The 60948-nt window shown below is 42.1% G+C and overlaps 2 protein-coding genes and 1 pseudogene across 2 annotated transcripts; 2 read left to right on the forward strand and 1 right to left on the reverse strand.

The window, feature by feature from the left end:
• Window positions 1–20359: 20359 nt before the first annotated feature.
• Cpox (coproporphyrinogen oxidase) lies at window positions 20360–32176 on the reverse strand. The gene is made up of 7 exons (XM_057765943.1): window positions 31511–32176; window positions 29741–29884; window positions 29392–29502; window positions 28269–28410; window positions 27308–27526; window positions 22371–22475; window positions 20360–21763 (listed from the first exon to the last, which is right to left on the reverse strand). Exons 1-7 carry the CDS (start codon window positions 32031–32033, stop codon window positions 21676–21678), a joined length of 1332 nt encoding a protein of 443 aa, XP_057621926.1. The 5' UTR covers window positions 32034–32176; the 3' UTR covers window positions 20360–21675.
• Window positions 22497–23290, forward strand: LOC130872128 (10 kDa heat shock protein, mitochondrial-like; annotated as a pseudogene).
• Window positions 32177–53310: 21134 nt separating the features above from the next.
• On the forward strand, window positions 53311–56329 carry LOC130872218 (ferritin, mitochondrial-like). Its single transcript, XM_057766087.1, has 4 exons — window positions 53311–53422; window positions 53842–53985; window positions 54886–55011; window positions 56055–56329. The coding sequence occupies exons 1-4, from the start codon at window positions 53327–53329 to the stop codon at window positions 56205–56207; spliced, it is 519 nt and encodes a 172-aa protein (XP_057622070.1). The 5' UTR covers window positions 53311–53326; the 3' UTR covers window positions 56208–56329.
• Window positions 56330–60948: the final 4619 nt, after the last annotated feature.

A 60948-nucleotide genomic window follows, 5' to 3' on the forward strand; every position in this document is an offset into this window, starting at 1 on the left:
AAAGAAGGAAGTCAGAAGCACGCCCGTGTTCCTGGAGGAGCGTCTCAGAAGAAGCACGCCCGTGTTTCTGGGGCATCGGGGAGCATCTCAGATGGCTTTTTCTGAAACCTCTTCAGCTGCAGAGAAGGTGGGGCCAGCCTGAGCATAGCGTGCCATTCTTGAGGGGTCCTGGGTGGTGACTCATTCCTTTTATCATTTCTCATGAAATCGAGAGGTGGTGGCCATCACTGGAGAGCAAAGTGTGACTTGGTGACTGATCTCATTACTGAACAGAGAAAAGCAATCACACGCAAGGATCAGAAACTCCCCACTCCTCTGAAAGCCTAACAGCTTTGTAGAAAAGTCATTTCCACCCAAGAAGACAGGTGTCAAGTGAAAACATAGCCAAGAAGAAAAGAATAAACATCTTATTATAAAAATGTCACACTAGTAATGAACAATCAGGATTTTTCCCCTCACTGCAGAATTGATCGTCCTTTGTATTTTTAAAGTTCTCTCCTTTTCTAAATGTATCACTCCACTTTTAACTGTCCAGAGATCCCCTTGTGGTTTTCTTCATCTCAACTAGGTGCACTTTTAGCAGAGTGATAAGACAAGAATGTTACAAGTTGTCCAACCCAGAGATTGCTGGGCTTCAGGAAACAATAATTCAAGTATGTCACTATGCCATGCCAAAGACTTTGAGATAAGAGAAATGGGAAGACATCAGAACCAAGGTCTGTAACCTCCTGTCTCAACCTTCTCCCCCACCCAGCGTCCCCCCAGGACATGGAGAACAGTTTTTTCTGACACGTTCTCATCTGCTAAAAAAAAATCCACAAGTCACTGCCATTGTCTTGAGTCCCCTGCAGGAATTTCCTTAGTGTGAAAGAAGAAAAATTGCATCACAGAAAAGATGGAAGATACATCATACCCAGGCAGGCTCTGTCAGAGTGTCATCTACTCTTCAGAGGGATGCTCAGACACGACTTGTTTGTGTAACAGAACGAGCCGTCTCCACTGGCGTTTCCTGGCACAGTGCATGCTGCATCCCAGCCTTCTCAAGAAGCTCCATGCTCCTATCCCTCTGTGTAGTCCAGATGCTTAACTGCAGCCGTGAGCTAGTCTTCATAGATCACGTTCTGTGGAACTTAGGTGTAGGTGTGGAATTCAAACCATTTTTTTTCCAGGTCAGCCTGTGTATTGTCAGTTTATTTAAACTTCACTATTAAAACATTGGTGGGGTGGAGAGGAGGTTTCTCTCTTCATCAGACAACAGTAAGCTAAAAAAAGAAAAAAGAAAAAGAAGTTAAAAGTGATTGCACACTAAGGAAAGAAACAATGGAGAAGTCAGGTCTTTCTCTCCTGGGGCAGTGGGGGAAGAAGGTTGACCTTCCTAGACAGGCACTAAGGTTGTGCCTTGTGCACTCAAGAAAGAAAGAGCACAGCTGTTGTGGGTCATTTGCTCAGTAGAATGGATGAAGGTACTGCTCTAAATACGTTCCAAGCGTACATAGTTTGTCCTTAAAACAATAAATTGATTCTTACTCCGGCTTTAGAGATAAGAAGGTAAATGTTTTAAGTTCAGAGGCAAGCAGGGACAATTGGTGGAATCCAAGCAGACAGCCCCCAATGCACATTGGCTGCTTGCAGGCTTCTGAGGCACTGTTCTCCTTATGAGTAGTAGTGAAAACTTGGCGTCACTTTGCATAAAGCAGGACATACTGTCTCGGGTTACCCTCATTCACTGTGCTAGGAAGCTGCTTAATCTTTGGCTGATTACTCAGGTAAGGAAAATGAGTCTCAGGGAGTTCTTAAAATTACTCAAGCAGGAAGTAATCCAGCCATGCTCAGAACGCAAAACCAATGCCTTCAAGCCCCTCTGTATGTTCAGTTTTTCCTCTTGACTCTGGGTGCTGCTCCCCTCCCCTCCTCATGATCTGTGAGAGACTGTTTGGATTTCTTTTAAGACAAGTTCTCACGTAGCCATTGCTAGAGCCTAAAACTTGCTATGTCCTGGGAATTACCTAGAATGTCTCACTCTCCTGCCTTACCCTCCCTCGTGCAGGGATGACAGGCATGCTCCACTGTGTCTGATTTCCAGATCGTTTTTTTTTTTAAAGATGTATTATACCATTATTATACTAAGAGAGTTTTAATTCCTCTTTTTAGAGAGGGTCTTATTATGTAGCCCTGAATGACCTAGAACTCACTATGTAGACCAGGATGGCCTCAAACTCACAGAGATTCACCTGTCTCTGCCTCTCAAGACGATGGATTAAAGGCATGTGCCACCATACGCAGCTTTTTTTGTGTCTGTTTTTGAAATCGAGTGTGATTATATTGTACTAGCTGGGCTTAAGGTTAAGGTTACTGCATAGACCATGCTAGACCGGCTGGCCTCAAACTCACAGAGATCCACCTGCCTCTGCCTCCCAAGTAAAGAGAAAAAACAAAGAGATGAAGAAAACTTTATATTCTGAAAATAATTATTGAACAATATTCAATTAAAAATTTACAGCAGGGAAAATATGTACCCATGCAAAAGCATGAGACTCGCATAAGCTCAAGCCAAAACCAGATCCGAGCATGGACAGTGGAGGTGGGCACAGTGTCTGCCTCACTGTAGCTAAGGAGCTGTTGGCGCTTTGTAGGTACCCGGGGAAGAAGAGTCAGTTTTAGGGTATGCACAGCACGGCCCCTTCTATTCTCCTGTGCTCCAGGGGAAGGCCATACATCAGAAAGCAATAGGGCTTCGTAGCCATTCCTCCCCCCCAAAAAAAGAAAAATAGAAAAAAAGACACAAAACTGAGAAGCAAGCCAGGGAGAGTAGGATGTTGTGTTTGAGAGGAACAGGGGAAGGTGAATATACAATCAAAACAAACTGCATGAAATGCTTAAAGAACTAACAAAAATAAGGAAAACACAGAAAAAGATGAAAAATCTGATATATGTATAAAAGATATCAATTGTCAAGTAAAATAAATATAAATGTAAATATCCACAATATACTTTTTAAAAAATCATCCCATCAATTGTCAAGTAAAATAAATATAAATGTAAATATCCACAATATACTTTTTAAAAAATCATCCCATATATAAGTATAAAATGCAAACTTTACAAAAAAATGTAAAGCTACAAAAGAATGAAATTCCTTTTTATTATATTTTTTGAGATTATAATTTTGACATGTTCTCCCTTCCATTTCCTCCCTCCAGTCACTCCCAGGTACCTCACATTTCTCACTCTCAATACCATGGCCCATTTTTCTTTCATTGTTGTCATGTGTGAGTGTGAGTGTGAGTGTGCACATTCCTAAATATATACATATATACATATGTACGGGCTGATTTTGTGTACCAACTTTATGCAAACTTGAGTCATCAGTGGAAGGAGCCTCAGCTGAGGAAATGCCTTGATGAGATCCAGCTGTAATTATTTATTTTCTCATTTAGTGATCAATGGTGGAAGGCCCAGCCCATGGTGGGTGGTCCTGCTTTCTGTAAATAAGGTGGGTTGAGTGGGCTGGAGAGATGGCTCAGTGGTTCAGAGCACATAATTGCTCTTCCTGAGGACCTGAGCTCAGTTCCCAGCACCCGCATCAGGTAGCTTACAACTCCTGTGACCCCAGCACCAGGGAAACCTCACACCTCTGACCTCTGTGGGCACCTGCATCCATGTGCACATACCCTCACATACATGTAACTAAAATAAACAAATAAAATAATTTTTGCATTATAAATAATACCATTCAAAATTTCCACTGCTCTCCCATTCATCCTCTCCCCTCCCCCTCCAGTCCTAAGAGAGGACAGGGTACCCTGTCCTGTGGAAAGTCCACGGCCCTTCCCCCTCTATCCAGGCCTAGGAAGGTGAGCATCCAAACTGACTAGGATCCCAAAAAGCCAGTACGTGCAGTAGGATCCCTGGAGTCTTGGAAGCTTGACTACCCTACATTCTCCTACAAATGGACCTTGAGAGCTTGTTTGGAGGTTCTAGCAGGGGAGCGCAGCTTCATGTATACCCTTGACCAAAGACCAGTCCTCCTCTATTAGGGGAAGGTCATCCTCTTCAAATTCGCACAGCTTCAGGAGGAACACACATGGAGCAGTGAGGGAAGAAGGGGACACTGGCCTAGCTAGCCAGATCAGCCGAATCAACCATGGCGATCAATGGGGTGACAGATGTCATAGCCAGATCGCCCTCACATCCTAAAAATAATTTTTAAAAAGGACATGGGAAGCCGACCAGTAAGCAACTCCCTTCTGCGGCCTCTTTATCAGCTCCTGACTCCAGGATCCTCGCCTGTTTGAGTTCCTGTCCTGACTTCCTTCAGTGATAAACAGCAATGTGGAAGTGTAAGCTGAGTAAACCCTTTCCTCCCCAACTTTCTTTTTATCGCAGCAATAGAAACCCTAATGAAGACAACATACAACTTGCTTAGTATAATGTAACTTATATTATGTATTTTCTGGGCTAACCATTTGGCATTGGATGTATTTGGCGTGGTGTACTCTCCCCTACAGAAGACTACTCAGGATCTCAGCATTCCTTATTGCCTGTATTTGTTTTCTAGGGTTGGGGTATCTTGAGCTCACCTCCCCATTTAGCATCTCTACTGGAGTCGTTCTAGCCCAGTACATCGTTAGGCAGCCGTGTTGGTGAGATTTCACGGGAATGGCTTCTCTGACATTTCTAGGAGACACAATCTCACAGCAAATTCCCCAGTTTTCTGGCTCTTAAAATCTTTCCATTGCCTCTTCCACAATGATCCCTTAGCCTTCAGCATAGGAGTTGTGTTGTATATGTATCAGTTGGGATTGGGAGCCGCAATTCTGCATTTTGATGGCTCATGGTTTTCTGTAGTGGTCTCCATCTGTTGCAAAAAGAAATTTCATTGTTGAGGGGTGAGAACTATCCTTATCTATCAGGGTAAGGATAAATATGTAGAATGTAATTGCTTGAAGATTCTCCTCTAAGACGCACAACTTCACTAGCTCTAAGCTGTTGGCAAAGCTTGCAGCACCAGGCATGATGTCCTTCTTGCTAAGAACATTGGTTGCTGTCGAGGTATGTGTACCATTATTGCACCCTTAGCGTCACTATGCTGTGCTGGTCAATCTTCTGTATTTAACTCCCTCTTCCTCTCTAGTTAAAACCCTCTTCTATTCTTCCAATTTCCCCATTCAGGTCATGTGTACCTCGCTATTCCCCTCTCTATCAAAATGGCAAAATTTTAATGTGAGCTACAGAGTTTGAGATTGTCATGAAATTTCTCATCCACTATGACTCAGTGTTCAATTAAACAGAAGAATACTTAAAATCTTAAATCAGTGTTTTTAATTCTTTTCAGTTCTACTTCTAGGAATTTGTCTGAGAGCCTTGCATGGTTTCACAAAAATAAGCAGATGGGTATGACCATTGGGGTACGCTTATCTACTAGCTATTCACGAAGCAAAGCAGAAAATCATAATGGCACTACTGTCTCAGAGAATTCCCCTGCCTCAGCCATGAAGAGCAAGCTATAGCTGGCATGTGGCAGAGGCTGGTGCAAGCTCCAGTTCCAGTCTGACTCACTCACAGGCTGCCAGGTTGCAGATGTTAAGTCTCACCCCTCAGACCTTTCAGTATGACTGTTGGAGAATCCCCATAACCCCCTAATTGTCTACCAAAGTAAAGGATCCCAGACAGAGGCCACCAGGCTTCCACTGCCCAGTTCTCGAGCCAGATGGTAACATTTCCACAGCACCTTCCCATGTAGGTGAGTCAAACACCACCAGGGAAAGGGATAGAAAAGAGAGCAGGTCCACGAAAATACGGCTCCTGAGAGGTCATCTTTTGTAGCTGCCCATCACAGTTTGGAAAGAGGAGAAGGAAAAGGGGGCAGGGGGTGAAAGAAAGCATGCCCCAAGGCCCATTGTTAAGGTGCCAGTTAAATAAATGGTCACTTTTGGTGAGATGTTGTAGAGCCTCTAAAAGAAAGCAGCCTGTTACAGTTTAGATAAAACAGTGAGGCGCAGTTCCCTGGTGGGCAGCAGGGAGCCACAAGGAGCAGCTGGGTCCCCCCACACACACACCTGAGGCCTCTGTAGGTCCCAGGCAGGTGGGGGAGGTGGCAGGTGAGAGACTTCGGAGGATCCACAGTGGCTGAGAGACAGAAACGGATAGGCATGCCATGCAAAGAGAGGGTTTGGGTGTAGTTTGTTCAGTGGGTTATGAAACGAAAGGGAAGGGGGAGAAGGAGAGAGGGCAGAGAGAGAGCACAGGCTGCCAGCAGAAGGAAGATCAGTTTGCCTGAGTGGAAAGGGGCGAGTGGGCGGGGCTTGTCTCTTAAAGGGACAGGACAGACCATTACACAGTCTATATATGTTATTACAGAAAATGCCCAAAACATATAAAGTACTCAAAATATATATTTGTAAGATTCCTTCAGAGTTTTTATTAAAACAGGTATTTGGGATAGTTATATACAAAAGAGTAAGAAATTTCTGGAACATATTTATGGATATTTATCAATGTGATTTGGAGTCAGAGGAGGTAGTTATTGGAATATGTAAACATTTTATTTTATTCTATTTATTTATACCAGTAACTTTTTTAATGTTTCAATTCAAATCCATCTAGTAATGTGTGACCTAAATGTCATGTTACTAACTCAATTCCTAAAATAATGTCATTCAACAGATTAATTTGGGGAGCTTCCTTGTAAAGAGGATCCTCCTCTTCTGGATGAATGAATGGGTTACTGGGGGAACATCATCTTTTTAAAGTGGGCTAAGCAGCATGCTTGCACTGTCTTGAACCAGGATGCTGCACTATCTCAGGACTGCAAAGCATCAGCACAGCAACAAGGTTCCTTTGCTTGGTTTTGCTTGACTTGTACTCTGTAAGAAATATATTTCTTTTTTAATTAAAAAAAAGTATTCAGTGCTAGCCATCAAACTAGATCAAGACAATTAATCCTTTCAAACCTCAAATTTGATCACTCTAATCCAGAGATTCTCATCCTAATGCTGCTGCCCTTTAATACAATTCTTCATGTTGTAGTGACCCACAATCATATTTTTTCATTGCTAGTTCATAACTGTAATTTTGCTACTGTTATGAACTGTAATGTAAATATCTGATATGCAGTGACCCCTATAAAAGGGTCTTTCGAACCCTACCGGGGTCACAACCCGCAGGTTGAAAACCACTATTGTAATCGAATGGGATAATTATAAGTTCAGCCTTCAGGTCTAACTGAGTCGAAGTTTCTGACTACAGAAGACCAAGCCAAGACTATTGAAACTGTGGGATTTGAATGATGACAGTGAACACTTACTTATTATAGGCCTGGCCTGCGTTGAGGCTTTGCATATGTAAAAATAACAATGCTTTCTTCCACTCTATCAAGATACCTGCCATTTACATGGTATTCTAAGCTCAAAATCTAGCCTCTCTGTCCACACTTTCCTGCTCTCTGTGATTTCTATGATCCATGTAGTGTCTTAGTTACAAACCCAGGCTGCTATCAGTGGTGAAGGGTTTGGCTCAAATACTGCAGGTTAATAAGTAAACAGGTGCAGGAAGTGGTTTACTTTGCTTAAGCTGCATTTCTATCCATAGTTCTATAGCTGTACCAACTCACATGCCAAAACTTTTCAGAAGTTCAGTGCCAGCAAGACCTTGGTGTTATGAACATTTCATAATCTGAAACTCCATAAATCACATTAACCATTCTTTTATTTAATATTGAAAAGACAAAGAAGACAATGGTGGAAGATTCATAGAACACAACGACTCTAGCCCTTCTCACTAGTCTCCGTAACTATAGGATTAATTTCCCAGAACACCAACTACAAGACTTTTACTGGTCCTTCACAGAATGCAAGCCATGGTTGGGACTTGGGAACCACAGAGATGGGATGGGAGGTCTTGATTCCCACTGAGCTGTGCTTCCATGGTAACTCAGCATGCACCTCACATAAAGCCTCTTTGGGCCAAAATTTGGCTGAGAGATGTTGAGCGCATACTCCACTCATCCCACTTCTGGTTTCAGTGGGAATAACGTCCCCTAGGATTACTTCAGATAGTGAAGATGGCAACATGTGGTTTTATAGTAACACCAGGTACAGTCACCCCTTAGTGTTTTTAGCTTCCGGATTAGCTAATAAGAGGCAAAGTCAAAGCTGCACATAGTGACATATACCTTTAATCCCAGCACTTGGAGGAAAGTGGATCTCTGAGTTTGAGCTCAGCCTGGTCTAGAGAGAGAGAGAGAGAGAGAGAGAGAGAGATCTAGTATAGCTAAGACTGTACACAAAGAAACCCTGTCTTGAAACACCTCCCTCAAAAAGAGGCAAAGTAGACCATTTAAATATACATTTAAATTTACAAAGAGATAAATCATTTTACCAAATGTCAGAAAGTCAGATGAGAGACAGAGATAACAAATACACCTGGGTTTAAAGTGGGGGTGAGTCGTTCTAGGGGGGAAAGACTGGGGCCACAAGGGTAGAGTTTGGGGGTAAAAAGCCTAAGTAGAGACAGAAAACTGCCTGTCTTGTGCCCCTTTGATGTGGGCTACGTTCATTTGCTGCCCCTGGTATAAAGCTCTCAGGTCCGGACTTCAGTTTGTCCTTGACCACAAAGACAGAACAAAGAGAAAGAAAAGTCAAGCAACAGATGGGAGGCCAACACGGAGTAAAATAACTGGTGCTCTGTGTAGAAGATAACATGCTATTTTCTTCCCAAGTTAAACGTATATGCATATATGTCTATAAACATGTATCTAATATTTCCATTATGTATAAATACCATCACTAAGTGGTTCTGTACTTTTTCAGACAAGTTCTTCAGGATACTCAAATTCATAACTTAAAAATCATTGTGACTTGATGCTTGATGGTCAGAGAAAGGAAAAGGCACCTCCCCACCTCCCCCGGTGCTTCTGCGACCACAAGGCATCTCCACATCTGGATTTCACCTGGGTGGTGGGGAAGGCTGGGATGGAAATATCTGAGCTCTCATCTCTGCTTACTGTCCCTTTTGTACCAGCTTCGTATCTTTAAAGTGCCAAGTAATCACATGGTCTCCTCCATGTGAAAAATCCGGTTATTATTGGATTGAGGGGAAGTTGGTTTTTTTTCTTGTTTTCTTTTTTGTTTGTTTGTTTTGTTTTGTTTTTTGCTTTTTTTGTTTTTTTCGAGAACAGGGTTTCTCCGTAGTCTTTGGAGCCTATCCTGGAACTAACTCTTGTAGACTATGCTGGCCTTGAGCTCACAGAGATCCATCTGCCTCTGCCTCCTGAGTGCTGGGATTAAAGGTGTGCGCCACCACCACCTGGATCCCGTTATTGGTTTTAATTTCTTCAGTGTGCCTCTAACTGACTTACTCAACACTGAGTATCCACATAATCCTCTCCCACAGTGTGTAGTCACACAGTTCTTTTTTAAAATTTTATCATGGGTTCGGGGATTCAAACTTATTGGTTTACAGAACTTTTCCCCACATTCCATTCTATTAACTTCTCACAGGAATTTTTGGAAGTCCATACTTTTCACACAGCTTAACTGGAGAGTAGCGTCTCCTTGAGATCATAACTGTGTGTGGCCTGAGATCCAGTCTCTGACAGTATGGGAATACAGTTAAAGTGTCCAGAAATTATCATTCTGTGTTTAAGGTGCTGGTTTAAGCAGGAAAAGGAGACAACATAAAGTTATATTGGAATTCTTGCCTATGAAGTTTCTCATTTTGTCATTTTCTCATTTTATTTCATCCTTGGTTGTGCCTTTTCCTTTTGAAAAGTAACCTAAGAAGTTTTCCTCTGCAAGAAAGCAAGACATGAAATGGTAGATCATTTGTGCTCTTCCTCTTGTAGACATACTGGACGGCACAGTCTTGAAAAGCTTCAGGAAGGCTCCTTGTTCTACTGCTGCGTAGAGCTCTTTAGAGCCACATCCCTTGTACAGGCTTCATTGGAGGTAGCAAAACTAATCCCCACTGCAAAACCATTCGGCAGAAATGATTCATTAGCATCTATAATCACGTAAGGAATTTTATCAAGAGCTCAGGTTGGGAAGGACAGGGAGACAGGGCCACTGGAGGAGCGCCACTTCAACTAGCAGCAAGGCTCAAGGTCTGTTCAGAGACAACCATTGCCCACCAGGAGGCCAAAGCTTCACTTAGCCTGAGAAGTATGAGCTCATGGCTTGGTGTTCTAGAGCCCTGGGTCTTTGTAGTGTTACATTTGAGGACAAAAGGAGGAAGGTGGATAATGTAACACTTCTGAAGTGGAGAAAAGAGAAAAGAGAAAGGGCTCACAGCAAGGAAAGGAAAGACAAGATGGAAGACAAGTGGCAAGTGGCAAACTCTAGCTATGCAACTGATTTTTATAAGTGGGGCACAGTGCCTAGGTTTGTCATCAAACACTGCTTGTCGTAGGTGCAGAAGGCAAGAACATGTTGTTTTGCTTTTTGTTCGTTTGTGCTTTTTTTATTTTGTTTTGTTTTATTTGAGACTGGGTCTCGTGTAGCCTAGGCTGGCCTTCAATTTACTTTGTACCTAAGGCCGACCATTGAATATCTGATTCTCCTGCCTTTATCTTCTGAGTGTTGATATTGAAGGCATGTACCACCACATCTGATTTTCTTCTATGCTGGAGATCAACCCAGGGCTTCATGATTGGTGTGTGAGGATTTTGCCAAGCGCTACATCCCCAGCAACTGCAACACTCTGATGGATATTTTTTTAAAGGGTGTGTGTTGTGTGAGTAGGCACGTGTGCAGCGGCTAGAGGAGGAGGATGGGTAGACTGTTCTGTTAGTTCCTGCCTTATTTCTTTGAGACAGGACCTTTCACAGAACCTGGAGAGAGGTCCAGTCACTCTTCTGTCTCTTCCCCATATCCTTGTTTAATGTGGCTACTAGAGATTCAAGCCCAAGTCCTAATGCTTAGACCACAAACATTTTCCCCTGCTGAGCCATCTTCCCAGGCTTGCCAGGGTGGTTGTGAAGGATATTTACATCCTTATCTGTGAACCTTGAGGAAAGTAATTTGTCTTCAGAAATCATCTCATTAGTGAAAGCCCCAAATTAAGCAAGACTGTCCTTCCTACACACAAGAGGAAATCTGCCAGCAAACACAACTGCAGAGCTTGAACTTGCCACCCTCCCTACTCAAATGAGCCAGTTCCTTCATAGTGGTCTTGTTCTTGGCACGCACACTGCATGTCTTGTGGGTTCTGCTTCTCTAGAGAATCCTAACAGGAGTGGTTGTGACCATCGGTGTATAAAGTGATGAACTGAAACTGCTCAACAGAACAGAAAGGACTTGGCACCAGTCACCCTCGTGGCCCTGGGTTCTGGGTATTAACCTCACTCTTCATTTCATCAAGGCCCACTCCTGGCTCCCTTTGCTGGCTCTTGTGTCTAACTGAATTCATTCCGCTGTATTTTATGCTACGTTATACGTCATCATTCATTTAAAGAAACAAATTTATGTAAGCTATATTTTGACTTTTAACATTCAAGGAAGGGTATGGGGATTACACAATCCAAAAAAAAAAAAAAAGCAATGAGATATAGAAGTCCCAGTGTGTATGCAAAGGAAAGAATTTTTGTAAGAAAACAGAGAGTCTTGAGATTAATGTAGAGGATTAAACATCAAACCACAAAGAGGTAATTTATAACAAAAAATATCATTAAAGAAAAGTTGAGACGTTGACCATGTGTATTATCCCAGCACTTGGGAAGATGAGGCAGGAAGACTGTAATAAGGGCAAGGCAAACCTGTGAGTTATAGGCTAGTGTGAACCATGCAGTGAGATTCTATCTTAAAACAATAATAATAATAATAATAATTAATATTTGAAATTAAAAGTTGAATTGCAGGAAAGAGAAAATGAGTTTTGTTTGAGCACTCCTACCTGAAGTTTGTAAGTACCGTGTAATTAAAATATTTTGTGATGGCAGAAAATTAAAATTTTCTTCAAGGGTGAAGATGTGATGGGTAATGCAATCATGATGCAATGGTTACTCTGCATATGCTTCTCACTCTCCATTACTTTTCTGAGCCAACAAAAACTCCAGGACTGCTTTATGCTTGTTGATATGAGAAGCAAAGGACATTTCTAGCTGTATAAAGAACTTCAAAAGGCACAAAAGAATTGAGGAACAAATACTGCTGAATTCAGAATGTCACCACAAGGCTAGCATAAGAATGGGAGGGCTCCACCCTACCTGCCCACATAAGACCCCAGGCAAAGCAAAACCAAACCATGAGCGACATGCAGAGCAGGCTCAAAGATTTTGGGAGGAAACAGTTACCTTGTGACCCCTCTGACCTAACAGAATGTGTCCTCCAATCTCCCACAGTCGTCCGCGCTGCATCTCACACAAATAAGGCCATGAAGTGATGGAGTAGCGAGACAGCACACATACTGTGACTTTTCTGGAAATGGAACGCATGTTTCCTCTGCAGTAGGCTGGCTCATTCCTTCTGTGGGACTTCCCTAATCTGGAAGGGACAGAAGAGGAGCAGGGAAGGGTGTTTCCTTTCATTTCCCTATTCTGCTGATGGCCGAGAAAATGATGTTGAGGTTTTTTTTTTTTTTATCATTTTTTTTATTCTTTTTTAATTAAAATTTCCAACTGCTCCCCGTTTCCCATTTCCCACCCCTCCTCCCACACATTGCCCCCTCCCCCCACTCCCCTCCCCCATCCCCACTCCTCTTCTCCTCCCCCCAGTCCATTCCCCCTCCCTCTCGATACTGAAGAACAGTCCAAATTCCCTGCCCTACAGGAAGACCAAGGTCCTCCCACTTCCATCCAGGCCCAGGAAGGTGAGCAACAAAACAGGCTAAGCTCCCACAAAGCCAGTTTTGAAACCATTTAGATAGCATTTCTTTGAATTTATCATGAAAACATACTTTAAAAAGAAAGCATGAAGTGCTTGTAAAAGCCAGAATACACTTTTATTTACCAACATCCTTCTACCGAAACCCAACTAAGCCGAGCCCCGCAGAATGCATGAGGTGTACCCATGGTTGAGCCAGAGGGCTTCAGTGCTGAGCAAACATGACCCCAGGAGGAGTGGTCAGGTGGTTCCACAGTTGGTGCTCTCGCTGTAATCCTAACCTCGGCGCTGAAGCATTTCAAGAGGTCACACATCTCTTCCCATCAGTACCCACCCATGGAGGTAAGCTTCCCACGCCCTGTGCGGCACACAGAAACTGTGATTTAACAGGCCAAATTTTATGAACAAAAGTTTTATTCAATAGCAAAGGTAGAAAATGTGGAACCTCAATGGGTCCTTAAGAACTGTTAGAACTTGTGAAGTAATTCTTTCCTCTGAATACACATGATGTCCTAAAACTACTTGGAAGATAATTTGTGTTAATTAATCTTAGCCGTAATGAACAACAGGAAGAGGGCTTTTAGGGCACTGATAAACTGGTGGCAGCTATGATAAAAATATTACTGTAACAGGAAGGAAGCCATTTCCAATAAGAAACATGAGCTGATAGAGATCTACATGTGATGAAAATGGTGTTTTGAGGACTTTAACATTACCATTAATCTAATAAAACTTACCAGTTTCAAAGTGTTAAATAGTAGTAAAGGCTTGTAAGAAAAACACCAGGCAGGATTTCACTATTTACTCTTTTGTTCTAAAACAACCACTCTTAAGTCTTTTCAGCCTTTTCTTTACCTTCACCTTTAAAAAGAGATTTATTTTTATGTGTATGGTTGTGTTATTTTATGTGTATGGTTGTACTGCTTGCATGCATGTAAGTGCACCGTGTACATGCATCCTTTTGCCAGTGGAGGTCAGACGAAGGTATGCCATCTCCTGTAACTGGAGCTACAGACAGTTGTGTGGGTGCTAGAGACAGATCCTGAATGTTCTAGAAGAGCAGTAAGCAAGCACTGTTACCATCCAGACATCTCTCATATCCTTAGACCCACCTTTTATATTAAGTTTAAACCCATATTTGTCTGAAGATATAATTAAAATTTTTTTTTTGGTTTCTTTGTTTATTTTTCTTTCTCTAGTATTTGAAGACTCTCCACAATGCCTACTGACCCCTGGCTGTCTATTTGAATACAAAGGGACTAAATACTGACAGATAGAAAACTCTGGAGGAGGCTAGGGGACAAAAAAGACCTAGCCACTTTTTCGTGGGGACACTAAAAAAGCTTCCAGAGTATAGCAGTTGTCTTTGGAACTGTACTTCTGCAGGAAAGAATTCATGGGTCTCCTGCCCAATGGGAGCCTAGGTTCCCCCGAGAAAGAGGACATGAAGCTGGGTTAGAGTTCACAGTTTCTGCCAACTTTTCCTGATCTCTGTCCGCCTCTGTTTTTTTTTTTTTTTCTTTTTTTAGTAAATCTTATTGACCTGCATTCATTATATGTAGTGATAGGCTTCAGAAGATGTTGGCAAGCCACTCCTGTGACCACATTCACTCCCCACCCTCAACTCTTGCTCAGTCTTCCCTTTCCTTCCTCCTCTTCTCTCCTTTCACATCCTGTATATATGATTTTATGTAATGATATAAAACCCAAGACCCACCAGTGAGAGAAAACATGAACCACCGTTTCTGAGGCTGATTTATTTCACAAACATGATGCTCTCCAGTCCCAGCCATTTTCCTCCTGCATACAGCCTGTGTCCTCCTTGTGGCTGCAAACACCATTCTGTATACACATCTTCTTAATCTGCTCATGTGATCACAGACGCCTAGGCTGGCTGGATAACTTGGCGATTTTCAGTCTTGCAACACAGAAGTACAAGCCACTTTCTGATGTTTATTTTGCCACATTAGTAAAATACATTACTTGCTACACGTGTGTTTCAGTTTAGCTTCTTCCTGTATCTATTTCATTGTTTGTGCATTTTTTCCCATGAGAGTGAAGTTACGTCATGTAGTTCTTTGGCTTTCATACTTCTATATGTCGCATTTAAGTGCTACTCATGTTTTTCCTTTATGTTCTTCGGATGTGGCTATTTTACTTAGTTCATTTTTTTAAACTTTTGTACCTGCTTGGGATAGTTACCATGTATTACTTCCCAAAGCACTGTGACCTAAGTGTGTCTCTGCTATGCATTACCTTTTGCTTTTTCTGAACAGTTCAATTGAATTATTTTAGCAGATGATGTGATATTTCTACTGAAATGCTGTAACACGTGTTACCTAGAGCTCTGTCTTATATTATATGTTCTAAATTTATAGTTTTAAAGTTCCCTAGTTTAGTTTGGCTTACATGTCCATATTATATTATGTTGTACTATGTTATATTATATTTTTATTTTCTACCTTATTTCTCTGAACTTTTAGATAGTAGCTATGAGTGCCCTCTAAACTGTCAATAATTAGTGTGAAATATTAGGAGAAATAATTGCACACAAAAGTAGAAAGTTCGAAGTGTTATCAGCAATTTTTTTTTATTCTTACTGAAGTTTCAAATACACCGTGTGGATGTACAGAAACTATACCCTGGAAATCCCTATTTGAGTGAATGACTTTCAGCATTTCTGCCAGATCGTTTATTATTCAGAAGTCAAACTATCCTTGTTCATTCTCAGAAGCACGCACACATTTTCTCATGAAGTCAGCTCCAGGAAAAGACCTATGGGAATTCTGACAAGAATCCCGTTTTGGCCATGAAACATTCTTCCAGCTGTAGTCCATGGCAGGTGCAGCGGTTCCTGACAATTGTGAGAGACAGGGAACGTGGTGGAGCCGCGTGAGAAGACAGGGACAGCAGGAAGACAGTGTGGAGCTGCTAACAGCTCCTTCAGAACGTCTTTCTAAAGAAGCACAGTTTAAGAAGCACAGGTTTCAAAGGCTCTCACATCTTGATTTATTCTGCTTCCTTCTCCTGAACATTCTTCATCTCTCTGTCCCCCTCCTCCTCTCCCTCTTCCTCCTTCTTTCTCAATTTTCAATTTTTCCTCCTCTCTATCTCCCGCTCCAAAAGCAAGAATTAGATTTCTTGAGCAAAGCTGCTCCACCTATTGGTTCTTTCAAGAATGTCATGTTTATGCACAATAAGAACCTGCAGACACCGCACATGTCAATGAAAACCACTGTGACCTAGATTTTAGTACCGAGAAAACCTTGTTATTGGACAGACTACAGCTGTTAATAACAGATGAATTTAATTCCAAGCTGAGCAAACATGTCGACAGTGAACATATGCTCCAATCTGCCTTCTCTTCCTTCACACACAGCAGCCATAAGGTCTCACCCTGCTGCAGTCACACTGCACGCGGCCTTTCAATTGCTCTCTTCCCTATTCCATTCAGACAAGCTGTTTCTTGACGTCCTCCCCTGAGAACTCCTCCCTTGATCATTTCTCTGCCCTGCTTCTCTGCCCTTCCTTTCTTATTATACTGCTCTTGGGCAGTTCATTCGCTTCCACTTCTTCAATTACCATTGTTATATAAGCTATATTTCCACTTCTAGATTGAATTTCCCTCGTGAGCTGGACATTCCCGTCTCTAAATCCTAGCAAGGGTAGCTTGCATGCATTTTAAGCTCATCGATTTTGTAAATGGCACCTAACACGTTCCAGCTATCCATTGCTGTTTAACAAACCTCACATTTAATGACATACCACAGCAACCTCTGTATTGTGCACCAAGATTCTGTGAATCACAGGGTCAGCTGCGAAAACTGCCTTTGGCTGTTAACGAGGGAGGTGGCATATGTCCCATTCCTTACTAAAGTAAGGGAAAGCAGGTCCTTGTTCAGTGTTTCTTGTGTTTATTTATTTTATGTGCACGGTTGTTTTCCCTGCATATATGCCTGGGTGAGAGTGTCAGATCACCTGGAATTGGAGGTACAGACAGTTGTGAGCTGCCATGTGGGTGCTGGGGATTGAATTCGGGTCCTCTGGAAGAGCAGCTAGTGTTCTTAATGGCTGAGTCATCTCTCCAACACTGAACTGTGTTATTTTTAAATACTCCTTCACGTTGATAGGGTAAAAGAGGGACTGCACTATACAGAATAAAAACTGTCTGGAGCACAAGCTGCTAAGTTGTATTGTGGAAGATACTATAATTAAAATAGTTCAAAGGACATTTGTTGAACCTATTGCTTTTCAAAGTTAAGCTACAACTAAACTTCAAGACTTCGGTAAGTTGGGTTGCATTCACACACATTGTACTTGTGGTTAGGAGGTTGTCCCAGATGGAACAGATCATGGAACGGGCTACCTGCCTTACCCAATTGAACAATGGAAGTGGTCTTAGTCAACAGCAATTTTTCCAGAACATGGAAAAATAGTCATGAAGACTAATTTATAAATGTGTTAACTTACTACTAAAGTGAACTTTAGTTGGAGACCTCATCAACCATTTTATAAGCAAGTTACCCAAGACAGGACAATGTGTCAACTGTCATCCTACCGCCAGCTTTGTGGGAACCTTGTTGAGAATATGGCAGGTTAAATCATGCCAAGCTTCAAGTTAAAACATGTTTCTGAAGTGTGAAAAAGACAAGAGACTGAAGGTGAAAGACACTTTGAAATACCAGTTGAATGAGTTTGATTTCCAGGCTTGAACCAGGAACTCCGCTTGGAAGATAGAATGCAGTTTGATTACCTTGTTCTGCATACCTCAGTGTGGGCATGGCTTAACACCACTGGTAGAAACTGGTCTGTGAGGTTCTCTATTGTGACTGGGATTCAGGGAACACGGGAAATTAGTCAAGCATTTGTTAACACCTAAGCCTCACTAATTCGAAGGTTCTAATTACGGTTTATTAAATTAGCACCTAACAGGTATATTTCTTTGGGAGGAACTAAATTTTAGAGTATGGACTTTCAAATACATAGCCAATATTTGTTGCAGGAACACAATTTCTAAATGGGCTTTTCTAGATGGACCCTTGGAAATCTGCTTTCACAGATTAGGATTCATCATACAATGTTAAGTTTGATGTCATAATGTTCCATGAAAACACAGGAAACAAAGAATTAACAGGGCACTCATAACTCATAATGCAAATAGGCCCCCATCTTACACACTTCATTTTTAATGAAATTTATATTGGATGACAACAGTGACGACAGTAATAACAAAAATAAGAAATGTGTTGAATGAGCAGATGAGACTGTTTTCCAGGGGAGGATTCTTAAAGATCTGAACAAGACATAGGGATGATGGACAAGTGCATGAGAGAGTCCAAGCAACAACAGCAATTTCCAGAAGGTCTTGAGGTCGTATAAGTGAAGATGCTCAGAAAACATTCTGAAGGTCAAGTGTATAAAACAAACAGAAGAGGCAAACGTGAAGCAGCAGCCAAACAATGAACTGATTTCACCATCAGGTTAATTTGATTTTCTATAGGACTTGCTTTAAATATTCAGTATGGAGGTGTCAGTGGGATCTAGGTAAAGAACTCCGAAGGACCCAGAATGATGGGAGGCAAGCAGGCTATTGGGAACTAATTCACTTCCCCCTGAATGTGGACTCATTGTAATCAGGAGAATGTGGAACAAGGGACAATTCATAATTTCAGAGGTTAAATCAGAAAACCAGTCTGCTGCTTTCATCTTGTCCCATGGCATACGTGTTCTGAGCCCCCCCCCCCCCCCCGCAGGCATCAGGACCCACTGTCTAATCGGAAGGGAACTTTGAGCCATCCTAGCCAAGCTCATAGATTGCATTTCAAACTTTCAGGTGAGTTGTGTCTTGTTCATCTAACAACAGACACATGAAAAGATGCATCCTACAGAACATTCTCTGGCTGATCTGGGCACGACAACAGCTGACCACTGTTGCTTGGCTCCCGAAGATTCACACAATGTACTTGGTCCTCTCTGCAGGGATTTCAAGGTGGTGGAAATTTGAAGCGATCTCACCTAGTGGGAGGTACTTAGGAGTTAGGTCACTGGGCACACTGCCCTGGGAAGGGATAAATGCTGATTCCTCAGAAGTTAGTTCTCATGAGAGTTTGCTATCGTAAAGGATTTCCACTGCACATGCTTGGCCTCTACTGTAGATGACCACTTCCCTTCCCTCTTCCCTGCCATGTTGTGACCCTCATGAGAGGTCAAACTAATGGGGCTGCCTGATCCTCAATTCTTCAGTATCCAAAACAATAATCTAAAGCTTTCTTTGTGAAATACCCAGCCTTTGGTATTTCAGCACAGTAACAGAAATCAGACTACTCTAAGCAAACACTGTACAGTGGTGGAAGGGTAGTTAGACACGTGTCCCTGTGTATTTACATCTCTCCTGATACACCCTTATGACCAACAACATGCCTGTGTGAGACAACAGTAGCTAAGTGTTTCTACCACATGGGTGTGTACCTTCATCTGGTAAGCACAGAATAATATCAATATGATTTTGAAGGAGCAATTCTTTGAAGAAAAATAGAATGATCTTCAAGTTTGCAATTGTTACTGGTTTTCCAGACATGGCTCCATGGTGGCTACTGAAGAATTCAAAACAGATGCACAGGATTTTAAAATTTCATCTTTGTCTTGTGTCTACCACCTACCTACAAGCCTTAAATACAACTACATTAGCCACAGATCTGTGTGATTCCTTCTTCCCTCAGTTCTGGAAATAAAACCTAGAGCTTTATGATGCTAGACAGGCTCTACTATTGAGCCATATGCTCAGCTTGACATTTTTAGCTCTTAAAAGGTAACCAGACAGGTATATTTAAATATCTGTTCTTATGTTTTTCTTTTAAATAATCTACACTAGAATATTACCCACAGACACAAGAAGATTCTATGTTGCAGTAATGCTGTGTTTAATGGATTTTGATAAATGTATAGTCTAATAATCATCGTCACCTCAGCCATAGCACAGCCAGCACCATCAGCTCCCACCTGTAGCCTGTGGCAGCCACCAACCTCTTCTCTGCATAAAGTCTTCCTGGTCCAGCACTCACAGGTGATATCTGACAGCACGTTCTTTTTGTGTCTGGCATCTTTCTGTTGGTGTGGTGCTCCTGACCCTCATCCTCTCTTGCACTTTCTGTTGGTGTGGTGCTCCTGACCCTCATCCTCTCTTGCACTTTCTGTTGGTGTGGTACTCCTGACCCTCATCCTCTCCTGCACTTTCTGTTGGTGTGGTGCTCCTGACCCTCATCCTCTCTTGCACTTTCAGATGGCATCCCTTTTCTGCTGCACAATGTATTTTAAGGTTTGCATAAGTCACAAATTATTTATTCATTTACCTGCTAATTTGCTATTTCAGTTGGTTTTAATTTTGTCTGTTCTTACCAAATTGCTTATAAAATGAAATACAAAACTTAAATTTCTCTTGCATAAGACACCTAGTAATAAGGAACCATAGCTTTAGCACTGAGAAATATTTGTATTCCTAAGTCATTCCAATGAAATAAAAAAATATAAAACCTTACTTGTCTTATTTCAAAATAAAATTTATTATTTGAATCTCTTTAAGACATATGGAAGAATTTGTAGATTTTCTCACCCTAAAAGCATCAAGTGCAATCACATACATCCAACACATTCCAGGGTAATACTGAAACACGCATGCGACACCGCACCTTACAAATTCAATACGTTACAGATCGGATGGTTCAGTTATACTATTATTAGACAGATAAATCATGCATTAAGAAATCTGCTATGACTTTTAAGAAAAAAGATAAAAGTTGAGAAATCTCTCATTTGAAAAGTAGGACAACTTCAATTGGTTCATTTTTAAGAAATATAAAATGCCCATATGTTAGACTAGCTCCATTCATTTTAATTAAAGAAGGAAAATGTTTCTTATTCATTCTTAGTCTAAACTCCTATATCTAAATGTCTAAAATATAAAACTCTAAGTATCAGAATCCAGGGATATAAGCTTTTGCCCAAAAATACATAGAATTCCAATGTCAACAAATTATGATCCCACAAAATAACCTCATCATTTAGATGTTCCTTACTTAAATAACAATGGTATTTACAGTTGTAAACTATAGGTCATCATTGAATTATAAAGCAGGAACTGATTAAGAAAATTTCAAGTGCTCCTAAATAACTATCTTTATAAAAAATGAGTATTTCTAAAGCATTCTGGTCTATAGAGAAAGACACGTGAAAATTACATCAAAGAAAATTCTAAAATGACAAAGGAAAACACGTCCCTTCAAGTTACTTTTTGGATTTTCAAGGAAGGGTTTATCTGTGTGTAGCCCTAGCTGTCCTGGAACTTACTCTGTAGACCATACTGGCCTTGAACTCACAGAGATCTACCAGCCTTTGCTCCTGAGTACCAGGCTTCAAATTGCATTCAAAAATTACCAAGAAGGCCAATCTGACTGAACTAACGAAGATAAAATGTATCCCCTGACAAATTCCGGTGGCAAAAACTAAAACTTCAAGCAACAAACAAAACGAAGAGTTTCCTGGTCCATATGATAGTACTTACATTCCCTTATCTTAGGACCTGGAGACCCAACATAAATTAACTGGTCATAGAACATGATTCTGAAAGTACAAACGGGTTTTACATCCAGTGAATCTGGCGTTTTTACGTCACCATTCATCATTGCCACCTCACCCCACAGCCCTGGGAGAGATCCAAAGCCATGCCACAGAGGTAGTGCCCAGAGTGGAGAAGGCTGGAACATGGGACAGCAAGGCACAGAGGATTGCCTGCCACACAGCGGCAACAGTGCAAGAAGACCACACGCGTGTCCACCAGGCCCCAGAACAACAGTCTGCTGCATCAATGTACCCAGTCCTTCGGATGGCGCAGTACTTCCAGAATTTCAGCTTCCTTGGAATTCTCTGGGGGCAAATGCATGTACTCCCACCTACACACATCCAAAACAAATCAACAAAATGTAATCAAAATAATAAATGACATATATAACTAATGAAGAATAAAGAGTAAAAAGAATGCATTGTACCTCCACTTCCCTCTTCCTACCCTGCCTTGAACCCACTTGTTAAAAAAATAGAGAGAAAAGGAAAAAAAAATTCTACTTAAGAAACTAAATTCCTTAATAATTCTTAGGTATATCTGGGTTAATATTAAGATCCTAAAGTCAAAACACACTGTGATTATAAGCTAGAATTTCATAAATATACATCCTTGGATAATACATAGGTAGATATTAGCTTAATGTTTACACGTGTATCTTTCTAGAAACAATACTATGAGCAACACCAACCCCAAACCCTCAAGCACCACTTCCCGCCGCCTGTGCTCTCTCCAGGTCCTCACACACAGAGCTGACATCTGTCCTGTCACTTCTTACAAAATCCAATATGATGTGCCTTATCCACCCGTGATCTCCTTATAATATCAGCAAAACAAGAACAAATGAAGCTGTAGGAAGACACTGTTGGGGTTAATGTGCAGATTCTGTAGGATACAGGGACGGGAGGAGTGATTACTATGATGAATTGTCTCCTTACCGGGCCGTTAGAGGTAAAGACATCAAGATGCTTTCGATTCTGGATCCCGGAGTAAAGAGGCCAAACTTGGTGCCCCGATCATACACCAGATTAAACTCTACGTACCTGTCATAAAAACATCAAATAACAATAAGCGTGTTTTGGTTTTTTCCATGTGTCCACAGCCGGCCCACAGGACTGTCCTTGCAGCCAGAGTGTAGGGTTGGAGCTGCGGCAGCACAACTCATGGCTGAACAAGCTTTCACAAAGTTTCTTCCTCTCGTTGAAACGAGTACCACCAAAACTGTAAACTGCTCCCACAAAAGTCTCAAGGACAAGTGCTGCAAGCAACAGTAGCGGCTGTGGGATCAGGCACGAAAGGAAAGGCTGAGAGGCTCAACCAGTCAGTGTGGAAGTTGGAGACAAAGCCCTTCTCCCTGGATACGGAGGAGTGGTCCACCCACCTTAACTGAAGGTCAGAGAGCTCAGGCCTCGTCTTGCTCCTTCAAGGTTACTGACATTTAATTCAAGGCAGGGCTACTAGCAGGATACCTTGACCTAGGGTCTGGTTACTTGGTGTTTGGGGTATTAAGGTGGTAATTGCTTTGTTCCTTGTATGATAAAAAGATCTTTTGCTTTCTTTGCCTTTTGTGGATTGGAGTATTAAAGATCATAAGAAATAAACATGGGTGCATTCAGTATTCACTGGATTACTCTCCTAGTACTATCCTATGTCTATTTCTTTTGTATTTCTGTTCCTCTTGTCTAATATTTCTAATCCACACACCCCAGCCTGGAACATCTAATCCAAGCACCCCTACCCTACCCAGACTGGACCCTGACAGATGTTGCCCCACGTGTGGCTATGACACTAAGGTAGTTCCAGACAACAAGGATTATTTCTTAGAGATTGTGACATTCTTGGAAAGTATATAGACTGAAATCACTATTGAAATGGTGTCACATGAACCTCTACTGATGCTCTATTCATCATGCAAATAATTTCATGCCTCCCTTTTATAATAAACTGATGATGCCTAAGCTAATGACATCCATCGTCTCTGAAGTTCAGTTTTACTGTACTGTTATAAACACTTCCAAATAAAATAATGTAAATGAAAACAAAACAATAAGCCTTCCAGAAGTCCCAAGGGAACACTGAGAGGGAGCTTTTCTCCTGGACCCTATCAACTAGGAGTCAGCAGACAGAAGCAGCTCACAGCCCAGAGGCAATCTCCCCTAGGAAGCATAAATAAAAGGGTATTCTACCCGCTGAACAATAGATACAGATTGTGCCCAACACAAAGCAATTACAGATCAAGAAGAATATGCTCTCACTGTGAATAAACAGTTCAGACACAATTGGGAAGAGGCATGCACAACAATTAGGAAAGAAACAGGGTCCTCACTGCAGCCCAAGGCATTTCAGAGAGGCTGTTTCACCTCACTGTGCTGAACATTCACTACTAAGGACCACAGACTGCTGAGCAAGGAGCCATCTGTTAACAGCAACTACCAGCCCAGATCCTGCTCTGTCTCAGCATCCCCAGAGATGGGACCACTCCTTCCTCCTCTGTTTTCGGCCATGGCCATCACTATAAAAGCTACTGCTTTGTGGTTCAGTGCTTAGTTTTACCCTCTTTTTTGTTTCTCTTTATGAAAATATCTTTGGTACCTACTAAAGTTAGGTTCAATATATTGTCTAAATATTTTACTCACTGTTACGAAAACAGATTTGAAATCCACCTAACCTAAATATCTGTTTCTGTCTTAAACATCACAGTATTCAAAAGCCTCTTCAAATTTAAAAGTGTAATTTCTACTGTCCTAAAGAATTCAGAATGAGAGCTGGAGAAATAGCTGGCTCAGAGGTTAAGAGGCCTGACTGCTTTTCCAGTGGATTCGGGTTCAATTCCCAGCACCCACATGGCAGCTCACAGCTGCATCTAACTCCAAGAGCTGACACCCTCATGCAGACATACATGCAGGCAAAATACCAATGCAGAAAATAAAAGTAAATAAATTATTTTTAAAAGAAGAATTCAGAATGACCCATAAGCATGAATTTCTCCATTTCCCTTCCAGTCACTTCCTGATTCACTAGGAACCACAGCGATGGAAACTTCCCTCATTCTTATTTGGTGCACAGGTTGCTATCTATAAGTCCATCAACAGCAAAAACAAAGCAAGGCAACAAAACAACCACACAAAGAACATCTCCAGGATCCTTTTGGAAAGACAGACAAGCTTGGTGTGGAAGTTTGTTAGAAGACCCGTAACAATGTAAGCAGTTGTGTCGATGGATCCCTTTCTGTCTCCATCTTCTTTGTCACTCTCTGGATTTCATGCACGGATGGCTATTTTTATTCATTCTCTGCCTGTCTCAAACGATTAAGCAATTAAAATAAACTCATTCCTGAATCTGTTGGAAAGGATTTCTCCTCTCAGCAACCTTCTTCCCTTGACATCACCTTTCTATAACACGTTTGACGACCTATCTCAAGGGCTGTTATACAGAAATACTCAACATACATGGTGTAACTCTGAAGACATATCTCCTGTCCAAGGACTGTTATACAGGAATTCTCAAGGTGCACAGGGTAGCACTGAAGACGTATCTCATCTCATATCTCAAGGACTCTTATACAGGAATTCTCAACATGCACAGTGTAGCATGCCTCTGTTCCTTTTTTGAGTCAATGCCTCCTTGCTCAACCTCTGCCTTGACTCTCGCAGCTTTCACTTGAACCTGACCTTTCCAGTGCTTTCTGTGCATCTAATCGCCGCCGTTCTGATAACTCACAGACTGTAGAGAAATGCCACAATTCTATCCTGATGCCCTCCCTTTCCCAAAAATAAGAAAGGAAAAAATTAGTTCAAATTTTAGTTCCTATTTTCTTATGGAAAGATGATTAGGAGACTAACATTCAAGGTCTAAGAAGAGAACAGCAGTAACGGAGACAACCAACTAGATGAGATACACAATAAAAGAGTGTAAATAAAGTCAAAGGAGAATCTGAATGGCCCCTGAAAGGGACAACCTTTTTAGGGGTCGTAGGGGAAAGAGCTGTAAAGGATACAGGGTAAGAACTGAAGCCACTAGGTGTCGCTGACCTAGGGGTGTCCTTACAATGATGCTGGGGTTATCTTAAGCCCCAGAGTCCACGTCTATCTTCCAACCCAGAGATAAGAGTGACAGAGAGCTTTTATTTGACAATTAGTGACTTACTGAGCCATGAGGAATTAATCTAGTACTTCATACATTTGTTAACTCAAAAGACAGCGGATAGGCAATGATACACAGAGCAGAACGCACAGAATAACCTGCCATCAGGGGATGGAGAAAAATAATGGTCATTTTGTCTAAGAAGTGGGAAAAACTTCACCTAAGGAGGATTCATAAAACTTTCATACTTTGCATACTGAATATGCCCAATACTGAAGCAGAGTTTTAATTGGTAACCCCTTCTCTTCTGAACGAAGAGCCACTTGTCAGTATGTCTATGCCATGCCTGCCTACTCTGTAGTCAGGCCCATGTCTACCCAGGCTCCGGAGAGGGGGGGCAAGACAGACAGAATGGGAAGGGGATGGTCGATAAATTGTGTCTGTGTGTTGGGGAGAGGGGATGTCAAACACGCATTGCTCTAACATTTCTAAAAGAAAACTGAATCAATTCTCACTGCAAGTTGTTACATGGGGACCAAACAGGGCACACAATTATTTAAGTAAAACAAACTCAGAAAGCAAAATACAAACATGTATCGTTAAACTTGGGATATTTAAGTTGACTTCTTCAAGGCCTCTTCAAGGTACAGCTTTACCTCCTTAGGGCTCGAAGTTTCAAATGCCTGAGAGAATTAACACGAATTAAAAGATTTCATCCTACGACTGTGACTCGTGGTGCGTGCACAATTAAGACGGTCAAAAGAAACAGGGAGCCACAGAGCAGGGATGAGAACTGGTTCGTGAGAACGCTTGACTGAACAGCCTATCTCACTGGCTATGAGCTCACCATGTTCAACCCAGAGTCAGAGGCTGGGGATAAGCACGGGTGAAAGCACATCCAGGACAACCCAGTTTCACATCTGGGATGTTATCAGACCTGCTGTATAATCTTGGGCAAAGGAATTAATATAGTAAGGACGCCTTATAATCAGTAAAACGATTACGCTATGTATACCACAGGTTTCCTGGAAAACCAGACACAAAGTACCTCATACAGGGGCTATGCTTAGTAAGAGGGCCAAAATAGTAAAGGTTATCTTTGTTTGTTTGTTTTCAAAACAAGGTTTCTCTGTGTAACAGTCCTAGCTGTTCTGGAACTAACTCTTGTAGACCAGGATAGCTGCGAACTCATAGAGATCCACCTGCCTCTGTCTCCCAAGTGCTGGAATTAAAGGCATACGCCACCACCTCCTGGCTAAGGTTATCATTATATATAAATTATTTGTACTAAAATCACTTTCATAAATATTTAAGATGAATTTTTAATTAATTAATTAATTTTTTTGCATACCAACTCCAGTTATGCCTCCCCTCCCCTCCTGCCCCCCCCTTCATCCCTCTCACTGAGGCAGGACTAAGGGCCTCCTCCCCCTTAAGATACCTACAAATTTATAAGCAGAAAAAAACCTTAAATGATGTCTTCATCTTAGTGAAGGAATAGAAACCGCCGTTAGGAAACGAAGAGAATTAAATGCCACAAGTACTTACCTCATGGAATATGTGAAGTACCTACCACAAACATATATGTATATATATGAATTAAGTAAGCTTTGTGATATTGATTATACAATGCTATTAAATTCATTTTTAATATTTATCGACTTAATAACAATTAACAGTGTAGATTAGAAAGTATTTGACCAAAGCAATACAATAGTCCCTATTATTAGAGCCGCCCCCACTTCTGTAAGTTGCGCAAAGAGATGCTCATGTTCATTCTTCGGTCACTCACCGTCCTCTCCTCAGCTGCTGCCACAGCTTATCCTGGGGGGTGAATGAGTCGTCACAGTGCTTTTTCACAATGGGGACATAGGAAGGAACCACAGCCTCAGCACACGACTTAACTAGGCGGAATGCTTCCTCCTTGGATGGAACGTTGAGATCATCGAAAAAGATGCCTCCGATGCCCCTCCGCTCTCCACGATGCACTATATAGAAGTAGTCATCACACCTAGACCGTGGCAGATTAAATCATGGACCAAGAGGTAAGATGAGAGACACACGGAAACAGATGCGAGCCTTCAGGTTCAACGCACTCTCCTTGACTCACACCAGCAATGTCTTTACTTTCTACACAACTACGAAACCAGAAGTTTGGCCAGATTTTCTGCAGCTACTACCCATATAGAACATACTCTTAACTGTGGAGCAACCAGGCAATTCAAAATAAGTCAATCTAAAGGATAAGGAGCACTAAGAACTGCAGCGAATAAAACAAGAGTACAGCATGGCTACCATACTTCCTAAAACAAGTGGTACCACCCCTGGAGCACTGCTGCTTTTATAGGCGGCAGGGGATGAGGGTCTCCTAACACTGACAGCGGTTGGGGTGCAAGCCTGAGCTCTTATGATTCGACTCTCCATTCACCAAAAGCACAGTGCCATCAACAACTTGAGGTCAGTATTTAAAGGGGTGACTCTAAGGCCTGCACCACTGTGGCAAAGCTGGCGGGAGGAAATGGTCACAGAGCGTCTTCATGCATGTTAAAGCTTACCCTTCTGAGCCAGCACAAGTGCCAGCAGCCTACTCTGGATGCTTTTCTCCTGTCTAATAGAACAAGTCTCCTGAGACACCACTTACTAACGCTGAACATGTAGAATAGTCCTTAACCTGGAAAGAGTTCTTTGGAAGATCTTTATATAAATAAGGCCCCACAGGCACATCTATTCAAACAAAGGTCTCAACAGCTTACCATTTTTTAAATTTGGGGTAGATATCTGGCCCGTGCTTATCACAAGCTTCCTTTAGAGTGCGGTGAAAATGGACAGCATCCTCTTGGTTCAAGTATGTTGGCGTGAGGTCACATCCACCCCCAAACCACCAGTGGGTACCACCTACCAAAGCAAGGGAGCTGAATCAGTGTTGCCCGGAGACTCAAGCACACCAGGGCTTGTACTAGCAGGCTTAATTTAGCGACTTAATTCCTTAATATGAAATAGGTCGCAGTCAAGGAACATTTAACTGAATTTGGTTCTGCAGCCGGTAAAGCTGAGGCTGGCCAGATGTAAAAAACAGAAAAAAAAGGAAACAGGAGATGAGGGAGGGAGGAGAAGCTGGCAGGGAAATGGAGGGAACAGTGAGTGATAACAGCCCATACATCTGGTCTGGGCTGTGCATCTTGATGTTGCCTTAGCATTAGGATCACACAGCTCAAATAGCTCAGCTAGATCACTAAAAGGAAAAGCAGTTTCTACCTAAAACATGGAAGGTTAATACAAACAATGCAGGAGATTCTGATGATCCCACCATTAGGAGTCACCCCAAGGACATGTTCCACTTACCCCAAAAAGGGAGAAAGCACACACTAAGGGAACAATCTGCCAAATAAGCACAACTGTTACACATACTCACTCGGTAAGCTGTCAACACCAGTTACCAACTTTTTGTGTGTGTGCGTGCGAGTGTATGTTTGCATGTGTGCGGTTTGCACATGGGTGCACATGCAGGCATGTGCATTTGTATAGAGCCCAGAAGTTGACAACAGATGGCTCCCTTAATCACTTTACCATCTTATTTGTTTTGAGGCATGGTCTCTCACTGAACCAGGAACTTACCAATCAGCTATACTCACTGGCTCCAAATACCCTCCTGTCTATACTCCCCAGCTCCTGGCTTTTTACATGAGTGGCGGGGGGAGGGATGCCAACATAGGTCCTCATGCACTGTATATAGTGCACATATACTTGTGTGTGTGCCCCACTGGCAAGTTCTCAAGTACTTTTGTCCTTTCTCCCTTTTTGATAGGGTACCTTTCACTTTCTTTAAAATACAGACTTTTACCGAATGACATTCCGCACAACCCTTGAGAGGCTTACCATCAGATTCTTCTACTTCAAAGTATCTGTAGTTGAAATGCATAGTGGGTGCATAGGGATTCTTGGGGTGAATCACAGAGCTTACACCCATAGCAGTAAATGGCAGTTTGCCTAGAGAGTAAAATAACAGTGAGATGCATTAAATTGAGTGGTTTGACACATATTACCCCCTATGATCTCTGAATACATTCTTATAAGTCGCTTTGAATGTGTTCCTTAAGATAAGATTTTCACGGTTAAAGCCTGTGAACACCCCGGGCATAAGCATCTAACGACTGTTCCAGAAAAAGTGCTACTTTTAGGTAAACCTGCTGGGAAACGTGCTGGCAGGAAGAGTCACCCAACTTACCATCCTTCCTCGTCAGAGACATTCCTCTGCTTCGCATCTGGTTTGCTGCTTCCTCCGAGAGATTCCCATGAACGACAGAAATGCTGACCCCAGCCTTTTCAAACACACGGCCATCCTGAAGCACACATGTGATGCCACCACCCCCTGTCCACAGAAACAGAAAACCAGAGAACAGGGGACCATCAAATGGCATACAACTCTCCCAAGAATGTGGCAGCATGAGGGTTGGTTCCCCCTGTAGCTCCAAAACCATCGATAGCATATATTTTAATGCACAGAACATTAGATGATTAGCTTAATGTTCTGTCGTAAACTGTACATACAGTGCAAACATTGGACCCAGACACAAACCATCAAATGGCTGTTTTCCTCTGTGCTTTCACCAAAGTACTCTCTCTCTTCAAACATCACTAAAAGGAATCCATTCGCTCCAAAACTGAACGCTAATGTGACAAGCAGGAGTGCTACACTTGAACAGTATTCTACTTTCATTGAACACAAGAACTCCATATTGCTTTGTGTTTTTTTTTTCCTCAACCTACTATTACCTTTAAATATAATTTTTAAATGTGGCTATTCAAACTCTTAAGGAATTCGGAATCTTAGATTGAGTAAAACATATATTACTATTTAGGTATATGTGTTTAATAGGATTTTTTTTCTTTAAGACAATAGGGTCACCAAAAAGCCATTGCTTCTCAAGAATTGATGTTTGGGCTGCTTTACTCCTAAGAGCCAGCAAGAGTGTGCATTTGTCAAAGAATGATCCAGAACAACCCTAAGGTGTTCCAAATGAGGAAAAACTCAAGAGAAGCAGGACAACATATCTGAGATCTCACTGTTGGGAGATGTGGGTGATAGTTTTTTTCAAGTGTTGACCATGTTTCTAAAATTCTAAGGACTCTACATATATTCATAAATTGTGAAAAATGGGAAGAAAACAGTAACATCCAAAGCTAGCTATATAGTATATGAGGTTGAGTTGTGGCCTTTACTTGAAAACATAACAAGATGGAAAACTATGAAAATGAGATAGAATTTCATTTAACATCGATGTGACAATATCACAGGTCAAAATGCATTGAAGATATGCTGTTATATTTCCAGCTTGGAGAAGGTCAGCAATCCTCAAGTTTAAATTCAGGATAGGAGGGGAGAGCAGGGGAGAATATATAGGGAACAACATGGTCACCAGTACATGACTCGACAGGACTGGGTCGTTATCTGGGGATTCTAAGGAAATGGTTTCCTTCAAGAAATATGACATGCAATTCAGTAAGAGCTCCAGAAACACTAATTGAATATTTCTTCTGCAACTCCCAAAAAGAGGTAGGGAGATTCTTGACACAGGGTATCCAGTAGACACTCAGGATGAAGGATGAGTGTTCCTTCTGCCTCTAGAGGACAAGGGACAAATGCACCCTAACCAGAAGACGAAATGTAGGAGGGGGAAAAAATCTATCTGTCCAGTAATAAACTTTGAAGTTTGGACTGCAAGCTCAAGTGTGATACCGGCAAATGTTCTTTAATAAACCTATAGAAAATGTAATTATGAATTGGTAGTATTTTGAAACGGCCTGTTCTAAATTGTTGGCACTTCTAGGTCCACATCTGCAAGCAGAGAGCAGCTCTCTCAATGTCTGTCTTTTTGAGGGTATCCCTTCTAATAGATCAATCCCGTGGGTAATGCCTATTTTAGCCTATTCCAATTCTAAGCTGCAACTAGCGCCCACTCCATCCCACAGCAGGTGACAGGAGGGCCCTGCTCACCTTCCTTCCTCTCCCATCGGTCCACAGAGAAGTCAGCGACTCCGTCTACTTGGGCCAAAGCCCGACACACCTGGGCCTGGATATCCATGATCATCAGCTCCATCTTGGTCTTCATGTCCTCGGGTCTCTTGCGCAGCTCACGCAGGTCGGTCACCGGCGAGCTCATGAAAGCGCTGCAGCGGCGGGCCATTTCGTCACCGTCCTCCTCCCGCCGTCCAGGCGAGGGGCTTCGCGCCCCCGAGCTCTTGGGCACCATCTCCGCCCGCTGCACGTGCCCGAAGGCGGCGGCTGCCAGTCCTGCCAACCCCGCCAGCGCCGCGGCCAGCCCGGTCCCCAACCAGGACCCGCCTCCAGCCGAGGGGCTGTGGCCCAGCCCGCGGAGGGACTGGGTACCGGCGGTGCCAGGCAGCTGGCGGACGCGGGCGGACGCGCCGCGCGGGGACCAAGCGCGCAGCTGGCCATAGTCGCTCCGCAGAGCGTGCCAGCCGGAGCCCGCTCCCAGCCGGGCCAGTCGCAAGGCCATGTCCCGCCGGGACTGGACAGCGCCGGTCCTGGAGACCCGCCGGAGTGCCCGGGGTCCTGAGGCCGACCGAGACTCGCCGGAATTGGAACCGGGACCAGGGAAGAGACACAACGGGTGTGGGCCGCTGGCTGCAGGCGGCTGGAGGCAGGCGGGAGCGGGGGATGCTGGGAAGTGTAGTCCGGTCCTATCGCCACCGGCACCCGCCTGAACGCTCCCAGAGTGGAAGATAAGACTCCACCCCTCCTACCGAGTTGGGTCCCACTCGAAGTCTACGGAGGTCTGTGGAGGTGCGAGCACTGATAAGAGAGGCCGTGTAGTCACGTCCACCTTCGATTACCCTGCTAGCTCACCCAGAAGTAGGGCCGGAAAACTGAGGACAAATGAGCAGAAATAGGACACAGAGACACTCCTGTCTGAAAATGTCAAACAGGGATTGCAGGCTAGTCCTGGCTATGAGTCTGGGGTATGCTTCTTTGCCCCAGTGCGCTTACCCCAAGCTCTCTGGGAAAACTTTAAGTATGTGGTGGGCTCCTGAGTAAATCCTAGGAAAAACATTCACACTCCAAGTTCACTCTCCCAAATCTCTATTCTCCCCAAAGTCCTAAACTTTGAAAATATAAGGGCAGAAGCTCGCAGATGGAACAGGCAGCAGCTCGTTCAAAGCCATATGGTGCCTAGACACAAATGTCCACATATTTTATTACCTCAGAAGGGCTCATTTGCCCTTTTGCTATCCGACATGCTTTTAATTTCTACTATTCTAGACCACTGGTTGTTTTCCCACAAGCTTTCCTTCCTGGCCAGAGCAGTGACAGAAGCTCAATAGGCGTGGTTCAAACTAGTCTGTTCACTCCAGGGCTTCCCATGCAAACAGCCTGGGACCACACGCTTCCTCGGGCCTGGTAGTTAAGAGGGTGGCGGGCAAATGACATCAGAGAGAAGTGATGAAACTTTCAGAGAAGAAAAACCCTTAACTTTTAGCTGTAAGGTGCCCTGTCTGGAGACCAACTTGGAAGAGAAACAAAGATAAGAATTATCTCTTGTTTGCCTGTGAAGGCCTGTGGTGTCTAGCTGGGCCTGCTGGTGATAAATGAACCCCATTAATGAAAAGCACTCTCTCTAAATATTTTCTCTGTAAGAGACCCCTCCATTTATGCTCCCAGTTTGCTAATACTAAGCTAATTTAAAAAATAAACAAAATGAGCAAAATAAGTGGTCCTGAACAAATTGTGCACTGGTTTCCAGCCTTCTTCATCTTTAGTTTTTCTGTCTCTTTCCTCCCCTCCTCTGGCTTCCATCAAAGTCCTCACATTCAATTTTAATGTGCAGTGCTTAATGGAATTCTTAAATAATCTGACTGGTCTGAGAAAAAAAACATCTTCCTAGCTGAGCACAGTGGCACTCACCTGTCATTCCAGCAATCGAGGTAGAGAGGCAAATGGATCTCTGAATTTGAAGCCAGCCTGGTGTACATAGTGAGACCCTATCTTAAAAAAAAAAAAAATCATCTTCCTGGAGCTCAAATTACCCCCAAGTCCTACTGGTTGGTGCATGATATAGAAATAAATATCCCTTCTATAAGCAAGTTCATGCATCAGAAAGCTGGTGGGGACGAACTCAGTTGTAAACAAAAGCTATGCAGTGGGGTATTCACCTGGATCTGAACTGGGTGCTCTGCAGTACTGTGTGTTTATTTTCCAGAGGACCCCACCAGCCAGGAGATTCTGATTAGCCTCATGCAAACACTAGATTCAGACATTCGGTTGTTAGTCTTCAAACTCCACATGCTTCTCAGAATCCTGATGAGTTTGAGCTTTCCTCGGTCAAAAATCACTATTTTATTAGTATATTAGCTTACCCTGTTTAGAGAGAGTTTGAGGAAACCCCCTCATTCCTCTAGTAGCTCACCTGTCTTCTAGAAACACACATACACACACACTCACACACACGCACATACAAGAACATAAACATATACACATGCATACACATATGCATACATACACATACCACACACATGCACATACACAATCCCCAAGTACCTTCCCTAAATTATGTCATGTTTACCAATTTTCTGTGATAAGCAACCATGAGATGTGTCTTATCAAAGTTCCATTGCTTTTAGACAGATACAGAAACACAAGCTAATTAGTAACAAGTATTGCTAAACATGGCCTTGGCATGCTTTCAAACAACTTAGGAATTCTGGTGGGGTTGTGAGGGGGAGTGAAATTAACAAGGAAGGAAAGCTTTTGACATTTTAGTATTTTAGTATTCAAAATGTCCTAGGATTTACATTTTGAATTTTTTCATCTTCTTGTGGATTTTTTCGTCTTAAGAGAATACTGAAGAGCTGCCTTAAATCAGTATCTAGATCAGGCACGCACATGTCTGACATTCCAACACAAGTGACGCTGAAGCAGGGTTACTGTAAGTTGAGCCCAGCCTGGGCTACAACAACCCTATATATTATACAGTGCAACTTAGTGTGGTTGACTTGCTCTTATTTTAAAGTAATTTTAATGGGATGTCCACAGAGAGAGGTAGAAAAAGCAGGCAAATAGTCCAAAAAAAAAAAAAGTTCACATAAGAGAGACAGACTCACAGTGCCTGCCCCCTCTCCTCGATCTTTTGTTTTCAGCTTCTCTCTAAGTTTTTTTCCTACAGTAATCTGGACACAATGTAATCACAATGATCCTGTGGCTGAGAATGTCCCAACACCTTGGAGAGCAGGCTGTTCAACAGAGCCTGCACTCTGAGGGCGTCTTTCAGCACACACTCTAGGCCATACTGCCTACTTCTAGACATCATGTGGTCTAGAAGCAAATGATTTAAAGAATGAACTTGTTCCTTAAGTCTTACAGATAGAGACACTGTCTGTCTTGGTTCAGATGCCCACCTTGGGAAAGGATGATGTACAGACATGGTAATTTCCAACAAGAATTAATGTCTGAGGCTTGGGAAAGGAGATGGTGAAACTGTACCTTGTCTTCTCTAGAAAAAAAATTAATTGAGCTGGAAAGACAATAGCATGGATATTCACATAAAAGGGTAGGATAAAGCATATGCTGGGAAAGGCTGGCGACTTGAGTTTGATGCCAGGAACCCACATAGCAAAAATAGAGCCAACCCCTGTAAGTTGTCTTCTGACATACAATAATTTTTAAAAGACAGAGAAAGTATTGAAGTTGATTCTGAAAAACTCACTATGCCTCAAGGTTTTTTTTTTTTTTTTTTTAACAGACAAGCTAGCAAGCACAGAGCAGCGGTTTATGAACAGCAAAGGGCAGGAGGCAAGTATCTAATACATTCACCTAGCAATATTGTTATTTCTCTTTAGTTAGTCAAGTTACTGAAATGCTGTTCAATAATCTGCTTGTACACTGTAAAGATTTGTCACTCAAATTGGCTTAATAAAATGATGATTGGCCGGTAGCCAGGCAGGAAGTATAGGCAGGATGACCAACAAGAGATAAACTTGCCATGCTAATAAAGGTGCTGCCACACAGCAGAACATAAATAAGGAATATGGGTTAACTTGAAATGTAAGATCTAGTTAGCAATAATTCTGAACAATTGGCCTAGCATTCATAAGTAATATTAAGCCTCTGAGTGATTATTTGGAAACTGGCAGGAGAAAGAAACATTCATTAAATTTGGCATTCCAACGAGGGGCCAAAATTTCAACATAAAACCTGACAAAGCTTAAAAAAGGATTCTAGACACACAAAACAGGGGTCAAGCCTGACTTCTGGGTAGCTGCATTCACTCAGGCGGGCTCTCTTTGCTGGTGGTGAGTGGAGAAGTAGCTCCTTTTAGACACAGCTTCCTGTCTCACTGCTAGCCACAAGAACAGATGGCCTTTTTAAGAAGCCCTGCTACCAAAATGGGGATTTGTGAGGAGTGAATGCGATGCTACTTGGTGGCAGCGTGGACTCTGAACCTTCCCAGAGCTGGGGTGGTAAACATGACTCCAGCCTGTACTTTCACCATGAAGCTAGACACTTAGAACCAAGGAATAGGTCAGAGGCAGACATCGAAGTCACAGCTTTGATCATGCAACTTAGCAATTTAAATACTCGCGTGGTCAGAAAAAGATAGAGATATGCAGTAAAGACAGATTAAGATGAGAAAAGGGAGCCTCTAAATGCCATATTAAAAATATGCATAGGCTTGGGAGAGAGAATAAAAAGAATATATACAGCATCAGATTAAAAAAAATATAGTTTTAAAATAAAGTCCTTAAAAAGAAATAGCACATTAAAAATATAAGTCATGTAAAGATGGAAAATACATGGAGAGTCTTGATACTGTATGTTATTGTGTTGTCTTTAAATTTTTTGGCTACTCAAAAACAAATGAAAACTGCTAAGATACATTTGATTATGAAAACTACTAGATTAAATCAACCTACATATTTAAAAAATATCTTGACTTCAACATTTCAGTCACAAGATATATTACTCTGGGAAAGAGATTCTGCTTCTATTTCCACAGGAAATTACAGGCTATAGATTCATTCTGGGCTAAGAAAAATCAGGCTTGATCAAGGAAGACCCTCTGAAAAATCTCTGGTGAGGATGGATGGCTCAGATGATCCAATGTTTCAGAGCTCCTCTGCTGCAGTTTCCTCTGAGGTCTACTTCCAGAACAGTCTGCTGTGCTGACTTCTGGCTGAGATGGTCCAGCCTCACAGAATACTCCATCCAGGACTTGATTATAATCCTAAATTTTCTCAGGGTCCCCCAAAGATTACCAGCACCCCCAATCAATAGGAAGTAGCTTAGAAAACTACACCCACATTCCCAAAAATGAATTATGGATGTTTGCCTTTGTTTGCGGGGGGTTAGTTACAAATTGTTTTGAGTCATAGGGGGAAAAAGGAGAAAAGAAAGAAAAAGTTAAAATGAAGAGTTAAATTCAAAAATCCCTTTCTAAAGAAAAAAGGGGAGTAGGATATAGAAATGATAGGATAAAAGGGTAGAATATTGAATCTAATTTTAAATTTAAAAAGCAACTACTAATCTTAAGTATTTTACATTGGTTTGTATTTTGGTTTATTGATACAAATTTAAAGATTATATTGTTATCTTGTATGTGTGTTTCTACTCTGTTTGTTTGTTTTTGTTTTTTCAAGACAAAGTTTCTCTGTAGCTTTGATGCCTGTCCTGGAACTAGCTCTTGTAGACCAGGCTGGCCTCGAACTCATAGAGATCCACCTGCCTCTGCCTCCTTAGTGCTGGGATTAAAGGCGTGCACCACCGCTGCCTGGCAAGTATGTTTCTACTCTTGTGGGGAGCATTGTATTATGCCATTTATTTAAAAATCTAATGCATAATTAAGAGATATAGATTAACAGTCATCTATAATAGCAAACTTACAGTCATGTTAGTTAGGTTTTCAAGGTCATGCAGAGATATATTTCTTTAGATGTGATAAAAGACAAACTTGGTACAAAACTTTGGGATCACAAAGATAACATAGATAATAGCCCATTTTCTAATTTTGCCAAATACAAATAGACTACATATTGTAAATGTAATTCTCACTTGATAATTGTCTTTTGTTTTATATAATCCTGCTATGTTAAAGTTAAAACCTTCCTTTTTAATTAGACAAAAAGGAGGAAATGCTATGGAATAATTCTCTTGTATACTGTAAAGATTTGTCATTCAAATTGGTTTAATAAAATGCTGATTGGCCAGTAGCCATGCAGGAAGCATAGGCAAGGGATCCAAACTAGGGGTTATCAGAAAGGGAGAAAGACAGAATCAGGAATTACCAGTGAGGCACAGAGGGTGCAGGAGATGAATGTGCCTTGCTAATAAAGGTGCCACCATGTAGTGAGAGTAACTAAGAACTATGGGTTAACTTAAAATGTAAGATCTAGTTAGTAATAAGTCTGAGCTTTTGACTGAGCATTTATAAGTAACATTAAGCCTCTGAGTGGTTTTTGGAAACCAGAGACAGGAGAGAAACATCCAATTACACTGAGAGTGTTACATTTGCTAGGGCTTAGGGATATGTGACCATCTGACCCCTTCAGTATCAATGCTCTTCCTAACCATTCTCATGTCAGGGGCCAATGGGTAGGCTGGGTCGTTTGGGAAGGAAGACTTTGGGGACAAAGCACTAGCATATATATGTGTGTGTGTGTGTGTGTGTCTTGTTTTAAGCAATCAAGGAATGGTGAATCTTGGTACCTGGTAAAGAGCCCTCATCATAGAACAAAGAGAAAGAAATTCAGCCTTGCTTATGTGCACCATCCTTCACTTTCTTCATGTCTTCATGGCACTCACAGCAAAAGGTCCTTACTCAAGAAAAGGTACTCACTCCGCTCCTGCCCATATCCCCAGACATTCTATTCAGCTGGTGGGAGGGATTGCTCTTGGAAAATATATATTTAAGAAGTTTTATCTTAAACCATACTGCCATCACCTTAAATTTAGATGGCAAAAATCTGCCTCTACCTAGAGTAATGTTTTTGACCTCATCCTTGGAAGCTGCTTCTTAGATATGAAGAGCCTTGGATGAAAGCAGAGAGGGAAAATCACATTTGAACGACTTTTTGCCGCAGGTGGGTTGCTGTATTAATGGAGAGGTGGACCTCCAAGGGGCTGAGGCTGAGGAGAGGTGAGCAACCTACAGTGCTGAAGAAGGCTCACACAGAAACCTGCTTAGAGCAAGGGGTTCAAAGTCAGAAACAAGAGCAAGGAAGCATATTAAGGGACAAAGGAGACCAGCAGCCTTGGGGCCTCTGATAAAGTGTCTCTTAAGAAGTGGGGATGATGGCATAGAGAAGAGAGAATCAGTGGGATTTTTTTAAGTGCCACTGTCTGATCAATAGAAGACAAGTGCCAAATAGGAGAAAGTGCTGGTATCTAAAAAGTCTTTGGCTGCCACGAGACAGGAGCTTCAGGAAAGAGAGAAGCTATGGGCTTTCCCAATGCTGAAGCAGGAACTCCGTTGGAGCCGTTGATCAGCCATTGATCAGGCTTCACCTGCAGACCTCACTTTGCATGCTGCTGCAGGACTATACAAGTGACCCTCAAGCTAAAGCCAGTATGCCAATTTTAATAATAAGTGGAAAATGTAGGGTCCTTCTGGAATCATTAATACTTTTGTCAACACATAAAATCTAAGTCATAGTAAAATATATATAAAAATATCTGAAGTATTAATTACTTAGTAATTTAAAACACAAATGACTCTGAGAAGCGGGATGTTTTACTTCTTTGGGCCTTTTGAGAATTGCTTGAGCCATGCTCACTTTCTTGTTCTTATTGTGTATACTATGGCCTGGAGCAGGAGGCTTTCCTGGGCTTTGTTAAACTGTCACACTTGTCTCTATTCTGGATTTAAATATGTACTTAAAATAGTACAGCCTTTTGAAATATTCCAGCAGAGCCTTTCGTGCTGCTGGGGGTTTGTTGTTGTTTGTTTTTCTCTCAAACCCACTTCACTTTCTCTGGATCATTTTCGCCCAGCACTAGCAGGTTCTTAGTGTATATTAATAAGTTTGACTTCTGCAAGGTTTTTTTTTAACAATTTTTATTACATTTTATTTAGTCTGCATGTGTGTGTGTGTATGTGTGTGTGTGTGCTTGTGAACCACAGCACCCTATGGAGGTGACATGACAATCTGTAGGAATCAGTGCTCTCCTTCTACAACGTGGGATCAAAGGACTGAATTCAAGTCATCAGGCGTTCCCTGCTGAACAATCTCACTAACCACTTCTATAAGTTCTTAATGATGATAATTTTATGTATTATTTACATTGGGCCACATTTCCTAGATGTTTTGTCAAGCATTTGTCTGTATGTTCATACAAGGGTAGTTTCACAGGAAACTGAAATTTGTATCAGTGGACATTCAGCCTTTCAATATATGTGTAAACCTAAGCCAATCAGTTGAAGACTCAAATAGAATAATGGATGAGCTTATAGATTTGAGATTTGCCAGACTCAAACACACTTTTTTTTTTTTTTTTAAAGTTTGCCTGGAGGTATCCTGCACAGTTAGATAGTGTCCTCCCGGAAGTCATAGTATCTTAAATGAAAGCTCTAGGGCTACATCTGGGTCATTTCCCTATGTGTTATTGGCCAGAGGCTTGCAAATCAAGACAAGCTATTGTCATTGTTTTTTTTTTTGTTTGTTTGTTTGTTTTGGTTTGGTTTTTTTTTTTTTTTATTTTCGAGACAGGGTTTCTCCGTAGCTTTTGGTTCCTGTGCTGGAACTAGCTCTTCTAGACCAGGCTGGCCTCGAACTCAGAGAGATCCGCCTGCCTCTGCCTCCTGAGTGCTGGGATTAAAGGCGTGCGCCACCACCTCCCAGCAGACTCAAACACTCTTAAAACACACACACACAGACACACATACACACCTCTGTCTCCCCCCACCTCTCTCTCTCCTCTTTTTCTCTCCTCTCTCTCTCTCTCTCTCTCTCTCTCTCTCTCTCTCTCTCTCTCTCCCTCTCTCTAGGATTTTCAAGACAATGTTTCTCTCTGTACCTCTGGTCATCCTGGAACTCTCACTGTAGACTAGGCTGGCCTCAAACTCAGAGATCCGCCTGCCTCTGCCTCCCGAGTCTTGCGATTAAAGGTGCGCCAACACCTCCACCCAGATTTCCCTCTCTTAATAAATACACAGCAATGGTCCTGACAAACTTTGACTAATAATTTTTTGCATCTCATATAGCTGTCTCAAAATGATAACAGTGTGATTTTCTGGGTCAATAAAGTCTCTTATAATTTCACTTAAGTTTGGCTTCCATGGTGGCCACTCACTTTTTCTTTCCTTCCTTCACTTTCATCCTTGTTAAACAATTACGTTTTTCAATCATTCATTTTAATAAAATGTCACATGGGTCTACCCCTTGGAGGTAAGGAAGCAGCATTAGTTATACGCATTGTACCCTGAACATATATTGAGCAGGTTCAGAAAGTAACACCATTGATCAGTGACCACAAAGAACACTGTTTTTACCTAGTGATTTGTGAGCCAAAGAGACAATTTAAAGTACTTTGCACAATAAGCCAAAGTTGCATAACTGACCTTTGAATTGTGTAGTTGGGGAACGGGGAATAACCGAGGCAAGGTAATTAACTGTAATCTGTGCGTGCTGGAACTGGAGCGAGCAATGCAAGGACTGATAGCAACTGCTTTCCAGCTCACTGCCTTGGTTCATAATCACTGAAGTCCCATCAAGAAGGACCATAAAGGAAACATGGTTGTCAACACAGCCAGTGGCACTTCTGCAAGAATTGTAATATTTCATTAACTAGAGTTATTGAAGCACAGCAAATTGTTATCATAATTCCCATGAATAATCAGCACACGAAAAAAATATAAAGTGTCCGAATAACGAAAGTATCCTGTGAGCAAAAGAGCTATTTTCCACTCAAAATCCAGTCTTCTTTTTTTCTGCCTCTAACAAGAGTACTCTGGGTTTGAACAGACATTAAGCTCTTACTCACAAGGAATCCCCAATCCCAATCTCTCTTGACACTTTTGACCCAATTGTAGACGGTGAGACATGAAGACGTGTGTGCCACTTCCGGGTTTGGCCCCTAAAGGAAAGAAGGTACTCCTCTATGGCTGGGATATAGATGTAAGGGTGGGGACTAGATCGGCTGCTCCGAATCCATTCTACGCTAGAATGTGCGGTCTGAGCAAAGAGCTAGTCCAGTGTTCCACACCCACAGACAGCTGCCTGTTGACGGTTGCATCAGAAAGAACAAACTTCACCAGTGTTTGATCCTCTGTCCTTGGGGACTTTGGACGATAGGCACTTGACTCCAGCCTGACAAGTGTTACTTATGTCCTGTTTGGGGATAACAATCCAGTATGGAGAAGGGGAGATCTATACATGTATCTTGCTATATGGGTGTAACATATAGTAGAACATATATAGTTCATGGATTCTCTTCCTTCCAACTTTGATCTAAAGAGGACAAGAGGAAAGGATAAGGGACGCATGTCTACAGTTATTCTTGTGAAATAAGCTGAGCAGGCCCTGCAGCTACGGTGAGTGACCTCGCCACTAACATGGCGGCTGTAAGTTTCCCTCCAATAAGGTGGGATGTGGGCTTCCAGAAATAAAATTGAATTTTGTGGTGGAGAGATGGTTCAGTGGGTAAAGGTGCTTGCCCCAAATCTGACGAATTACCTAATTTTGATCCTTGGGACCCACATGGTTTAATAAGAGAATTAACTTTCGATCTCTGCAAGTGCTTTCCTACGTACACACACATATGCATATACACATAAATAAACAAACAAACATATAAATACATCGTGCGCAATTTAAATTTTTAATGAATTTTAGTTCCCAGGACTAAATGGGTACTAATGACAGTCATTTGGTATTATCCGTATACTAGTGACAAAGTTCAACTGAATTTAAAGACTCAGTCATCATGATGAAAATAATTCATCCTTCTATATCTGTAGAATACATGCATCACAAAATCTGGCTCATACACGGGAGAATTTGAAAGGAGGAGAGAGAGAAGATGAAAGTGATGTAAATATTGTAACCTCAAAAATTATTTTAACCCTAATTCATTAACTAAGAATGGTGTAATAGTCGAGGATAGCCACTAGAGGGCACTCGCCTACTACTAGTCCTCAAATGTTGAACTCTCTAAGACTGCCTTTGAGTCTGCACTTCAGTGAAACATACTTAAAAGCATGGTGAACAGGATGGCTCGCGGAGCTTAAATGGCAGGCATTGAAACCTGACTTTGTCACTCATGAACTTGGGTGGTGTTTATTTTAGTATCCTGAGCTGTTGTCACCAAGTTGATTTAAAGCACAAAAGCAGAACAATTATTGACATTTCATCAGGAGTACTATTTTAATAAAGGTGTTTGCTGAATTTCTCTGTGAACCACTGGGCACAATATTATATAAAAAATAAAAACGGTGATTGTCTTGTAGAGCTGCCAATCCAAACGTAAGTTCTGATCCTCAGCTGCAGCCATCATGGAGAGCCGTTAATCAGGGCTGTGGGGCAGTGGATGAGTAAGGTAGGGCTGCTCTTTACATGCGGTTTTGGACTTTATGCTTTCCTCAGAAGGGAGTGGGATCTGTTACACAAGGCATTGAGGCAGAGGTCGGATAGCAAGACCAGATGTATGCTTGAGATGATCACTATAGGAGAGGAGGAGGTGGAGATGAAGGATGGATGAGTCTGGGGTCAAGTAATTTGGAAGCAGAGGTCAGTATAAGATTTCCTTGTTCTGGACTGGGCAGTGGTGGTGCACACCTTTAATCCCAGCACTTGGTGAGGCAGAGGCAGGCAGATCTCTGAGTTTCAGGCCAGCCTGGTCTACAAGGCAAGTTCCAGGACAGCCAGGACTACACAGAGAAAACTTGTCTCACAAACAAATGAACAACAACAACAACAAAAATGCCCCCTTTCTAATCTAAGAAAGAATCTTCAGAAAATACTACAATTATTTATATCTATGACTCTGATGATAACTTGAACTTTATAAATATGTTTTCTTCTTATGGGATAAACATAGCCTTGGGAGTTTAACGGAACCTAGTGAAAAACTTTGCACAAACCTTCCCTGATTTATACACAGTGCATATTATAAAGACATCTTGCAGGCTCCTTCCTAAGTTCTGGGCATTCAGTCCTCCAAGGAGAAGGTTGTGATCTTTGCAACTATAGGGGAAAGCAGAGCTGCTTTTCCCAGAACAAAGAGCCAAGGAGGACAAGCACTTCTCAGATAGCCTGGCAGAGCCATAGCTAATGTGATGGGTTTCCAAGAACTCAAAAGATACTGAATACATTTCAGTCCACTTTATCACCCTGAGCCAGAATGGGTGAGGCTGCGGAGGCAGGGGTGGAAGGGGGCAGCCACGAAAGAGAGAGCGGGTAGTGTGGTTTGGATCTAAAACATACTTCACACACTCAGGTCTTGAATGCTCATTCCTCAGCTGATGGTAATATGTTTGGAGCCTGTGGAATCTTTGAGAGGTGGAGACCAGCTGGAAGAAACACATAGCTAGGGATAGCCCTGGAAAACAATGGTCAGCCCTGGGTTCTCCCATGCTGTCTGCTTCCTGGCCTCCTGCCATGCGAACAGCATCTCCCATGTGCCTGAGGCCCTACAAACTGACCATGTGCCTGTGTCTCCATGGCATCTTCGCCATAAAGGACTGAAACTCTCTGAAATTGTGAACCCAATAAATCTACCCTCCTTTAAGTTGTCCAGTATTGTGGCCCCAGTGAATGAGATTAACTGATATAGATTAATGGTGCCAGAGATTAGGGCCATTTGCTATGATTAATCCTGCCCATGTGGCTAAGTCTTTGAAACTGGTGTGGGAGACAAATTCGGGAAAAAGTGGGAATGTGGGCTGGAAAACCCAGAGCAGGAGCTAAGTATAATTGGATAGCCATTCCAGTGGGAGCTCAGAAAACTAAAATGCTGAAGCAAAATGGAGATAATAAAGGCTGTGTTCATAAAGTTTCAGATAAGGTCTCTACTGGGATAAAACTAGAGGCTAGTAATGTTACAGACTGGAAAATAATTGGCCAGTGTTTTACTGATGTTGTGATCATTTGAGTGATGTTGAATTCAACTAGGAAAAGGAAATTTCAAGACAGTATAGCACTTGGGATGTGGAGGGGCCATTGCTAATTGTACAAGCTCCAAATAGAACAGGATCCAGGAAGTGGCCATATGGGCGACAAACATCAAATCCATAAAGATGGGACTGCCAAACGAATATCATGACATCATCAATCCCCTTGCTGGACATGGAGTTACAGAATGTTATGTTTACCTTGATGGGTTTTGGTCTGTATTATTCCCATCCCTTGTTTCTATGTCCCTGTTTCTCCCTTTTTGCATGGGAATATTTGCTCTGTGCCTGTATCTTAGAAGCATCTCTTTGTCTCTATTTTTCATAGAATCACAGCTGAGGGACAACCTTGAGTCTCAGTAGAGACCCTGGACTGAGATGTTTGAATAACATAGGAAAAGTTAAGACCATGGTGATGCTTGAGGTTGGGCTGAATGAACTGTGAATTAATTATATGATTGCCATAAGTCTTTGGAGACAGAGAAGTACACTTCTCATGATGCAGGCTTCTCTATTGAATTAGCTAGTATTGCCATTTGCTTTCAGAGACTGTGAAATGTCTGTGAAGTGTGGCTTAAAACCCTAAGTAAGTCAATGGGGAGAGAGGGAGTCAGTCTTTGAAGATGATGCCTGGTCCCCACTTTGTATCATATTCTGTGCTTTCTGATCCTCTGTTATATGAACAGCCTTAATTCCATGGACCCATTCCCATAAACTGAGTCGCTCCACCATGCCTTCCACAGTGGCAACCTTAACAGAAGTAAAGAGTGCCTGAGATCGCCTTGGTTCTATCTAGAACTCACCAACAGTTTATGCTATTTTCAAATTAGTGGTACCAGGGGAAAAGAGGTACATCTGTTTTCTCTCTAGCACCTGAGTGATGACTAGAAATGGCTCCACAAGGGAGGAGTTCTCACCTTGGGACTCTTTTGCCAGGAGTCAGCCCCAACTTTACATTTTTCTGAGCCTCGTCTATTTCCCTCATACCTAGTCACTAAGCGAAAAACGTGCTTGATATAAACAGACAAAACTGCTCTTCCCTCTGTCAAAATCTGACAAATTACAGACTCTTGGGGTTTTATCTGACACTTTTTTTTAAGATAAAAGGAATCGAATGTAATAACTTTCACTTTTTACTATCAAATTATTTGAAATTAAATGCTGTGAAGAAGCTCATTTAAAACATGAATGCATGTCTGAGCTGGCTTTGTTGTTGAAAGTTTTGGGTTGGACATGTCTCTGTTGTTTGTCACACTTAAACACTAGGTGGTATAAATGGCTTCTTTGAATTGTCAGAATAAAGAGAAGCATGAAAGTCATGATGAAGCGAATTCTGCCTTCCTATAGAGGGTAGGAACAAATCTCAAATAGTAACAGCTATTTGGCTAGCATAGAAGAGTGCTATGCATCGTTATAAAGATAAAACTCAAGACTGTTATTTCAACTCATGGTGAAGAATGAGATCAGAAGGATTTTTTAGGTCATTTTTGGGAGTGGGATCAATGACAAAGCAAAGGAGGGGACCTCACAGGACAGATTAGAGAGTTCTCCAGCAGTCATCTGATGCGCTATGGCTGACTGTGAGAGAAAAGTGAAATCCAGGAGTGGTCTTAAAGAGAGCTGAAGGAAGTTCGATACCCCCGAATGGTAGAAAAGAAATGAGACAGAAAGGTGACTCCATGTGAGCAGGACCCCTACACAGAATTCAACACTGTGGAGTCAGAGCTTCCCGAATGCTGGTCCAGGGATCAGCAAGCACACTTCCTATGGAGATGCTCTCTGCGCCTTCATAGTGAAAACTTGGATGTTATAGCTAAGTGTCACCTACGATATCTTGTCTGAGCTTGCCAAGTCAAAAGACCTTGCATTTTCTTATCTCTGGGAATCCACCATTCTACACTGAGTTGGTGCGTATCTGCTTCCAGAACCAGTTTGGCCCTGAAGAAGCAAGAGTATTTGGGGAAGGGAGTGCTGAGAGTTCTTTGTAATGTCGGGCTGGTGTGTGAAGCATGGATTAAGAAATATCTCTTCCTGGCGAGATGCCAGGGGAAGCACAGTTACATATACCACGAAAGGAGTGGAGTCTTGGAACTCCAAAAAACGGGTGGTAGGTTGTGTGGAACCTGCCTATGGCCATCCCCAGCATGGATAGCTGCCTCCTGTAGAATCTTTCCCCTCTCCAAAGGGGCAGCATATGCTGTAAGAACCAGCACTGACTCTCTATCAGTTACTTTTCTGTTGCTGTGATAAATCCCTATGACCAAGGGCAACTGTAAGAGTCTGTCATGGTAGGTTAGCATGACAGCACACAGAAGTCTTGGTGGCCAGAGCAAGGAGTTGAAAGAATACATCTCAACCACCAGCACAAAGCAGAAGGGTGATCTAAAAGTAGCACGAGGATATACATTATCAAAGCTTACCCCCCCCCCCGTGACACACTTCCTAAACCTTCCAAACATTGCTACCAACTGAGGACCAAATCACCTCACAGACATGCCCCATGGTTTGCTTCCTAGGTTGATCTAAATCAGTGATCCTCAACTTCCCTAATGCTGTGACCCTTTAATGCAGTTTTTCATGTTATGGTGATCTCCAACCATAAAATTATTTGTTGCTACTTCATGACTGTGACTCTTCTACTGTTATGAATCATAATATAAATATCTGGCATGCAGGATGTCTAATATGTGACCTCTGTGGTTGAAAATCTCTGATCTAAATTATTTCAGGTTGATGAGCAAGATGAACCATCATAATTATGCTCCTCGTTAACTTAAAACCTAAACATATTATTTTAAAACCGAAACATCATCTTTCCCTGGCCCCTACAGGTTTATAATGGAAAATACATTCATTTCAATTTCAAAAGCATCAAGTCATTAAGAACTGCAACACTCTTTAAAAAATCAAAGTTTATTTTTTTTGAGACTCAAGCCAATATCTATCTACCTACCTACCTACCTACCTACCAACCTATCTATCTATCTATCTATCTATCTATCTATCTATCTATCTATCTATCATCTATCTATCTATCTCTCCTTTCTTCTCGCTTTCCTCTCCCCTCCCCCACCCTGGTTTTTCAAGACAATATTTCTCTGTGTAGCCCTGTCTGTCATTGTCCTGGAACAACTTCTGTAGATCAGACTGGTCTTGAATACACAGAGAACCACCTGCCTCTGCCTCCAGAGTGCTAGGATTAAAGGTGCACCTCCACACCTGGCTGAACCCAATCTCTTAACTAGGAGCCTTTGTGGAAGGAAATGTTCCAATATAAAAGTGTTACAATATAGCCGGGCGATATAATCCCAGCACTCGGGAGGCAGAGACAGGCGGATCTCTCTGAGTTCGAGACCAGCATGGTCTACAGAGCTAGTTCCAAGACAGGCTCCAAAGCCACAGAGAAACCCTGTCTCAAAAAACCAAAAAAAAAAAAAAAAAAAAAAAAAAGTGTTACAATATAATATTGTTACAATGGCTCTCAATGACTATCCCCATTCCAAAATGGAGGAATGGGGGCATAGCAAGGAAAGGTAGGACAAAAACAAGACCAAAACCCCATAGAGAAAACATCGAGCCCTATTGTGACATGTCTGGCATCCCTGGGCTCCAAAGGGTTTGGTAGCTGCCCCCTTCCAGCTTTATTACCTGCAACACGCATAGCCTCCTCTTGGCGTGGACTGCACTTCATACTTGGATTTATCTTGGCAGAAGTCAGTTTTTCATCTCCAACATCCTGTGGCATCCGTCAAACCCCAGGCTCTACCTTTACAGTTTCAAGCAATGGCCTTGTGGGACCTCCTTGCAGAGACTGCGGCCCTGCCACACATTGCCTGTCTGCAGAAGACTTTGGGAATCTCGACCCATAACTCCCTCATTTTTGTAACTTTCATGCCTGCAAAACCAGTACCGCCTAGTTCTACTACCAGCTCAAGGTGTAGACTGGCCCTTTAGGAATGGAGTCTCAACTACCATTACATGCCTAAAGAAACATTTTCTCCAGTGGTTCAGTTCAGTCTGTCTCATTTCAAATAAATTTTCATTTTACAACCTGGGGACTTTGATAGGCAGAGTCTTACCTTCAGGACATCTTACTATTATCCCAGGTCAGAGGAATGGGTTTCTCTTTAACAATGCTAATAGCAGGGGCTGGAGAGATGGCTCAGAGGTTAAGAGCATTGCCTGCTCTTCCAAAGGTCCTGAGTTCATTTCCCAGCAACCACATAGTGGCTCACAACCATTTGTGTGGGATCTGGTGCCCTCTTCTGGCCTGCATGCATAAACACAGACAGAATATTGTATACATAATAAATAAATAAATAAATAAATATTTTAAAAAATAATGCTAATAGCATTAATAAAGACAGATTAGAGTTGTTTTCATACTAACCCTGTCTCTATCTTTAAACTCAGTCTCCTTTCTGCACGAAACTACATACTTTTCTTATTTTTCTGCTGTTTGTTGTTCTTTCTGTCTGGGGACCTCGATGAAAACAATGAGCAGCAATTGTGACACAGCCTTAATGCTACCCTGCCCTGATACTTCTTCCCTCTCACGAATTAGACCATTGTTTCTAAACTTGGCCTCACTCAAGCTGTGAAGACACAGTCAGGATGCAGCCGGATTCTTCACCTGACCACAACCCAAATAGCCACCAGTCCTGTTCTTGACAGAATTCACGTCTCAGTCTGAAGTATCATACCAGGCTTCTACTGTCTGTCTCTCTCTTATGCTTGTCTTTCACTCCCCAACAGAATGTTTCATTGAGTTCTGCTCATTGCATTCTAGTGCTCTCCAAATGCTTACGGATTCCTATGGCAAGTCAGTTCTAAAGGCCTCTAGACTACATAGTCGGGTTTATCTCAGCAACTGTTCTACAAATAGTACCCACTTTCTGGGTAAGTTTCTTTTCTCATTAGAAAGACAAAATGCCTCATGAAGGCAAACTAAGGAAGAGAGTCTTTTGCCTTATGCTTTAAGAAGATATAGTCCATCATGGCAGAGATGTCAGCGCAGTAGGACCATGAGGCAGTTGGTTATAAACATAATAAAAAATATGAAAAAAAGCTCACTTAATATAAAACGCCATTAGTGGGGATTTGTTATAAGAAAGGTGGTGGGAAAAGCAAGCGCCTAAAGAACATCTTCCCCACAAGGTTTAATATCACATTCCTGTTGCAGTCAGCATGTCAGTCCTTGCCAGTGACGTTCACACGAGCCAACCACCGCCTCCATCATCCTTCTCCTCACACCTGAACGAATCCTGCACAGCCGTTCAATCATAGGATGCCATTGGTGGCATTGGTTCTGCAGTTTCTGTTTTCATTTTTTCCAGTGGTTTGCGTCAAACTATGCTGGCATCAAACCAGACACATACTCACCAAAAACAGCGACAGCATGTTTTTTTCTCATCAAACACTACACATTAGTTCCTCGGCAGAGAAGGAACTGTAGCCGTCCAGGGAAACTGATCTCAACAAGCATTGTCCACACCACAGACTAGCATAGGAGGGTGGGTTTTTAAGGGTTTGTTCTATTTTCTGTTGCTGAGATTGTTAGTTTGGGTAGTAATGATGTTAATGGTGGTGGCAGTGTGTGTGTGTATATGTGTGTACAAATAAACAATGAAAAATTCATGTGATGATCTGATGTCTCTCTCGTTGTAATAAGTATTTACCAGTGTACGTGCTAATAATATAGACATTCTAGTCTGATTAGTGAGATCATAATTTCCCATCTCTTGGGGTAAGATTAGGTTGCTTTTCAGTGGGTGAAAGTCACATTTTTCACTAGGATGTACACTTTGGGGTACCACAAAAAGCATTCGCCAAATTAAAGTACAGGTGTGGGTACTACAGTTATGATAGAGACATGTTGTCAATGCTGTGTTTGTGTCTCCAGAAAGTGGTTAAAGCCCTGTTGAACTCTATTCCCTGGTCATCTTCTTTTCTATGACTATTTAAGCATTTGCATATGTATCCAATATAATGTGATGTAACAATGACTCCTCATATTTCACTGATCCTATAATAGGGGTGATTTGTACTTTCCTAAGAAGACATTAAGGCTATATATAGTCAGTGATCTCTTAGTCAATCACAGACTGTTCATTTTTAAAACTGTAATTCATATATTTTATGACAATTATACATAATAAATATATTTGAGGTTGTAGGGGTTGATTTAGAAAAAAATAGCTGTACCTGAAAGCCTACAGAACGTCTATCATACTTTATTACAGCAAAAATTATTATAAAGGCTATAAAGATATGTAAAGCAAAAAAGAAACCACTGAAGTTCTTTAAAAATGGATAAATAGCAACATAAGCAGCATTCCTTAGTATGATGGCTATTCTGGGTTGTCTACTGGGGTGTTTCTGGAATGCCAGAAATGGAGGGCATACTTGTGATCTTGAGGCAGGAAGACACACCTTTAATCTAGGCCACACCTTCAACTGGAAGCCTGTGGAAGGACAATGGAAGGAAGGTTTTCTTCTTTGGCTGGTTGCCCTTGAATTGGAGCCTACTTCTTTGACATTTCAGCTTATTCAGAAGACGGGCTGAAACACCCAGCCTCATGGCACTGAGAAACCACGCGATTTTTGTACCTTCCGTTCACAGCTAGCCATTGCTGGACTGCAGTCTATAAGTCATTTCAATAGATTCCCTTTCTATAGAGAGAGGAGATTACTTCCTTAAGTTCCGTGGCTCTAGAGAACCCTGCCTAAACCACTTAGTAATATCTAGCCTCAGGATACAGCTAGTGTTCCTTCATATGTGTGTATATGTGTGTATATTCCTTCATATGTGTGTATTCCTTCATATGTGTGAATTATTCCTTCATATGTTGTATAAAGTTTATAAGACTATAAATACATCTATTCAGTTATGTCTTGTCACAGAAGGAATAGTAGAATCATGCCACTTTTGTGTGGAGGTATCATTACAGTATCTTAGAATCCTGCAAAGATAGCCAACTGATCATAAAAGTCTTGCTAAACTAAAATCTACAGTCTGTCGATTCATTCACATAAAAACTGCATCATACAGAGAGTAACAAACCAAACGTTTTATCAATAACCCTTATTACTCACACAGTATTCTGATATTCTGAAAAATTTCATGAACTGGGGGAGGAGGAGTTGGGTCATGTTTTCCTCAGCTGTGAGCAGAACCAATGGACAATATTTACAGCTTCTATGTTCCTTCCCCTTGGCCTGCTCTGACCTTCAGAGTCCAGTATCCCCAAATGTCTTAGCATTTTTGCTTCCCAAGGACTCTGCCACGGAGGTCCTGCAGTTTAGACATGTCAGGGTAACACAGTGACCTCTGGAGAATCTTCCTTTCCTCTCCTACTCAAAGTTCACCAGCAGCATGGCTTCTACCTTACAGAATTTCACTAGGAGCTTTTGGGGAATATTTTTGAAACCTTTCTTCTCAAGGTGTATCCCTTGATGGGGAGCATCTGGCAGCAGCTTAGAGACACAGTGTATCAGACTCCACCAATCACAGTTCTGTAGCTGAACCTAAGTCCCAGCTGATTCCTATGTAAACTATGGTTTGAGAGGCACTGTCTTAAACTCTCTCTCTTTCTAAAATGGAGGCATAAATTCAATGGGGGCTAAGAACAGTGTTACATCAGGAAACAAGAGACACAAGTGAAGTGACATTTTTATAGTCTTCCTTAAGATGACTTTGTGTGTGAAACTCTGCCCAGCTTTGAAAGCTTAGCTCCTTCACTGACTCGTCCTCCCTCACGAAAGTGCTCACCCCCATGACCTCACAGAGATAGACTTTTGGATACATGTAATTTCCACTTGTATTCATGCAGACATAACTTAGGTCCAAGTAGAGATCCACCAGACATATGGAACATTTGGACTTTTACGTACATAGAAAATACACTGTTATTAATCAGTGCTGGTTCAACACACTACCTAAAAGTAGCTCATTATGGATCATAGGAATGGTGAATCAAGTACAACAGTCCCTGGCCTCAGAAGATAATGATAATGAAGAAGTCGGCATCAGGCCAGATAGGAACTTCAGAGAGATGGAGTACGAAGGAACTCAACAGAGAAATTGAGAAACTACGACCTCACCTGGTAGCTGCAGCTGTTCTCCGGAAGATCTCCTCATTTCTGATTCCACTCCTCTGCCTTCCCTAGCAAGACAGATTTAGAATGCATGTTTTTTTCCAGAGACTCTGTCCTACTCTTCCTAAATGACATGATTTTGCTTTTTCAGAACCCTGCCTTATCCCACGCTAAGCTCAGCTGTGTGAAGCCTGCTGAGGTCTTATGCACAAAGTTTGGGGTCGTAAGGTAGGTTCTCTATGGAGCCAGCACGCTGAGCCATCATAGTTCTGAAGGGAGAGGGATGAGCAAAGGCAATGAATCCCTTTTGACAATACATGCTCTCCCAGGGCATATCAGCCTTCTCTAATCATATTTAGAAAGATCAGCCAGAACACTGAACGCAGAGATAATTAGAGTAACTCCTCCCCAGGTCTGCTTTGAACAGAGTGGTTCTTCCTTTCAGAAACACTGCCTTAGTTGGCGGGTCGGTTACTATCAGTTACAGCTGGAAGAAAATTCACCTTGTCATAAGAAGTGGGCTGACCTAACAGATTTAAGGAGCACTCCACAGCGGTGGGAAGCTCATTGTTTGGCTGAATTTTCCTAGTGCTGAGATGGATTTCTGCGACCCTTTTTCTAAAGAATGTGTAGATGCTTTGAACCAAGCTGTGGCTTACCACCTGCATATCTCCTGTGTGTATTTAGGAATGGTTAGTATGAACTGTTGAACTCCTATGTGGGAGGATCCTGCTCTGTTATGGGTGACAATGGATTTGTTAGCATTTAGAAATATTCCTAGGTATATTTGCAATTTGATACTAGGTAAAATGGCAACTCAGTTGGTTATGGTATTGATGTCTGTTGATTTAGAACTGTAATTGGAAATCATGGGTTAGGATGAGGAGAATACAACCTTTGTAGTAGGTCCCCAGAATTAAATGGGCATCAAACAGTTGTGTGAGGCAGAATTAATATGTTTATACTACTATGTGATTATTGGTATATTTTTAATGTAGACATGTTGGGATTAATGAATCTTTCACTGCATTCTGTCATGAATCTATTAATGCTAGAAACAAGACTAAGCTTCTCCCATCCCCAATTTCTCATAGTCTTACCTCTGTCCTAGGCCTACAGCTTTGTGGTTGATAAGAAAATGCCCCCTTTTGCCCGGTTCTTTGAAAGTCAGGCTGAAGCAAGGAGGGAAGTTGCAGATCAATTCCTAAAACGTCTATGGAAACGTAAGGGTAAGATCTGTCCTCCAATTCATAAGGTAACTATAATTTTACTGCGATCATCTCTCCAGGGCCTTGTCTAGGCCATGGAAATAATTGATTGCTATCTTGTTTATTAGTTTATTCATGTTCTTAGATGCTCTTCTTTGTAACAGAACTCTAGGGAAGCATGTGTCAATACCTTTGGGGGTAAAACGTAGTCACTGAATGCTTGTTTAGCTTTTCTCAATGAAGTACACAAAGAATTGTCTCTGCACAAGCAAACACCACCTGAGGATCCTGAGAAATGCAAATTCATGGACCTCAGCCCAGGCCCAAGTTATCTGTGAATGGGACCTCGGAGTTATATCTTAATACGTTCCTCATTCTGTCCTAACTTGATCCAAATGTTCCATAGACTGAGAAGCAGTATCCTCACAACGTCTTCATAGGCCCATTAATATCCTCTTTCCTATCACTGGTTGATCCACAGGTTCAGGTATCATCTCTCTTTTCAGTGCCGTACTTCATCTCATTTCTCAGGAAAGACACTCAAAAGAAAAAGTCTGAATCTCAGGGACATTACATTCCTGATTATCTAAAACGTTAATGTTTGTTTTTTTTAAATGAACCTTTATAAAGAGAAATATCTACTGATAAGAAAACAGAACTGTCATCACTATTCAACTCCAAACCTAGGAATAATTGAATACACACCTGGGCCATTTACCCTCAATGTCCTTGATTTGTAGCACATCAAACATTATCTCTGCAGGTGAAAAATTCTTGATCCCATCATTTAAATCAGTGTTTGCAAGTGAGCCATCCAGATTCAGCCGGTTCCAAGGCACTCAAGATTGCGGAAACTGTTGGATTGTGCACGTCTTATCGTTATATGTAAAGTAGAAATATAACCTGGCCCAAGGAAGGAAATTAACAACTCTGTTCCTCTCCAACAGAAGCCTAATATGAATGAAATAACCACTCCTACAGAAGCCCTAAAATTAGCTCAGGAGCTGGAAAGAACATTAACACAGATCCTGTTAAATCTAAACACGAGAGCTAGTCTGGATCGTGAATCTGATGTAAGTAGTTAATTGATTCTCCCAAGGTCATTTCTCACTTTTGGCTAGCAATTTGCCTATGAAGTGAGCAGACAGAAGTACATTCCACATTACGAATGTGTGTTTATCCTCAAGGAAGAACAGAAACTCATTTCTGGGTGTGACTAGGACCTGAGAGGTTAGAGATCTAAGGAAGGAAGGGTGCGATGCATTACAACATAGCTTTCGCAGAAGCAATGTGTTCTGGACAATTATACAAAATGGTCTGGTGCCACCTTGTAAATCTCCTTCAGAAATGCCTAAGCTCATTGATTTGAAACCCTCGGAAAACTCACTACCCCAAAACTGCTGGCACCCACCCACAGTTTATTTCGTTTAATATGCTTTGCGTGGAGTCTCCACTTGCTTTTGAAGCAAGTTGCAGGCGATGCTGCTGCCAGCTGGGAGGCACCATTTGCCATGTGATTGTTCTGTAGTCTTGATGAAACCTTCCTGGCTGGTGATGAAAATTCCTCCTCAAAGTAGAGTTCAGCTCACCAAGCCCTTAGTGTCTCAGGAAGTCCAAAAAAAAATTTACCATAGCACAAAAGTTCTCCATCCTAGTTAGACAATGTGCTCACCAAAGGTCTCTAAGGAGATGTCATAGTTGAACTTTAGGCCTGAATACTTAGCTTAGTCTTCAAAAAGGGGCTCTGGGTATCTATCTAGTCAAAGTCTCCATGTGATTCAAGGAAAGGGGATTGAAAAGTATGCAGGTAGAAGCTTGTTCCTTAAAGTCATATGGACCCCTGATAAAACACCCTGGCACTCTGGCAAACAGGTGCCTGTGTTTACATAGGGGTTTTGAAAGTCTTTGCTCAGTTCTTTTGGCCCTTCAATCTGCCTATGAATCATCTGGTCCTGCTCAGTACTCTATGTAGTGATTTAGTAGATTTCCGGCAGAACTTGAGATTCTGTGTATCTGCTGGGCTCGGGACAGTGGCTCACAGGTTACAATTTAGATAAACTGCCTCCCATTGAAGGCATGGTCCTTAATGAATGTTCTTCCCTGTTTATGTCTGTAGCTCTTAAGCTTCTTGACATCGTTGATCCAGAAACAGAAACGGAATGAAGATTATTTAAAATGTCAACTGAATTACCAGGAAAGAGTAGAAAGACAGAAACAAAAGAACATCCAGACTGAAAAACCTTCTACTTCATCAGGTGAAGGGATTTAACTCTGAAAGGCAAAGAAGCAAACCGGAGATCATAAAGTCAGTGATTTAAGAGTCTTCATCTCCCAATTGCTGAAGACTGCTTTCTTTTCTATTTTTCTAATGCTCATTTTTAAATAAAATTAAACCTGTTTTGCATTATAAATGTGACTTAAGAGTTTAATGCTTGAGAAAGTTTTGTTTTGCAAAACTTTAGTTTTACAGAACTTGGTACAAACATTATGAGGGCCCCCAAGGGACATTAAAATTGTTTTTCCTACCTTCACTTATGGTTCTCAAACATTCAATGACAAACGAGATTAGGGGAACTCAAATACAAGTGAATGGATAGAAATTAAGTGGTAAGCGTTAGCTTATGTGTATGGGTGTTTTGTCTGCATGCATATCTGTGGACCAAGTGCGTGCAGTGCCTATGGGGTCCAGAAGAGGGCGGCAGATCCCCTGGAACTGGAGTACCTGTTAGCTCCCCTCCGCGTGCTGAGAATCCAGCCCAGGTCTTTGAGAAGATTAGCCAGTGCTCTTAACATCTGAGCCAGCTCTCCAGTCAGTAACAGTTAAAAGTCTCCATATTCTGCCGTCATGTGTGTATGTATTTTAAACTTGAAAAGATTGGGGGGTTTTCTTGTTTTGTTTTTCGAATTAAATGCAGTTTGAAAACAAGGGCTGTTCGTGTAGAAAGGATGATTCCCCACCTGAAGGATGTACAGCAGATGGCTAATGTCATCTGGTTCCTTTTTATAAGCAGAGATAGACATGGGTGGAGCAGTTCTGTTGAACTTGTCCATATTGGGTTTCATGGTCTAAATTGATGAAGATGACTGATCAGGTCTCTTTCTCAAGAGGACACCAGATCTCATTACAGATAGTTGTGAGCCACCATGTGGTTGCTGAAAATTGAACTAGGGACCTTTGGAAGAGCAGGTAATGCTCTTAACTGTTCCACCCCATGTCTATCTCTGCTCCTGAACCTTGCAGTGTGAGTGCGTGTGTGTTTGTGTGTGTGTGTGTTATGCAAATGTCCTATTTAGAGCTAAGCCCTCCATTACCACTTCTGAGCACCTTGACCATATATGGATGCCTTTATTAGCTGTTGTCTGCTACAAACAGAAGTGCTACAAACAGAAATTTGTAGCAGACAACAGAGGCAGAGAGCACTAATCTCTGGGTATAAATGAAAGTATAAATATATAGCAGGCAGTTTGGTACCATGTCCCTTTAGCAAACCAGTAGTAGTTTGTAGCCCCTCCCCCAGTGTCTACAACCACCTCTAGACCTTTGTCCAGATTTCCAGTACTAGGCATGAATTCCATCCTGCAGAGTGAGCCTCATATCCCTTCAGAAAGTTGCTACCTCTATAGCAGTCATGTATTGTAGTGGGCATTGCTAGAAAAGTAGTTTTCCAGTTCACAGTTCTTAGGCCTTTGCTATTGACAGCTTTTTCTCCTTAGCAGTCTGTATAGCACCTCCTGGCCCTATGGAAACTGTCCAGCAAGGAGAAACCTTCCAGCTCAGTTCCCACTTGATTTCTCTCCATTTTGCAGTTGAAGTATGTCGTTTCTTCAACAAGGTAGTATTCTCTAGTTTATGGTGGGCATTCAAGAGCAGTGATAGTCTCCTGCCTTCTGTTGGGGTCTCCCTGACCCATAACTTATAAGGTAGTATCCTACACCTAGAGCTGAGATTTTCATTTAACAACCTATAGCTTCTGGGAACAGTGCTATCCACCCTGGCAGGGTACCACTCTTCAAACTGTTTATGTTTTGATTATCTTATCAAGTGGGTCTATTAGGGTTTCATTGTGTGAAAGTACTTTGGTGGATTGGGCTCAAGGAATGACACAAAGTCTCATGCTATACCTCACACAAGAGATTAATTGAGATGGGGGTAAACAAAGACAGCCTCTGATCAAGAGTGGAGGAAGGAGGGAACAGACTGTGAAGTCACTGGCTTTGTGAAGGGAATAGGGCAGATAATAGGGGGATATGTGACTCGTGACAGCAGAGATGGTGATGATGGTGGGTGGTGATGATGTGGCTGCCAGTGCTGAGTTACTGAAGGGGGTTGTGGGGGTGTTTCTGACATTCTTCCCTCTTGTTTACTATAAAAAGGAGAGGAGATAGAAAAGGGTGACTGGTGAGGCAGGATTGGGGGTGCTGTGTTCTTCCTGTTGGCTAGGAGTGGCGACATCTTCAGGGTTCTGTTGATCTTCACGAGCAGGATACATTATGTACGCATGAGTCCCCAGCTCTGTGGCTTCAGGTTGCTAATCTTGTAACAATAACTGATTGTTTAGAGTTTTTTTTTAATTCGTTGTTGAAGAAATTGATAATGCAGGGTACAATTGGTAAAAGCAGGAAAATGAGAAGGGGGGATCAGGAAGGGAAGTGTCTAATTCCATATGGGGTTCTCAAAGGGTCCAGGGATGGAGGCATCAAGTTGTTTTCTTACATTTTTGGAAGTCTGAAGTTGTTAGATCAAACTCCTCTCACCAAGATCCACATGACGCCGACTCTCATAAATTCTCCAACTGCCACATATACACTATGTGGTACATAGGTGCACACACACGAGAACTCACATACACATGGGTGCAGAGATAACTGCTTAAAAATGTAAAGCAAACAAAGGCATCCACTCACCTAGGAGAGTTACTGCTAGTGTGGGGTCAGAGAGCAAGGAAAGCTGGCAGCTATAATCTAGCTCATAGCTCCATGTGCACCTGGCCTAGATTGCAAGAACCAGGGAATCCACCGTGTCTGCGGAGATTGGTTGACAAGAAGAAAGCTGAGAAGTAGGATTGAAAGTATGCTGTGGAACCCAACAGAAAATTAAGAAAGCCTGCCTTATCATATACAACCCTGGAGGCAACTGTATTTTTAACTGCTAAGAGCACAATTGGGCTTTGAGAACACATATGAGCAAAAATATGGGGGCAGGAGAAATGGTTCAGCAGTTAGTAGCCCTGGTTCCTCTCCAGAGGTCCTGAGTTCAATTCTCAGCAACCTCATGGTGGCTCACAGCCATCTATAATGGGATCTGATGCCCTCTGCTGGCATGCAGGCATATAGGCAGATAGAGCATTCACACATTAAAGTAAACATAAATAAAAAAATACGATACAAACACACATCTGCCATCAAGTCTTAAATTTTCACTCAAGGCTTGCCGACTGCAAGTGCTGTGTGTGGGCCTGGGGATGCCCCTTCACCCCTAGTTCTAGTCCGTTAGAGCCTTGAGAGCTTCTGGAGATGAAGCAGGGCCTAGGCACTGCTTGCCCAAGGAGTTCTACAGGGAATCAGAGGAGCACCAACTGGTGAGATCCTGAAAAAAAAATCGTAGGGAAAGAACTGTCTGGGACCAAGTTCACATCCCTGTTCTGTGCTTAACACTGCCCACTTGATGACTTTCAAAACATAAAAACAGGAAAATCAAAGCGATTGTGTCATTAAGCCAGCAACAAAGTCCTGGCCTGGTAATTAAGACAGGTGGAATTTAAAAATTGCTTATTCTAGTGCAAGGTGCCGTCACATGTCTTACATTATTACTGATAAACAGGGAAAACCAACATCCACATTGCAGGCCATGCGTCCTATCTTCTTTTCTCCTCAGTTCTGCACAGAAAACATGAGAGCAGAAGCTAGTGCTTTTGACAGGCAGCATTCTGTTCCTGTAGAATACCAGGCCCTAGGAGGAAAGGCAAGATGAGAATCATCACTCCTGGTAGGGTCCAGTCATTCGCCTGTTAGAAATGTCTGGCACTTTCTGCTTAAGAGAAGTCACATTGAATAAAATAAATCTCTCAGGTCTATTTTTTATGGAACAAACAAAAAATCCTTTGCTTCTGATAATATAAAGCTAGTAAAAATCTAACTTTAGAACATTAGACAAGTCACAAAAGTTGGTCCTAAGCAAATAGTGTACTAGCTTCCAGTCTTCCCCATCCTAGTTCTGCTGTGCGAAAGCGTTATGCCGTGCTCAGGTGAGTCCTGAAAATGTCTGACTGGTGTGAGTCAAATCATCTTCCTGGGGCTTCAGACCACCCCTTGTATTAGTTGCTTTTCTTGTCACTGTTGAGACCATATGGAGTTTTGGTCTTCAGCTGCTCTTTCCTGCTAGAGCCTTCTGATTTGAGTTCCTAAAAGCTGTGCCTTGCCTTGAGGATCAGCGGATAAGGTTTTCACCTGTTGGCCCACTTGACTGTTGGGTATATAAGCCTCCATGGTGCTAGTGAATAAAGGGGTTCTTACCAGTGATTAGACGTCCATGTGTCTGTCTGTCTCTGTGTGTTTGTGTATTCAACCTCCAGCCCCTTGCCCAAAGCTCGCGAAAAGTATTGTAGCGCATAAAGCACAGACGGGGGCGCTGTGTGCAGCAGTCGCTGTAGCAAAATGCTTGTCAGAAGTCACGTGGAGAAGGAAGAATTCAGGTTGAACACAGTTTCAGGATGGGGAGGCACTGCAGTGTTCACCGTCCGGAAGTGGTTTCTGTCCATGGTAGCAGGGACACAAGGTATCTGGCTCAATATATCTATTAGGAAGTAGAGAACTTGAGCCAGAACGAGGACTAGCAATAATCATGCATCCCCACCCACGTGGCCTGTTCAGCTAACTACATCACATGTGGGAAAAGTTCCAAGACCTCCCTAACAGTAATCAGCTGGGGACTAACTCTTCAAACATATGAACCTGTGGGGGCAGCTCGCAGACAACCATAATAACCTCTGAGCAGGATACCTCAGTTAAGT

The sequence above is a fragment of the Chionomys nivalis genome, chromosome 3 (assembly GCF_950005125.1).
Source record: "Chionomys nivalis chromosome 3, mChiNiv1.1, whole genome shotgun sequence".
Classification (NCBI taxonomy): Eukaryota; Metazoa; Chordata; class Mammalia; order Rodentia; family Cricetidae; genus Chionomys; species Chionomys nivalis.

What these genes read in the sequence shown, in the direction of transcription:
- Cpox (XM_057765943.1), bottom strand. Translation starts at nt 32,033, where the DNA reads ATGGCCTTGCGACTGGCCCGGCTGGGAGCGGGCTCCGGCTGGCACGCT. An exon ending in TACCCCAAATTTAAAAAATG is followed by an intron (nt 27,527 to 28,268) that starts GTAAGCTGTTGA and finishes GCCACGGTCTAG; the next exon opens with GTGTGATGACTACTTCTATA. An exon ending in TCTTTACCTCTAACGGCCCG is followed by an intron (nt 21,764 to 22,370) that starts GTAAGGAGACAA and finishes GGATGTGTGTAG; the next exon opens with GTGGGAGTACATGCATTTGC.
- LOC130872218 (XM_057766087.1), top strand. Translation starts at nt 53,327, where the DNA reads ATGGATTTCTGCGACCCTTTTTCTAAAGAATGTGTAGATGCTTTGAAC. An exon ending in CCTGTGTGTATTTAGGAATG is followed by an intron (nt 53,423 to 53,841) that starts GTTAGTATGAAC and finishes CCTCTGTCCTAG; the next exon opens with GCCTACAGCTTTGTGGTTGA. An exon ending in TCTGTCCTCCAATTCATAAG is followed by an intron (nt 53,986 to 54,885) that starts GTAACTATAATT and finishes CCTCTCCAACAG; the next exon opens with AAGCCTAATATGAATGAAAT.